Below are 72,089 nucleotides of genomic sequence, written 5' to 3'. Positions count from 1 at the left end.
ATCTCTCGCCCAAAGAAGATCCCCAGAATGCTCCTCCCATTGGTGCAGGTGGACAGGAAAGGCATGGAAACCACATCAGGGACAGGATTGCTGCCTATCTGTCTGCACCTGTCCAGGTGCCACAGTACTTGCACGAGCATGATTATTTGTGAATTTTGTGCATTTTGTGCTGTGTTTTTTCTGTTTTTTTTGTTTCTTTTTTATTGTGTTTTTGTATTTAAGTTGTGGGCAGTTCTCATTTCACAAAAAATGACAGTCCTTATTTTGTTAATTGTCCAAATAGCCCATTAAAACTGCGCAAACTGCCCTTATAAACCTGTATGTTCACTCTTTTCATCTTTAGCACTACAAAATCACTTTTTTCTAACTGTTGGACCATGAAGATATTCTGCAAAATATGCATGTCAGTAGGGGCCCTTGAACTTCACTACATAACAAAAGTGAAACATCACCATATGTTAACTTATACCACTTCCACCTAACCCCAAACAACATAAATGCAATTGTCAGGCATGACTGTTGTCTTACACTCCAATTTGTACATGTTTATAAATGTGATACACAGATAATATATTTTAAATGCTAGCATGCAGTTGTTGCCCTTCATAGCCTTCTCACCTGGGATATGATGACATTTCCTATGTTGGAAAATACTTTCCTTTAGAACTGCTGTTTAATATTTGTAGGATAGACCACATCAGTGCACTCCTTGCATACTCATCTTTTGTACAAGTGAAGATAAGCCATTTTTCAGACATGCCATTGTCAAGATCCATTTTTAAAGAACACTTGTTATGCAATAATTCAAAATTTGTTCCTTCTACCTTTACTACCCACATTCAATTTGCTGGGTTATATTTGCATTTACTACATTTCACATGTAACTGCCAATACAATGACACTCTAACACTGCAAGTATAAGTGGAGTACTAAAAGCCTGTTTTGCATTACTAGAATTTATCTGTGCTCATTAATGACATTAATGTTTTCCCTCTGAAACAATAAATGTGATTACCTTTTCCTTTATGGCACCTCAGTTTGTGGTCAGAAGTATAGTGTAGATAATACAGGTCATGACACTAATTGGGATATAACAATTATTCCTCCATTGCAAATGAAATAAAGACCCTCCTTCACAGGAGAAACATAAGTTACATACAAATAATATCACTAATTTTAAACAAACAAACAAACAAACAAACACACACACACACACACACACATATATATATATATATATATATATATTGTCATAAAGTCTTTTGCTCCTTGTGGCCGCTTTATGAGCATTCTCTCTTGTGATCTGGTATGCCTCTTCCATGCCCTGTTTCCACTTTTCCATGTAATCATGATGATTACTGTCTCCTTGTTCTGGGGTCAAGTTAAACAACATGTCAACTGGCAAGCGTGGAGAGCGTCCATACAACAAGTAAAAAGGAGAGAAACCAGTCACCTCACTTTGAGTACAATTGTACGCATAGATAAGTTTGTTCAGTGAGTCTTTCCAGTTGGTCTTTTGTCTTTCTGTGAGTGTCTTTAACATTTGGAGTAGTGTTCGATTAAACCGCTCCACCTGTCCATTCCCTTGGGGGTGATAGGGAGTAGTTCTCGACCCTGCAACTCCACAATAGTTTTTCAGTTGTGCAAACAGCTGATTTTCGAATTCGCCACCCTGATCATGGTGTATTCTTGTCGGGAAGCCAAACCTTAGAGCATAGTTATTAAAGATTTTGTCTGCAGCTGTCTTGCCTGATTTGGAAGTCGTGGCGTACGCCTGGGCGAAGCGTGTAAAATGGTCGATGGTGACAAGAATATATTCATAACCACCCTTGCACTTGTCAAGGTGGAGAAAATCAACAGAGACAAGTTCAAACGGGTGAGTTGTGACAATGTTAGTCAGTGGTGCTCTTGTGTCACGGCACGGCTTCCTGTGTTTAAGACACACACATCTTCTCATGACATAATCCTCTATCTCTCGTTGCATATAGGGCCAGTAGAACCGGTCCCGTATCAGTGACGTTGTCCTATCTACACCTTGATGGCCCATTTCATCGTGGAGTTCCCTCAACACTGTACTTTTGTGCTTTCCTGGTAGGACCAGCTGTTTTCTGCGAGCTGTTTTTCTGTATAAGACCCCATTCTCACTCATCTCTAATTTGTCCCATTCTCTCAGAAGACAAGTGATCTGTGAGCTGAGTTGTTTCAGTTCTGGACCTGATGGCTTTTGCTCTGATAGTTTACACTGAATCACAGGTCCAATAGTCGGATCACTCCTCTGGTCCTGTTTGATCTGTCCTGTTGTCAGCGGGATGACGGATGTGTCTGTAGTTATGGTTGCACACTTGGCCGAGACACCCATGGACCATGACACACTAGATTCATCCTGATTTTCCACTGCCTGTGAAGTTGCTCCGAGCACATCATATGACATTTCCTCTGAGCACTCTTTCATGAACTTCTCCATATCTATAGGCATCCTAGACAGACTATCTGCATCAATGTTTTCCTTACCAGGGCGATATTTGATCGTGAAATGGAAATCTGCCAATTCCGCTACCCATCGGCACCCTGTTGCATTCAATTTGGCAGTAGACAGTACATAGGTGAGTGGATTATTGTCGCTGTAGACTGTGAAGAATGGCACATAGTAGAGGTAATCACGAAATTTTTCTGTGATCGCCCACCTGAGGGCTAGAAACTCTAACTTGCCTGAATGCAGATGGTAATTCTTCTCGGCTGCAGTTAAAGTACGAGAGCCATAAGCGATTACACGGAGCTTTCCATTCTGCTTTTGATACAATACTGCACCTAGTCCCTGGTTTGATGCATCAGTATGCAGAATAAACGGCTGCGAGAATTCTGGGAAGCCTAGAACAGGAGGCTGAGCTAGACAACTGCTCTATCAACTGCTCTAATACTGACTGATGCATGTCGGTCCACTGAATAGGTGTACTCGATGGAACTCCTCTGCTGTTTCGTTTTGTTTGCCACTTTCTCCTTTTGTTTTGCAGGGTTTCAGTTTCTGCAGGTCCTTTAAGCAGGTCATACAGAGGGCTGGCGATCCGTGAGAAATCCTTGATATACTGTCTGTAATAACTCAACAGTCCCAATACTGCTCTTAACTCACCAACAGTACCTGGCTGTTTGTTTTTCAGAACCATCACTGCAGCAGTATCGGCTGGATCTATCCTGTTTCCCTCTGCAGACACAATCCTGCCGAGGTACCGTACTTCTGCTTTAAAGAGGTCACACTTCCTGGGTTTTAGTTTTATTCCATGCTCCCTCAGCCGTCGTAGGACCGTCCTGACGTCATCAACATGATCCTCAAATGTTCTGCTAAACACTAGGACATCGTCAAGATAAGGCACACATATTTTGTCCCTTAATCCCTCCAAGCACTCTTCCATGCAGCGCTGAAATGCTGCAGGCGCGTTCATGAGTCCAAATGGGATTCGTACCCATTCATATATGTATGGCTTACAGTGTCTTTTGTGAGCCTGCCAGTGGGTCTCTTGGCATTCTTTTGAACAGTACAGTGTTGTTTTACAAACAGAACAACATTTTAGTTCCTTCCTTTCTTTCTCTTCTTCACAGCTAGCACAACAGGGGGACTTATCTGTACTGCAGGTTGCCCCATGTCCCGTGGGAGCAACCCCTCTTAGTTTAAAGGGATCTGTCTCTGTGCTTTACATCCTGCACGAAAATGCTCACTACTTCCGCACCTAAAGCAGTGTTGACAGTAGTCCTCACCTGCCTGGATACAAGCAAAACACCTAGGGTGGGGGCATGTTGCTGGGTAATATCGCTGTGGTGCAAATCTTTGCTGGAACTGTGCTGTTTCCCTCACATGTCCAGGTCCAAGCGCTGGTCGGTACTCCTGCACCGTTGCTGGTGGCTGCTGGTGGTAAAACTGCATACAGTTTTGTTCAGCCTTAAAGGAGTAGGGCTGTGGGGTTGCAGGTGCTGACTTTTGGATGGTTTCTCTAATCTGGGAAACTTCAGCTCTCAGATCTTTCAGCAGCGCCATGTCAGAACGGATTTCTTTCATTTCTGAGAGGAGGTCCGGGGGTAGGGTGGCTGTACTTTGCTGGGTGGCACTTTTCTTTTCCACTGGGGATTCACTGTGCTGGACAGTGTTTACATGAGTCACTCGTGATGGTGCTGAATGTTTCTTTTTGTCCTGTCTCTCCTTTTCATTGGCACATGCAATGTTCACCTTCTCCAGCAGTAGCTCATCTGATGTATTTGTTTGCAGGAGGTAAGGCTGCAGGTCACTTTTAATATTATCATTCTGCAGACCAGTCAGGACAGTATGCATGAAAAGACTCTGGACTAGTGCCGTGTCATATTTGAGACTTGATTCAACTTCCTGAAAAGCAAACAGAATTTTCTGTCTCAGGTCCATTGTCCTTATCAGGAAATTTTGAGGTGTTTCTTTACTACTCTGGACCTCAGAGGTGAGTTGTATATATAACTTTGTGGCACTTCTTTCCTGGTAATGGGACCTGAGGATTCTCCTAAGAGCAGGCAACGTGAGGTTTTCTTTTCCTTCAAGGTAACTCCTTAACTGCAGGCCTGGTGTGATGGCACGGATCTCAGACTCAGTGATCTCTGAGTCTGGGTAGCCTTTGCTGAGCCCATTTTCAATTTGCCTAGCCAGACTGGAAAAGGTGAGTCTATTTTTTTGTCCTGATATCTTAAATTCTTTGCGCCACATAGAGCCATTTGGCAGTGCTGAAGCCATGTTCTTCACTGAGATGCTAGAACTCAAAGGTAGGTTCATGCTATTTTTCATCAGATCATGCATTGCACTCTCTTTTTCACGTAATGACAGCCTTAATACCTCTACCTCCTTCTGGAGGCTCTCCTGTTCCTCAATTTGATTTAGAAGTTCACTTGCACTATATTCTTTGTCCATTTTTATTTTGTCTGAGCATTAAGGAGTTCAGACATACCTTCATCCTCTAGGTTGGCCAACTCTTCCTGTTCAAGGTACCTTATGACATGTGAGACTAACTGACTGCGTGTCTTTCCAGTCACATGCTCTTTCCCTGGTCCTGAGATTTGAAGTGCATCACATACTTTAATCAGCTGCTCTACAGTCAGTTTATACAGTGCTCCTTTAATCTCCAGCTGCAGTTTCTCTAATTCAGATTCCATTTTATCAGAGGAGTTGGCATAAACAGTCAAATGAGGGTTTATCAAGCTTAATTGGTTTTCGCTGCTCCCTAGTGGTCACGTTGCTCACTTCAGGACAAAAACCACCAATATTGGTCTGAAAACCACCTCTGCTGCTTTGCTGAGCTCCTTTCTGGTGCCTGGGTAGTTTGGGGGGATGATCGACAAGAAGATTTCTCTTACAGGTTAGGGATGGTCCTCCAGCGGTGCCTCCAAATGTTGTGCCCTTTAAAACAGGGAAAATAGTGAGGAAGAGGGATGAAGAAACCCGCACACTTCTCTCGTTTTCACTCGTTTGTATTGAGTCTTAATTATGTACAGTACAACCAAATTCACATATTTTCTCAGTCGGAATACACTCAGTCTCAGGACCACAGTTTCCACAACTAAGTTATCCTCTGTTTTTTCTAAATAATGTAAATTATATTTTGAACCAACATAAACTGTAACTTAAATGAAATACATTTACTTTTTTAACTTTCATATTGTACCTAACACATGAACTGACCTTTTCCCGTAATAAAATAATGTTTTTAAACACCTTACAGACAAACTAACATGCAGAAAATGGCGGAACAGTCGGATGCTACATGGGAACAATAGCAGTAGCTAGCTTACACGGTGAATGAGTTAGCCCGAAACTCTTCGACAATATAAAAGTACAAAATTCATCTCTTTCGCTCGCAATGAACAACAATGACGAAATAAGTATCAACAATGTGTGTCGCTAAGTTTATAGTGCTTAAGTACGGTAATTACCTTAAAACAGGGAAAATAGTGAGGGAAGAGGGGTGAAGAAACCCGCACACTTCTCTCGTTTTCACTCGTTTGTATTGAGTGAGGCAGAGAGCGCGATTCCCCCTACTGGAGTCATGAGGCATTACCAATAGATCGACGCACAATCAACCCAGAAAAAGAACACACATTACCTATTTGTACGGTTTACATTCTGGCTGGATATTCTCCACAGTAATAACCTTAGCAACATAACCAAATAACAGTAAAATTATGTATTAAGGAAATAGAATATATAAGACATATAATTGCATAACTCTGAAAAGAAATAAAATCATGTTTCTGAAAAATCTAATTATTTTCAAATTCTTAACTACCACACTGAGAACTGAATAAACCCTCCAGTCTCATCACTAGTATAAGTAGGTGTGAGGTTTCCCTCTGCTGGTTTACAGAGGCGTCACCATTATTTATAGATAGTTCTGTATTCATAAAACTCTGCTGAGACCAGCAAAAATAGATCAAATGTTTGCATGCTTCAGTTTAAGTTCAAATAATGATCAGTAGAGCATACTGAGCAATACATTACCCTACATCATAGAGTTATTATACTTTACTGAAACTCTCTGATCTTCTAATATTGGGTGTAAAATACTGTATGTATGTTTATTGCTGTGAGTGGAGAGAGAGAGAGGATGATGTGACAAAGTTGAGCTTGACACCAGGAACATAACGGACAAATGATGTGACACCAATGCTGGTCAACAGCATATTGCAGCACAGTGTGGATGTCATTGTTTTTGCACCTTGCTGCGTGTTTTTCTGTAACAAATGAGGAACTGGAATAATCAGTAGATTTGAATAATCTTCTTTCTTTGCCATATAGTGAATGACAACAGCCACAACCATCACTCACACCAACTGTTATATAAACAGAAATGTCTTAAAGTGAAGTTTGGTTTGACAGTTTTAATAATCAAAAGACTCTCTTGTGCTAAATTGTCTTCTACTCAATTTCCCCATAAGTATAAATAAATAGTTAAGATGTTGAACGGTTGTCATCATCAAATCCCAGTTTGATGGCAGAAAAATGCGTTGTTCAGTTTGTCAATGAATTTAGGAATTATGGCATATTGTTGCTTTTTTAACGTTATTTTTCAGTAGTTTATGGACAAGAGATGAAGTCATTTGACAATAGACATAACAATGTTCTTGTGGCTGTAGATTGGTTTAGCGATGAAACATTTTATGTGGTCTTATAAGGCCAGTATTGCAAATACCCTTTATTAAAATAAAGGCAACAAGTAAAGGACACAAGGGAAATAAATGGTCGATAAATAAAAGTCTAAAGCTATACAATATGCTGTTCTGCCACTGTATCTAGAGGATGATGTTTAAAAAAGTAATAATTATTGCATTATTGCTGCAAAGTATTCAAAATCACAAGATAAAAACTCAAATCCTCACACTGATATAAATGACTAAATGGTGTTTAAGTTGATCACAATCCTTCATTTTCAGTTAACATAATATTTAACTGTTTAACCTTCAGTGTTTACCTGAAATTTTTTCTTATGAAGCTTTTAAGTCGAACTGAATATTATTCTCCATCACTCAGATACAATATTTGTCTTGCACTTTGCATATATTGCACTATGCCTTTTTCATGACTGGAGACTTTAATGATTAACCTGAATTTAAAATACAGTTTGTTGTGTTTTTATGAGCTCAACATGCTGTTGTAATAATGACCTGTCAGTGGGTTCATGTGAAGGCTCTCTGTCATGTTGGAGGTTAAAAAGAGAAGTAACATCGAGAACCACTTCCTTTTTCTCTCTCTGTCTATAAAAAGATGAATAGAAAAAAATGCTCTGCTTGGTCAAAGTTCCCACACGTTCTCCTCTGAAGCCGATCACATACAGGACTGTATTTCAGGCTGTTCAGTGTAGGATGTTCATGTTTTCTATTCAATAAAGTAGAGAAGTTTGTCTGAAAGCTGCTGACTGGGTCAACAGAGGCTGAACAGTGAGGAGACATGGAAGCTGTGGTTGGACTGTTGGTGATGCTGCTCGGAGTCTCTCATGGTGAGCTGTTTCACTATTTGACACATTAATATTGATTTAACGGTATATGAATAACATGTTGTAAAACTATGACTTTTTATGCAGCTATAAGATCAAGTCTGATCACTTTTATAGATAAATCCAGTTCTAAGAATCAATTGACAAATGCAGCAGTTTGAAACTGATGTTTCTGTTTCTCTTCGGTCCATCAGGCTTTTAAAAAATGTCACAAAAAGTTGTTTCTTAGAGCAATAGCAAATCTGGATATCAATTCCACTTCCATGTGCATGTACAGTAAAAATTACAGTTATTATCTACTACAGGTGAATCTATTAAATTAATCTTTTAGGATAAACGCACTTCTTCACTGAGAGTTCAGATATTTAAGTAAATAGCTAAAATAAACAACAAACAAACAAACAAAAAACACTCAGTTATATCATGCTTATAAAAAGAGTATGTTTTTTTAATCGGAAGCACCATAGAAATTACTAAGACTTAAACTTAAGATGTGTTGTGCATTATTTTATACAAATTCCCCGAAAATATATAATTTCGAATTTTTTGAAAAGTTCATATCTCCAAAAATAAATTTCTGTGGACGTGAAAAACATATTATGAGTTTGTAATGAATGTTTGAGGTTAATTTACTAAAACTAGACTAATCTAAATGACTAAATGTGACTAAATATTACTATTAACTGACAGGTCCGTGTAATGCTAACTGTGCTCTGAGAGAGACGGAGTTGTTTCTGTTTTAAAACATGAATATTTGCACCTGCATAAAACATTGTCACAATCATTAATTTAGTTGAAACGGAATGACCAAAATTGTGATAATAATTTTTTTTTTAAACTATTTTTCTGTTTTCCAGGTGTTGAAACCTACTGTGATGGCAGACAGAATGGAGCTCAGTGTTATGGAGCTCTGAGAGGAACTGTGGTGCTCCAGCTGATGGACAACGCCTCAGAAATATTTAAATACCAATGGAATAAAAACCAAAAAAAAACAAGTATACTTTACGGGAAAAAGGATAAGATTGTGTATAATACGATGAAGGACAGATCCATTTTTACTCCCAGTAATGGAACATTTAGGATAAATAACCTGAACAGGACTGATGGTGCTGAATATACCCTTATAATCTTTGATTCAAATGGACGTGATTCAGAACAACGGACTCTTCAGTTGTCTATTCAAGGTAAATAACTGCTTTTGCTATTATTAATCTTACAATTTAATTTGTATTATTCATAATAAACCAACAGCTTTATCATTTGGATTATAGGTTAATTAATAAATAAAATACAAATGACTTTGGAAAATTAACTAGGTGAATTCACACAAATACACATACTACTATACAAATACTATTTCAACATTTTACCTTTGCAAACAAACATTTCACATGAAATACTCAAAGTCTGCCACATAACTACAGTGTAGCGTTGCATTTACTGAATCATTTTATTCTGTACTTCTGTATATGAATTTACATTGTAAATACTGAATATGTTTAAGGCCACATTAAAAAGTCATGTGAGTGTGTTTCTCTCAGCTCCTGTGTCATCTGTCCTGCTGGACTCTGAGTGTCTGTCCCAGGGAGAGATGAGGGTGTCCTGCTCCTCTGAGGGAGGGGACAGTCCTCAGTACAGCTGGACTCTGGATGGACACACACTGACAGACGCTCAGCTCCTCTCTGCAAATAAAGAGACCAACAACATCATTCTGAAACAAGACGTCTCAGGACGACTGGTCTGCTCAGTCAGGAATCACATCAGTAGTGTCTCAAAAGAAGAGAAGATATCTACGTGTGGTAAGATAGAAAATAACTAGAAATCAGCTTGATAATTGATAATTACACTGTACATTAGTCACAGTTGATCTTTTGTTTGTCCGTTTGTTTGTCTGGAGGCCGTAGTGTCTGATCACAGACACTACAGCCTCCCCTGTGGGTAAGGAGACTGGCATCATAGTGTCAATTAAACCCTCAAATCAAACTGTGACCAACTTCAGCAATGATGACCCATGGTACATTTACATTAGTAAGTGAAAACCAACTCTGCTGCAGTGGATTCATTCATGTCTTTTTCTCTTTTTGTCCCATGTATGTCTGCATAATAACACCTTTCATTAAGAACATGGTTACTGAAAGATCTGTGTTTCTCTTGTGTCTTTTATTACTAAAACAGAGAAGAATTTGCCAGTTCTAGCTGGTGTCCTCTCAGCACTGGTAATTCTGTTAATGGTCGGGGTGGCAGTCATCTGTCGTCAAAGGAAAAAGCAAAACAACAAACCTAAAGGTACAAAGTTTCTTTTTTCATCACTGCATTAAAATATCATTGTTTTTTGTCTACTTATAGATTAAAGGAATAGTTTGACATTTTGGGAAATACACTAATTTGCTTTCTTGCAGAGTTAGATAAGAGGATCGTTTCCACTGTTCTTTAAGTATGAAGTTAGCAGCAAGTTAGCTTAGATTAGCACAAAAACTGGAAACAGGGAAACAGCTAGCCTGGCTCCATATGAAAGTGTAAAAATCTGCCTACCAGCACCTCTAAAGTTCAGTGATTCATGTTATATCTATTTAATTAGTGAACTTTAGAGGTAGGAGGATTTTTAACCTTTTTGACAGAGTCAGACTAGCTGTTTCCAGTCTTTGTGCTAAGCTAAGCTAACCGTCTCCTGGCTATCGCTGCATATTTAATGTAGAAACAGGAGAGTGCTATTAGTCTTTTCAAGTCTACTGCCCAAAATGTCAAAGAATTTCCTTAAAAATCTATTGTTAGCACTGAGTATGTGTAGTCATGCAGTGTTTAATGTGTTCCTCCCTCCACTCTACAGAAGAAGATGACCAAGAATTGACCTATGCTGATGTCAAGATCGTGCAGCGGCCGGGGAGGCAGATGCATCAGAAGGCAGAGATGGAGGTGGAGTACGGCCAAGTCAAGTTTTCAGGGCGACCTCAGCAAACTACAGAGATGGAGGTGGAGTACGGCCAAGTCAAGTTTTCAGGGCGACCTCGGAAAACTGTTCAACCAAAAGAAGATGAATGTGTGTACGCTAAGGTCTGTAACAGCAGGTGATATGCAGTGTTCAGCATTTTTACAAAGACTGCTGAAGGCAGATGGAGGAGGTTTTTGTTAAGATGCCTAAAAGTCTCTTATCTTTATTTCATGAGATTTTCAATGAGAAGAATACAAGCCATCAAAGTTCACAGATATTATTATTATTCATCATTTTTAATGTACTCTTGGGTTATGACTGGCATCAGTATGAAAACCTGTCAAAGGAGCTCAAATATTCAGGTGCATCATTTGAATCACACTGTGACTAATTTTTATAGACTAGTTTTGTATAATATTTAATATTTTCTTTAAATATATATATTTTCAAGTAGTTCCTGGTTTATCTTCTTTTTGAACCTTTACATGATGTAATACATCCTTATTTTTACTCTTTTCTAATTTATAAGCATATTTACATTTAATTAATTGTTAAAACACTGAAAACCTGCAGTGCACAGTGTGCTCTTACATTGGTTTATGAAAGGTTTTGTGCTGTGCATGTTGGGACTTAATCTCATATTTGGCCACACCTCTTCCCTCAGCTCTCTAGAAGACCAAAGATAAGTTTGCATGTAATGTCTGGTCTCTTGACACAGTTCACAGTAAGCATGGATTTGTTTCCATTACATAAACACTTCCGCTTTTTCTTAGGCATGAGATTCCATTCTTGCAATATTGTTTTATCATTTGCAGTAGATTTTTTAAGACTACATTATTACCTTTATTTATTACAGGGTGTTCATATGTATATGAACAGGTTGTGTTGTCCTGCTTACTCTTAAATTAAAGTTACTTCATTGGGGGAATTTGTAGATGGAGATAACATGTAGTCATTTCATTACTAATTACATTATTATATGTCAGAATTGCCTGCAACTACAATGTATGGAGTTTTTGCTTCTAAGATTTGATTTCTTAATAAAGCGAGTTAGCAGAAAAAGAGGAACATCTTTTTAAAGCAGGATGTGTTGTTCACATTTTTTGTCTTTTTCTGTTATACTGAAACAGGGGAGAAGTGAGACAGCTAAATGAAGGGGTAGTTCAAAATGAGAGTGACTTAACAACTTGTCAGTTTCTTATCACAAGATGTGTTTATCAGTTAACACCATCAAAATACGTTTTATATATTTAGCTTGATGCACTTCCTATGTCTTTGTGGATTCCAGTTAACAAAGTACCTTACAAAACTAAAAGACAGATATCCATATTACTCAACCATAGTAACACTGAACATTTTTTTAACTATTTAATTATCTGAATAATTCAGAGTTTGAGTTATTTAAGCTCCAACTTTCAAATCTGGAGGAGAAACAAATCCACATTCTGAATATTTATATTAAGTAGGTTGCTGAATTAAATTGCTTGATGTCCTGTATTAACCAGAAGTTAATTTGAATTAAATTGATGTATTTAGTTAATTACTATTGTGCAGGTGAATGTGGGATAAATGTTAGAACACAGAGCACATTCATAGCAGCGATTACATACTGTAAACAACTATTACCTCACAAATGTGTGGAAACTGACCACTACTCTTCAGAACTTGAAAGAGTGCTTTCATCACTTAAAACAACTCAATATCAATATTTAAGTGATTTGAAATAGTCAATTAGACTTACAAAGACAATAATATACAACAAAATATAACATGATACCAAGAGAGGACGTGCTAGCCTGCTACATTCAGCTCTCAGCTCCAATCCAGATCTACTTTGGAAATGTTCACTGCTCTCTAAACTTATATTCTCAACAAGAAATAATAGAATTACAGTCGATATATATCTACTAGGGATGTGGAGAAAACCCAGTATTTGTATTTGTATCTATATTTGTTGAAGCAGCAAAATTAATTGTTTTAATTATTTGAATAAAAGTGGAGAGAGGGTTAAAAATCCTGGTTTTGTTTTTATTACACTTTCAATTTTAGAAACTTAAAGTGTTACAATAAGTGTTCATAAATAAACTACCTCACGAAGGAGGTCCACAAACCGGGTCTTGAACTGGAGTCTCCCGGATCATAGACGACTGCACTGACTACTGAACTGAAACTTTACTCATCGCCTCATTGCAGACAGACCTCTACCTATGTATACACCCATAACACAGAGACAACACACTGTGTTACGTGCAGGGAAGAACTTGAAAGGCGATTCTTGCTTTGCACTTTTCATTTATTGCCTATTTTTTACAACCTAACTTTGGACCAATTTATGGAAAACATTTTGGAGAAGTAACTTAATATTCCCACACCTGTAAGTAGATGCAGGTAAAAATTCAATGTCCTTGCATCTGCCAACAGTCTTTTGGCACGGGTGTGACCAAACCTTTGATCTCTCTTTTTTCCAACTCAGCATCGCCCTCTGAAACATGACCCATTTATATAAAAAACTTTTTAGAAAATGTCTCTCATGAATTATATTATTTCATTTAATTTAGCTTGGTGTTAGTTTTGTTCATTTCAGTGTTGTTCTTCTTCATCACATTTTACTTCTTTATTAAAATGCTTTTTAACGTTGGAGTTTTACCAACTAGTGTGCGCTATTTTCTTCTTCTTCTTCTTCTTCTTCTTCTTTGAATTTAAAATGACACCATGTGCTTAAATTTAACCTGAGCAGTTTTTCTGTTCACTTGCTGTGGGTTTAATCAAAGATAGAGGTTACATGATTGGTTTGGTGTGAGACTTTGGGGTTACAGGTTGACAGCCATGACATGCCATTCAGCTGATTCACAGTGCCATAAAATAAGTGTTTATGGCCCATGATAGTTGTAGTGTTCTAAAACAACCTGAGAATATCTTTTAGTTGAGCCCACTTCTTAAAACACAGTTGAACTTCTGACAGCATAAAGGCAGGATAATAAAGCTGCTCCAACAATCTGGCATCTTTTTACCATCTGATCAAAAAGCCATTTTATTTTATGGGGATCAAATTCCTCAGCAGTCATTCTGCTTTTGATCCAAAGACATTCGACTGCTGTACTTGAACTCTGAAAGATCAGACTGAACCACGATTAAACATTTATTTTTTACCTATTAAAAAAACTTGTCATTTTATGTCGTGACACAGTCATGTGATGCTACCTTCTATGCCAACATTGTACAACTATAAAACCTAAACTGGTGGCTCCTGCCCATTCTTCAATGCTGAGCATGTAAGTTTCTGATTGAATAAATGCTTTTGTGACCAATAATTTAATATTCATAGAATAGATCATAAAATAAATATTTTAAGATCAAGTTTGATCAGCTGACGTCAGCAGGGGGCCCGTTAAGGCCACTGACTCTGTTTTCTAGTTTGAGTCCACACTCTGGTTGTTGTACATGAAATTTGAGAGTAACAGAGTCTACTGAGAAACACAAAGAGAGAGAGAGGATGATATGACAGAGTTAAGTGGTGAACTTCAAACAAGCTTTCATCAACGGGACCAACAGGACACGTCTGAGCGTCTCACAAGGACTTTTTGGGGCATAGTGTGAGCATATATTTTTTTTAGCACAAGTGTTTCTGTTATAAATGAGGAACTGGACCTGTGGTCAGTCTGAAACAACAACCATCATTCAAACCAACATCACATAAACCAACACCTGTAAAAAAGCTTTGAAGGTGGAATTTTACAGTTTGAAGGAGTCAATGATTTACATCGCAGTGAGGATAATACATTTCAAATTCAGCTGTGATACAAACGAGGTGATCCAGAGACATAGTTGTGCTAAACTGGCCTTTAATCTTTTCCCCATGTGCACAAATACACAGTTTACATGTTGAACTACCAGCTGTCATTCTAAAATCCCAGTTTGATGGTAGAATACGGCCTCCTTTATTGAATCGATCATGTTTTTTCTGTGTATTAAAAGATTGATCAATCACTTGTTTTGCAGTTTGTGTCTTAAGTTTTCAGTTGTCCTGACGTCTTTTGAGCATCATGGAAGGGAACTGAAATACAGCAGACAACAGCTGCTAGGTTGGTACTGCATGACTGACATGAAGCATCACTGTCACCTGTGGCTTGAATTGTACCTCATCGTCTGCCAAATGAAATGTAAGGTTAGTGTAAAGTATAGTATCAGAGTTTTGTTTGTCATAGGCTTAATGATATGTCTGTGACTGTTGAGTAGTATAAGAAAGATGGAGGAGATGAAGAAGTCATGACAACATAAAGACCACAGGAAGAAGTTGGTGTCTGGTTTTCTTTCTTGTAAGTAACGACCGTGTCAAGTTTCACTTCCTTTCCATCTCTCCACCTATAAACCCTGTAGCTGAATTCAACACTTTTTGTACACCTTCTTCTCTGAGGTTGATCTCTGACAGAAGAGATTCCAGGCTGTTCAGTGTAGGATGTTCATGTTTTCTATTCAATAAAGTAGAGAAGTTTGTCTGAAAGCTGCTGACTGGGTCAACAGAGCCTGAACAGTGAGGAGACATGGAAGCTGTGGTTGGACTGTTGGTGATGCTACTCCGAGTCTCTCATAGTGAGCTGTTTCACTATTATGTTAATGTTGGATTTGATATTGTGCAAAAAGATGTTTTATGTTAAATTAGAAATCATTATTGTTGATTTTAGGCAGCCACAAGATCACTTTTAGTCAATAAGTAAAGTTTGACATCATCCTAACTGATGCAGCTTAAATACTGTTCCAGGCTAGAAAACAGCTTTGACCAAATAAATACTTTTAACAAACAAGAATCAACTGACAACTAGGATTTCAGGGATTAGTTTCACATGCATAGTCTGTTCATTACTGAGTATGACACACAACACATAGCTTAGTGATAGTTTAGAGCTGCGATCGACTGCCAGTAAATGGTTTGATGTTGTTACAATCTGAAAGCTTCGGGTGGGTTAAATTTGAAATCACAGGTTGCGGAGCAAGTAAATGCTAATGAAATTTTTGAAAGTGAGATCCAAATGAAAGAATTTTACAAATATCAGTTGAGAGCACAAAATTAATTCAATTTAATTTGAACAGTGGAAACCCTCTCACTTACTGTAGATCATTTAGTTAGATGATTGTTCTGTTTGTTCATTATGAGCCACCGTACCTGTAGATGTGTTTACGGCTAAGCCAATCAACGCGCTCTATGCTCTGTCTAGGGCAGTCTTTCATGTAGGCTCTCTGTTCATATGATTTGTTTTTTTTAGACATAATAAACCAGTGGCTTGTTCCAAGTTAGTGTGATCACTGACTTACACAAAAATGGACTAATTTCTCCACTAACCAAAGATCAGAACTGACTAAATGACCATAATCAAATCTTAAGAAACCTGGAGATATGCAATATCTTTTGTATTCTCACTGAATCTGTGAGGAAGAATGAAAACATCTCACAATGCTGCTGAGTAATAATTATCACAATGACTCCAGAAATATAGTTTTACTGTATTTGCTTGTATGGGAAGAGCGAATTTTAGTTTGTGCATATAAGCAAATATTTTGTGGTCACATATCTGTGTACAGACCAATTTCCTGTCTGAGTACTGTGATCTGTTTTACACTTAAAACATAACAGGTCAAATATCATCATTATATTTTTATATTTTAATTTTAAAAATTCATTTAAAATTTGATATCATTAGCTGACCCATTGAACACTGAATGTCCCACCAACATTTTCTTCAGTTCCTCTAAAAAAAATACTGTATGACACTGTGCAACACACACACATGCAGCTTCATGACACTTACCATGACTGAACTATTCAACACTATAAGACACCATGTTTTTATGGCTGCAGCAGAACTTAAAAATGTAATATTATTATACATGTTTTGTTTAGAATTTTATTGAAGCTATTAAGTGAAGTTTCAGGAGCAGGACCACACCTCAACTACGCTACTTCCGGCAATCGTATAAATACCACCTAACCCTCTCCTCTTCTTCCGCTCTTGTATTCAGCTCCTCTCTGGAAATAAAGAGACCAACAACATCACTCTGAAATAAGACGCCTCAGATCAACAATCATGGATGAAGGCCTGAGGGCCAAAACGTCATCATAATGAAAAAGAAATACATATGGAGCCAAAGTGTGCAACATGTCTTTCCTGTTTTTGAATCTGCTTCCAGTGATCAGCACCTCACTACAACCCTTGGTGTGCGTTACTTTTCCACTATATAATCTTCAATGTTTACCTGAAATTTATGAAGCTTTTAAGTTGAACTGAATATTATTCTCTCAGATACAATATATGCCTTGCACTTTGCATATATTGCACTATGCCTTTTTCATGACTGGAGACTTTAATGATTAACCTGAATTTAAAATACAGTTTGCTGATTTTTTATGAGCTCAACATGCTGTTGTAATAATGACCTGTCAGTGGGTTCAAATTTGACTTATCATTGATTTAGAGATGAGAATTATGAGCCACAATATATTATATAAATGCTTATTTTGTCACAATGGTGAGACAGAGAGATGACGTATTTTACAGTATCACCTGGACATGAGAAGATCTATTTTTGTGACTGTTGATATTGGATATTTTAGAAAAGTCAGCTGTCAGTCTCAAATCCTCTTTCAGTGTGAAGGAGGGATGTTTTCTTTTCGTCCACCGAGTCCATCACACATATGAAGGCTCTCGGTCATGTTGGAGGTAAACAGAAAAGTGACGCTTAGAACCACTTCCTTTTTCTCTCTCTGTCTATAAAAAGATGAATAGAAACAACGCTCTGCTTGGTCAAAGTTTCCACACGTTCTCCTGAGGCTGAACAGTGAGGAGACCTGGAGGCTGTGGTTGGACTGTTGGTGATGCTGCTCGGAGTCTCTCATGGTGAGCTGTTTCACTACTTGACATATTGATATTGATTTAACGTTATGTGAGTAACATGTTGTGCAACTGTGACATTTTGTCAAGTAGGATGAAGTATAGTGAGTAGTTCTTCAATGATGTGTTATGCAGCTCAAATGAACTGGAATCCACCTGTGGGGTCTTGACAGGGGCGGAGCTAGACTCTCAGCACAGAGGGGGTGAAGCGTTCTCAAGGGGCCCTTCTAATAAAGTCATTTTAAAATTCACAGCTGTAAAATATAGCTGATATATCCTATCCATAATCACAAATTATCATTGAGCCAAGCAAGCCTATGACTACGAAAACATACAGTGAAGCCAAACAACAGGTCGCCAGCCACGTTCAAATGTTTCAGTACTGAGGACAGCATGCAGAGCTCTACATACATTGATTGACAAACAGTTCAGCACCGCCGCCAATAGACAGCAACAAGCCAGATGCACTGTCTCAGTACCATGTCTTTCTTACATGGGAACAACATAAACATAAAATAGAGACGGCAGTCTACAACTTATTCAAACACAAAGTGGACAGTCTACAACACCACAGGCAGTGACACAGACAGGTGCTGAGATGCGGCAAACAAGGAGTTAAACAACAGATAAATCTAATAGTCTGACTGATTTCTTCATAACTAAAATTTAAGTTAATAAAGACTAATTATGGATGTTTCACTCACCGGTTGTTGTCCCTGCTCAGACTGCTGTTGTTTAGTGTAACGTTGGTCCATTTGTGTAATATCCTCCATAGAACAAAATAATCCGAACAGTTTAGCTAACTTTGTACATTTCAGAGTCTCTTTTAGAAATTTCATCCTCCTCTCCTTCAAAGTGGCAAACCTGCCAACCACTTTGTCCTTTTCACTGTTTATGTCCTGTTCAACACTGATATAGTTTGGCCTCATCCACACACGAACACAAATAACTCTTAATGAGCCTCAGACGGCTGAAACTTTGTGTGACGAGTTTCATTCACCATAAACATAAAAAGTTGTTTCTCAGAGCAATAGAGAATACAGAGTTTAAATTCCACATCAGTGTGCATTTACAGAAACAATTACAATTATTGTCCACTACAGATGAATGTATTACATTATACTTTAAGGATTTAAGGACTTCTTCTCCTCCGATATTTAATTTTCTCTTGTCCCTTCAGTTTTTTCTCAAGTAAAAAACAAAAAACAATACACTCAGTTGTATCATGCCAACACTAACACTATGTTTTTATTATTTTATTGGGAGCCCCATAGAAATTACTGAGAGTTGAACTTCAGATGTCTTGTGCATCATTTTATACAAAGTTTCCTCCTCCAACATATAATTTGGTATCTTTGGAAAACCTCAGATTTAAAGTTCTGTAGTAAAAAACACAGCATGAGTTTGTAATGACTAGGAGAGGTTAATTTAGTAAAACTAGACTAAAGTAAATAACTAAATGTACTGCAGTGAAACATTATAACTGACAGGCCCATGTAATGCTAAATGTGCTCTGAGAGAGACAGAGTGCAGCAAACTTAAAGGGGACATATGACACACATTTACAGGTTTATATTTTTAATCTGGGGCTTTACTGGAATATCTTTGCATGTTTTACAGTTAAGAAACTTCTTACTTAAGACCCCCTCCTTATGAGCCCACTCTGTTCTGATTGGCCAGCTCTCGGAAGTGGCAGACTTCCGCCATCTCAGGATGCTACGTCAACAAACCATGAAACAAACTATAGTAGTTGGATTTCACTTATTTTTCTCATTCTTTACTCCAAATGTCAACTTCTCATATACATCTGTACATGTTGGAGATGAAATCTGAGCTGAAATATGAGAGTGAACAACACAAACAATACATAGAAAAACCTTAGCAACAACCTTAGCAACAAAGAGTATGGAACTAACAAAAGTTTAAGGTAGAAAAAACAGTCATGTCTAGATGGTAACTTTAGGTTAGTGAAACACTCTAAGGTTAAGCTCTGGTTAGGTTCAGGTACAAAAACCACTTGAGTTGGGGAAAGATAATTGTTTGGGTTAAAATGATCATTTGAAACAAGGTGTTGGTTAAAATTACTACTTCCTTACAATTCTGGCGAGGGTTTCACAAATCTATGGTTGCCATCTAGACACGACCAGAAAAAACAACACGAACAAAGCGACTGCGTAGACTGAAGCCCTGGATTTTGACTTGCAGGGAGCTTTTCTATCACAAAAAGCATAACATGCTTAATTTTTCCATTTAAAACATGAATATTTGTACATACCTTAAACATTGTCATAGTCTTTAATTTTGTAGAAATGGAATGACCACAATTGTGAACATTTTTAAAAATGTATTTTTCTATTTTTCCAGGTATTGAAACCCACTGTGATGGCAGACAGGATGGAGATGCAGTGTCTCGGAGCTCTGGGAGGAACTGTGGTGCTCCAGCTGATGGACAAAGCCTCAGAAATATTTAAATACCAATGGAATAAAAACAAAACTTGAAAAATACTTGATGGGAGAAAGGATAAGATTGTGTCTAATCTGATAGAGGACAGATCCATCTTTACTCCCAGTAATGGAATGTTTAGGATAAAAAACCTGAGAATGACTGATGGTGGTGAATATACCCTTCAAATCTTTGATTCAGATGGACATGAATCAGAACAACGGACTCTACAATTGTCCATTCAAGGTAAAGAGCCTTTTTTGCCTGCAGGGTAATTTAGTAATATTGATAGATATCCTACGGTATATTTTTATTTTATGTTTGCCTTGTTATTCATCAGTAACGGTATAGATTGACTGAGAATGTGTTATAATTAAAAGTCATCTGAGTGTGTTTCTCTCAGCTACTTTGTTCTCTGTCCTGCTGAGTGTCTGTCAAAGGGAGAGATGAGATAACTGCTGACTGCTTTTTGCCCAGTGCTGGCCTCGTGCCTGTAGGAAAAAAGGGCCCAATGTCTCTGTGGGTTGTCACTGTCTTTGTCTTTCATTTTGTAGAAATGTTATCAGTGTCTTTCGGGAGCGGCAACTGTTGCCATGATCCACCGGCTGTTGGAAGATCAGAGGAACAGAGCCTCCAGAAGGCATGGACGTTTAAGGCGCCTTTTAGCGTTGATGCACCAGAGAAAGGTACTTGCATCTTTTTTCTTTTTTTTTTCTTGTTGTTTTTTGTAGCAGTGGTATATTCATATCTAATCTTTATGTAGAATATTCTTCTTCTTTAGTAAGTTCTATAAATTATTTATTGTAGATTAACAATGGAATTGTGCAGATGTAGCCTAGTACATTATTGATTTTAATTCCACTGTAATGTGATAAAATGGTTTGTCCTCAATTAAGACAAAGACAAGGAGAATATTGTTGAAGAATGTCAGAGCAGCAACATCATTTCTACAGGCCCATACATATGCTATCACCTAGGTGGATGAATGTTGGATGTGTTGACAGTATTCAAATAACATTTAGTCTGTTATTCTTTTTTTTCCAGACGGACAGAGGACTGTACATGCAGTTAAATGATGCCACCCCTATAATGCTGTCGTACGGTAATCCAGACATCTGCCTCAAGAAGGACTTTCGTCTAAATCGAACAACTGTGGCATACTTGATTCAATGAATTACCTCACCAAGTGACCACGGTTGGGGCCAGGAGATGTAGGTTCTTGTGTTCCTGTATAGTTTGGCCCATGGGCTATCACTCTCTGTGGTCAGCTCTGCATTTGGACCACTGTGCACAATATGATCCACAGAGTCAGCAGGGACATAAAAGCCAAACTCTCAACTGTAATTTCACTGCCATCGCCACAGGAGCTTCACACCATTGCCCCAGGCTTCAGTGAACTTGCGCGGAGTCCTGCTTTTGCCCATGCTGCTGGTGCCATAGATGGATGCCACATTCGTATTAGAGCTCCAGGGAACCTGCACCGTGCTGACAAGCTTTTTCCATCCATACAAATGCAGGCCATATGAAATGCAAGAGGCAGATTCTTGGATGTGTTTGTGGGCCATCCAGGCTCTGCACATGATGCCAGGGTTCTGCGTAACAGTCCCATCTTCTGCCGGGCCCTACACCCTCCAGCTGGCTACTACCTTCTTGGGTGCCTATCCCTGCCTATAAAAGTCAATTGGCATCATAACACCATACAAGCACCCTCTGCAATGCCGGGTCCAGGAGAGGTATAACTTGCATCACTCCAGGTTTTGGAGTGATGAAAACAAGCTGGTGCACCACACTCTTTAAGGCCCTGGAGGTCCATCCACATTTTGCACCAGACATCATTGTTTGCTGTGCATTCCTCCACAATCTTTGCATCCATATGAACCATGTTCTGGAAGAGATGGAGGACTTCTCACCCAAAGAAGATCCCCAGAATGCTCCTCCCATTGGTGCAGGTGGACAGGAAAGGCCTGGAAACCTCATCAGGGACAGGATTGCTGCCTATCTGTCTGCACTTGTCCAGGTGCCACAGTACTTGCACAAGCATGATTATTTGTGAATTTTGTGCATTTTGTGCTGTGTTTTTTCTGTTTTTTTGTTTCTTTTTATTGTGTTTTTGTATTTAAGTTGTGGGCAGTTCTCATTTCATAAAAAATGACAGTCCTGATTTTGTTAATTGTCCAAATAGCCCATTAAAACTGCACAAACTGCCCTTATAAACCTGTGTGTTTACTCTTTTCATCTTTAGCACTATCAAATCCCTTTTTTCTAACTGTTGGACCATGAAGATATTCTGCAAAATATGCATGTCAGTAGGGGCCCTTGAACTTCACTACATAACAAAAGTGAAACATCAATATGTTAACTTATACCACTTCCATCTAACCCCAAACAACATAAATGCAATTGTCAGGCATGACTGTTGTCTTACACTGCAATTTGTACATGTTTACAAATGTGATACACAGATAATATATTTAAAATGCTAGCATGCAGTTGTTGCCCTTCATAGCCTTCTCACCTGGGATATGATGACATTTCCTATGTTGGAAAATGCTTTCCTTTAGAACTGCACCTGTTTAATATTTGGGGGATAGACCACATCAGTGCACTCCTTGCATACTCATCTTTTGTACAAGTGAAGATAAGCCATTTTTCAGACATGCCATTGTCAAGATCCATTTTTAAAGAACACTTGTTATGCAATAATTCAAAATTTGTTCCTTCTACTTTTACTACCCACATTCAATTTGCTGGGTTATATTTGCATTTACTACATTTCGCATGTAACTGCCAATACAATGACACTCTAACACTGCAAGTATAAGTGGAGTACTAAAAGCCTGTTTTGCATTACTAGAATTTATCTGTGGTCATTAATGACATTAATGTTTTCCCTCTGAAACAATAAATGTGATTACCTTTTCCTTTATGGCACCTCAGTTTGTGGTCAGAAGTATAGTGTAGATAAAACAGGTCATGAGACTAATTGGGATATAACAATTATTTCTCCATTGCAATTAAATAAAGACCCTCCTTCACAGGAGAAATATAAGTTACATACAAATAATATCACTAATTTTAAACAAACAAACACACACACACACACACACACACACAATATATATATATATATATATATATATATATATATATATATAATATAAATAATAATTCAAACCAAAAGACTTCACATTTTGTCCACCATTTCCCAAAACAAACTAAGGAATTTTTCTGTTTGTTGTGTAATCTGCTGGTGTCGCGCTTCTTCCTTGTCCGCTTCTTTCTGTAAAAATCAATCAGCAGCTCAGTGGTCACACGTTTCTTTTTGGCAGGTGGAGGCTGGGGGGGTTCAGGTGAGGATGAAGATGTGCTAGGGAGGGAAACAGGATCTGATGGGGTTAGGGGGTCACTGGGGCTGGAATCGGACATTCTGAAGGGAGAGGGACCTGGGAGTATAGTAGGGCTTGACATACATGAGGCAATGAGAACAGGAGGAGTTACAGATGACTTGCACCCCATTGCCTCATGCATGTCAAGATAAAATGACCATGTGGCTGGGGTTTCCTCCCCCTGGTCTGTTCCAGACCCAGTGGGAGGCCTTCTCAGTTCCTAGTGCAAATAGTGACACATATTAGAAATCACTATAGCATTTAAGACAATCGTCATTTCACTCTGTTACAACAAATTTACCTTGTACTTCTTTTTGATGTTCTCCCATTTCTTTGAGACTTGTTTGGGTGACACAACACCCTCAAGGTCTAATTCCCTGATAATGAACCTGTTAAACAATATGTCAGAGAGGATAGTGAAGAAACTGTTATGGTCAGAAACATCATCTTTTATACACAACACTAATAATAGGCTACATAAACTTATAACAGTGTGGGCAGTGAGGTGGCATTCACTCCACAGTAGGCCTAAGCCTATAGAGACAAATAAAACTTACTCCCAAGCTTCTTTGGTGGCATTTCTTTTTTTGGTGAACATGTTTTCATTTTTCACTCTGATGTGTATGAGCTGCTTTGTTTTTGCAACAGTCCCTGTAAATATACAACATTTTACAGTCAAATGAACACAACATTTTCTACTCTAGAGACAGCTATATTTGATCCTAAATACAATATAACCTTTACATTGTTAACGTCTGTATGACAATATTAAATGTCCATCTTAGTTTGAGCAGTTTAAGATTAAATGTGTTTACAGGTTGTCACAAAGAACTTCCATTTGTATGGAGCATCTTCTATGACGAACACAATAGATGTTGCACATGCTCAGTAAGTCAGCATCGATGCAGGCTCACTGTTGGAGGAATTTATAACCCACTTCCACTCCCCGCTAGTTGGTTTGGGATGACACTTAATATGGCAGACCCTCCACATGAACATGCTAATGGAGTGGAAGTAGGTAGGGAGAGGGTGTGGGAGCTAGTTTGGAAAAGGCCCTTTGTGTCGTCATCTTCAAGGGTACTAGATGTGCTGGCGCCATCTCCCTGCAGATAGATGAACACTGCAGTTGTCAAAGTGAAAAGAGACAGATTTACATAAAATGCAGTGTTTTGACAAAGATAAGACATATTCACACATGGGTCAGGCCTTCAGCATCTTGAGTTGGGGGATCCAGCAGGCAAATTGTGTCCCCACTCACTGAAAGATATAGGCCAACTGTTAGTTGTTATCACTGAGAGACTGATACCTGTGGAGGAAAAGTAGCAGACAATACCTTGTACATGTGTCTCCTGAGCTCCTTGGGGAATGACTTCTGAGGAGTCAATTAGGGGTTGCCCCTTGTTGCAGCTCAGCAGCTCCTCTGCAGGTGTGAGGTCCTCTGGCAGAGGTCCCCCACCAGTAGCATTGGCTTCCATCTTTTTTTTGGGTGGCTACAAAGGTACATATTTACGGCTCAACAACTATGTTAACAAATACATTTCACATTTCATTATACGCTACTTACCACTCTGGAAAATGTTTTTGTATTGTATTTTGACTTGTTGCCCGGTTCTGTTTTGGCTATTCAGATTGTTCCTGTTGAGATGCAACAGTGAAGAATGAATATAGGTCAAGGGTTACAAGGTCAGAGAAGCTTCACACACTACACCAAACTGACCAAATAACAGTAAATGCATTGTAGTTATGTCGGTTCTCCTAAGATAGCCTATACCATTGTTTTAAACATATATCTGATGTTATCTAGCCTACTGATTATATAGCTACAGTCTTAAAGTATCTAGTGATCTGAATGTTCATTTATTAATTAATACAAATGAAACAATAAGTAGGCTTGTATAATTTATGCATTTAATCTGTTTGCAACTGTTTGCCAAGCCATCTCCCTCGCCTTGTCGATTGCAACAGTTTTGCCCTTTTCAGTGATGACATCTTTATATTCTTCATATAATTTCATCAGCAGGGTTTGTTCCGCTGCTGAAAAGAACGCAGTTCTTCTTTTCCTCTATTTTTGCAACATAGTATCATCTTTTCAACACTCGACTGTTCGGGGCTGCTTATGTACCCCGTACACACGCACACATGATGATTGCTCAAGCGTGGCTAGATTTAGCATTGACTAGACACGGCTGAATCATGTTAGTTGAACGGGTTGAGGCTTAAGTGAAAGTTGACGTTAATTGAATCCAGGCTATATCAAGTACGCACAGCTTTCTTTAGCTGCGTTGATGGAACACCACTCTGATTTGCTCCCATGTTTACACTCATTACTGATGTAAACAAACCTTTCAAAGCATTAAATAGTAAGAGCTTTAACGTAGTTGCTTTCTAGTGCTGTTTTAGACATTTAGAAATTTAGAAACAATTAATGAGTTTAATCAGTTTTGTATTTTGAATGTGGGTGAGCTGCCCTTTTGTTGACATTTTTATCACGGATTGTACCTTTAATGCCTGCTAAGAACTGAATAAACCCTCCAGTCTCATCACTAGTATAAGTAGGTGTGAGGTTTCCCTCTGCTGGTTTACAGAAGTGTCACCATTATTTATGAATAGTTCTGTATTCATAAAACTCTGCTGAGACCAGCAAAAATAGATCAAATATTTACATGCTTCAGTTTAAGTTCAAATAATGATCAGTAGAGCATACTGAGCAATACATTACTCTACATCATAGAGTTATTATACTTTACTGAAACTCTCTGACCTTCTAATATTGGGTGTAAAATACTGTATGTATGTTTATTGCTGTGAGTGCAATGTCAGGAGAGAGAGAGAGGATGATGTGACAAAGTCGAGCTTGACACCAGGAATGTAACGGACAAATGATGTGACACCACTGCTGGTCAACAGCATATTGCAGCACAGTGTGAATGTCATTATCTTTGCACCTTGTTGCATGTTTTTCCGTAACAAATGAGGAACTGAAATAATCAGTAGAGTTGAATAATCTTCTTTCTTTGCCATGTAGTGAATGACAACAGCCACGACCATCACTCACACCAACTGTTATATAAACAGAAATGTCTTAAAGTGAAGTTTGGTTTGACAGTTTTAATAATCCAAAGACTCGCTTGTGCTAAATTGTCTTCTACTCAATTTCCCCATAAGTATAAATAAACAGTCAAGATGTTGAACGGTTGTCATCACCAAATCCCAGTTTGATGGCAGAAAAATGCGTTGTTCAATTTGTCAATGAATTTAGGAATTATGGCATATTGTTGCTTTTTTTACCTTATTTTTCAGTAGTTCATGGACAAGAGATGAAGTCATTTGACAATAGACATAACAACGTTCTTGTGGCCGTAGATTGGTTTAGAGATTAAACATTTTATGTGGTCTTATAAGGATATTATTGCAAATACCCTTTACTAAAATAAAGGCAACAATTAAAGGACACAAAGAAATTAAATGGTTGATAAAGAAAGTCTAAAGCTATACAACATGCTGTTCTGCCACTATAACTAGAGGATGATGTTTAAAAAAGTAATAATTATTGCATCATTATTGCAAAGTATTCAAAATCACAAGATAAAAACTCAAATCCTCACACTGATAGAAATGACTAAATGGTGTTAAGTTGATCACAATCCTTCATTTTCAGTTAACATAATATTTAACTGTTTAACCTTCAGTGTTTACCTTAAATTTCTTCTTATGAAGCTTTTTAGTCGAACTGAATATTATTCTCCATCACTCAGATACAATATATGTCTTGCACTTTGCATATATTGCACTATGCCTTTTTCATGACTGGAGACTTTAATGATTAACCTGAATTTAAAATACAGTTTGTTGTGTTTTTATGAGCTCAACATGCTGTTATAATAATGACCTGTCAGTGGATTCATATGAAGACTCTCTGTCATGTTGGAGGTTAAAAAGAGAAGTAACACCGAGAACCGCTTCCTTTTTCCCGCTCTGCTTATAAAAAGATGAACATAAAACAACGCCCTGCTTGGTCAACGTTCCCACACGTTCTCCTCTGAAGTCGATCACATACAGGACTGTATTTCAGGCTGTTCAGTGTAGGATGTTCATGTTTTCTATTCAATAAAGTAGAGAAGTTTGTCTGAAAGCTGCTGACTGGGTCAACAGAGGCTGAACAGTGAGGAGACATGGAAGCTGTAGTTGGACTGTTGGTGATGCTGCTCGGAGTCTCTCATGGTGAGCTGTTTCACTATTTGACACATTAATATTGGATTTAACGTTATGTGAATAACATGTTGTGAAACTATGACTTTTTATGCAGCTGTAGGATCAAGTCTGATCACTTTTATAGATAAATCCAGTTCTAAGAATCAATTGACAAATGCAGCAGTTTGAAACTGATGTTTCTGTTTCTCTTCGGTTCATCAGGCTTTTAAAAAATGTCACAAAAAGTTGTTTCTTAGAGCAATAGCAAATCTGGATATCAATTCCACATCCATGTGCATGTACAGGAAAAATTACAATTAATATCTACTACAGGTGAATCTATTAAATTAAACTTTTAGGATGAACGCACTTCTTCACTGAGAGTTCAGAAAAACTAAACTAAAAATGAACAAGAAAACACTCAGTTTTATCATGCTTATACTAACAGTATGTTTTTTTAATTGGAATCATCATTGAAATTACTGAGAGTTTAACTTAAGATGTGTTTCCCCCCAAACATATAATTTATACTTTTTTCGAGAAGTTCATATCTCCAAAATAAAGTCCTGTAGATGTGAAAAAACAAAGCATGAGTTTGTAATGAGTGTTTGAGGTTAATTTACTAAAACGAGACTAATCTAAATGACTAAATGTGACTAAATATTACTATTAACTGACAGGTCCGTGTAATGCTAACTGTGCTCTGAGAGAGACGGAGTTGTTTCTGTTTTAAAACATGAATATTTGCACCTGCATAAAACATTGTCATGGTCATTAATTTAGTTGAAACGGAATGACCACAATTGTGATAATAATTTTTTTTTTTAACTATTTTTCTATTTTCCAGGTGTTGAAACCTACTGTGATGGCAGACAGAATAGAACTCAGTGTTATGGAGCTCTGGGAGGAACTGTGGTGCTCCAGCTGATGGACAACGCCTCAGAAATATTTAAATACCAATGGAATAAAAACAAAACAACAATGATACTTCAAGGGAGAAAGGATAAGATTGTGTATAATAACATGACGGACAGATCCATTTTTACTCCCAGTAATGGAACATTTAGGATAAATAACCTGATCAGGACTGATGGTGCTGAATATACCCTTAAAATCTTTGATTCAAATGGACGTGAATCAGAACAGCGGACTCTTCTGTTGTCTATTCAAGGTAAATAACTACTTTTGCTATTATTAATCTTATAATTTAATTTGTATTATTCATAATAAACCAACAGCTTTATCATTTGAATTATAGGTTAATTAATAAATAAAATACAAATGATTTTGGAAAATTAAACCAAGTAAACACACTTCAACAAATACACATACTACTATACAAATACTATTTATACATTTTACCTTTGTGAACAAACATTTCACATGAAATTTTCAGTCTGCCTCTGCCAAATAATGTAACCATATCATTGCATTTCCTGAAGCATTTAATTCTGTACTTCTGTACACAAATTTACATTGTAAACACTGAATATGTTTAAGGCCACTTTTAATAGTCATGTGAGTGTGTTTCTCTCAGCTCCTGTGTCCTCTGTCCGGCTGGACTCTAAGTGTCTGTCCCAGGGAGAGATGAGGGTGTCCTGCTCCTCTGAGGGAGCGGACAGTCCTCAGTACAGCTGGACTCTGGATGGACACACACTGACAGACACTCAGCTCCTCTCTGGAAATAAAGAGACCAACAACATCACTCTGAAACAAGACATCTCAGGACGACTGGTCTGCTCAGTCAGGAATCACGTCAGTATTGTCTCAAAAGAAGAGAAGATATCTACCTGTGGTAAGATAGAAAATAACTAGAAATCAGCTTGATATTTGATAATTACACTGTACATTAGTCACAGTTGATCCGTTTGTTTGTCCGTAGGCTTCATATTCATCAACTGCACCTTACCTGATGGGACAAACATATCACAGTGGGTGTTTTCAGCCAATAACACCCTGTGTATTGATCCAACAACAACCCCTACCATGATCACAGACACTACGGGTAAGGAGACTGGTATCACAGTGTCAATTAAACCCTCTAATCAAACTGTGACCAACTCCAGCAGAGATGAATCATGGTACATTAATAAGTGAAAACTAACTAACATTATAGTGTCCATTAAACGCTCCACTCTCATCACACAGACCAGTACCGTCTGTTGTACTTTGGTAATTGAAAATTAACTTTGCTGTCACAGTGCAAACCTGACGTGATTTTTGTATCTCCATATCTGAACAGATAATTCGCTGCTTGTATGCGGTTTGCGAGCAGCTGTTGTACTTTCTCTGTTGGTTGGGATTGCCATCTATTTTGCTTGGAAGAAGAAGAAATACAACAAAGTTGAAACCTCCATCTGACCACGAATAAAGGACCATCCAGAAAACTCCTTCGCAATGGTTGAATTGTGAAGTTCTGCATCTGAATGTTAACTTTGTGAAACCATCAGGATGGTTTTCACCTTCTGCAGTGATTGGCCATGTGTCTTTATAGGTATAAAAATGACAGGATTTACTGTGAAATCTCTCTCCTGTTTTTATTCTTTACAAAACTACTTCTGCCACTGTGTTCACAGCTCAGCAGCTCACAGTGAGTATCTTTACAAAAAAGTCTTGGTGAGTGTTTCCTGCATTTATCACAGTGCAAAAGATGGGCTCAGTGCATATTTTATAAAGATTTAAAAAGTAAACAGACCTGTTGTGAAATCATCAGTGTACTGCTGCCTTTAGAGAGTGGTAAAGCCTACAGATCCCCACGGCTCTGCCTGTGATCATAGAACAGAGGAAACATTACAGTTGATACTGTCTGTTGATAATGTACAAAACTTTTTTCTTTCATTACTGCTGAAGTGAATTACAGTTACAATCAAAGACACATTTATGTCTAAATGTGCTGAATGTGTTGATTTATGTTAAAGGAAAATGTCACATTGTGAATAGAGCTTATATTATCATTTTATTACTGAAACTCATTTTGATGCTATTTGGAAATTATTGTACTGTAGATTTCCATATCCTCGCTGTCCAGCTAAAACCTTGTATCTCCAAATTTGGTGATTTTGAAGTTTTTAGATAAACAGAGGGATTAAAAACACTTAAAGTGGCTGTTAGCCATATTGTCATTCTGTTTAACTTCCTGTCTGTTCTTGCAGTTAGCACTTCCCTCCCTCGTCCCCACGTCATCACATGAACGCACAGCCGTCTTCACCACAGCACCTTACAATATTAGTCACAGCAGCAATAAAGAGCAGCTGACTAACAAATATCCATAGCTTACCTGTGCAGAAGCAGTACAGCTAGCTGTGCATTGCTTTCAGGTTTTTCCAGCGATCAAAGGCCCCACTGACATAAATGTAGGTCTTGTATGACTCCTGTCTCTTTTTTTTTTCCTGGCTGCTTTCTTTTCTTCTTTCTTTTCCTCAGTCGTCTTCTTTTGCTTGGTGTATTTGGTTGTGTGAGCTGTTCCTGAAAATGCTGGAATTGGTAGTTTCACCTGTTCTGCCATGGTCAGTCACACTTAAATTCTGCTGCCTGCCTGTGAACGCTCAGAGAGGACCATCTCTTTGTGGAGTTCTCTGTCCCGATTGGATAAAGTGAAAACAGGATACCAAAAAAATTATTTTCTTTTTCCTTCAGAGCGGAGGGACTGGGAGATCCATGTTATTGACCAAACACTCTATATCAGTGATGGCAATCACAGTGTAGAGCTATTTAACACTTATTTTAACAAAGAAAATTGCTTACAGCACCTTTAATCCTTCAGTTTATCCAAAACATTTTCTTACTTCTTAAATTAAACCAATTTAAACACACTTGATTATTAAAATATGCACTGTCAAAGGCTGATGTTTTGGAGATACATGGTTTTCACTTTTGTACAGGTATGTTGAATTTAGTAGCTACATATATTGTAAAAATTGCAGTTTTGTGTTCAAAGCTTTTTATTGACAAAATTGTTTGTATTAAAACCCAAAATGTGAATCTATCACATATAAAATGTTGGCATGTGAACATATATGACTGAAGTGTTTAATTCAGAAAAGAGTGACATCATTTATATTTGTGTGTGTTCAGAATTTAAAATATAACAACGTATCAGTTAAATCAGTTTTGTGTTTTAAATGTAGGTGAGCTGCCCTTTTGTTGACATTTTTATCACAGATTGTACCTTTAATGCCTGCTGAGAACTGAATAAACCCTCCAGTCTCATCACTATCATAAGTAGGTGTGAGGTTTCCCTCTGCTGGTTTACAGAGGCGTCACTATTATTTATGGACAGTTCAGATTCATAAAACTCTGCTGAGACCAGCAAAAATAAATCAAATGTTTACATGCTTCAGTTTAAGGTAAAATAATGATCAATAGAGCATACTGAGCAATACATTACTCTACATCATAGAGTTATTATACTTTACTGAAACTCTCTGACCTTCTAATATTGGGTGTAAAATACTGTACGTATGTTTATTGCTGTGAGTGCAATGTCAGAAGTCTTTAAGTATTACTTGACATTTGCATTTTACCAGTGTAGGGAGACATAATCTAATAAGACCAGAGAGAGAGAGATGATGATGATGATGTGACAAAGGTGAGCTTCACACCAGGTGTGGCTGGTTAAAGCTCAACAAGGGCCTAACTCGTGTACATTAGCTTGAGGAGGAAAAACTTCCACCAGACTCTGATGTAAAAAAGGATAAAACAAGTATTTATTCTGCAGTTTGTAGTATCTTCTTACAGGAGTATTCAAAGCCAAGTTCTCCTAATCAGCAAACTGTACTACAGTTAGAAAACCATGTGGCTCGGTCCTTACTTGAGCCTCAACTTTTCAAAACCACTGGTTCACCCCAGTAAAACACAAGGGACCTATATCTCTTAAAGCGACAGTAACCTACTTCACTGTTTTAACAGGAAGCTTAAATAATGCAGCCTTTACAAAATATCATGCTTACATCAACATCACTTAATCAAATGATTATTAGCTGAACTTTAACAAATTACTATTAATTAACTTATTCAATGACTTATACATAACAATCACTTATGTTTCTCAATTTACATAAAATGTTTAACAAATTACAGACTCCACTTATTTACCGAACTAAACATACATAAACGTAACTTTGCTCCCACACCAGGAACATAACAGAGAAATGTTGTGACACCACTGCTGGTGTTACCGGTGCCAGACCTCGGGGAAATCTGGACCGGCAGCAAAGGTTACACAGGCAAGGGTGCACTGTGTAGCCAATAAAAACATGGTCTGTGGACTGTGGATTAATAAGGCAGAGAGCCAAAGTTAGCGTCTTGCTCTAGCCGATGCTCATTTAATATTGACACAACAGTATAAAACTGTATATATTTCTCAGTTACGTCAGTTTCCTGAAAGCTACAGCTACAAGGTTCATATTTTACATTCACACCAAAATATGTTACAAAAATAAAATAAATGTTGAAACCAAATTCACAATAAACAATATAAAACATTGTGTCTAAAGAAAAATAACTTCACATAAATTTAAAATATGACTTACATTTATAAATAAATAAGAATAGGCTTAACTACAATATAATGTAATATATGTATAAAATATAATGTGTATATATATATATATATATATATATATATATATATATATATATATATATATATATGTGTGTGTGTGTGTGTGTGTGTGTGTGTGTGTAAAATATAATACACAGCACAAAAATTATATTACCCAAAACACACATTTACTTAACTCACATTACTACAATCACTCCTATTTTAACACATACACCACAGTTACACTCATCCTACACTGATATGACGTACACAGAACCTTTCTGCAACATTAGCATAACACTCACTTTGCACGTGCACTTAACCTCTTAACAAAATGGCGCGACTCTGCCTTGTTAACGAGCGACCGGAAGTGAAACTGGTTTGAATATAGCATCTCTATTTACCATTAACTCGCGACTGACTGGCTTATACTCTACAACAATCTTTTAAACACATTTTCATATGTTACCACATGCAAAGGTCTGTAACTTTCACTGACAAAATAGTAGAAAACCGAAATTCACGGAGGTAACTATTATCAATGGCGGCGCCCACGAAACATACAGCAACAAAAATACGTTCCAAATACATCTCTAAACCATGTCACAACTTCACAGAACGATTTGCAATGCATTTACATTAGTTAGTAAACAGAGCTAATCATAGAAAAGCAAGTTTTAACATACCTGTGGATTAATAAGGGAGAGCCAAAGTTAGCGTCTTGCTCTAGCCGATGCTCATTTAATATTGAGCTGCGCATGAACAGAGCAGATACAAGTGACCCCCCTCAGGTATCCACAGTGGCATTAGAGCACTGCCTACTGACATCTTTGAGTATTGACCTGACGTCAAAACTGTATAAACAGAGTTAGATTAGTTCAAATAATTAATAAAAAATTAGGGGGTGTCTGTTTACATAAAAACTTAACATGTGGCATTTCCAACCCATTACACTGGTCAACAGCATAGTGCATGTCATTATTTTTGCACCTTGCTGCGTGTTTTTCTGTAATAAATGAGGAACTGAAATAATCAGTAGAGTTGAATAATCTTCTTTCTTTGCCAGGTAGTGAATGACAACAGCCACAACCATCACTCACACCAACTGTTATATAAACAGAAATGTCTTAAGGGGAAGTTTGGTTTGACAGTTTTAATAATCCAAAGACTCGCTTGCGCTAAACTGTCTTCTAATCAATTTCCCCATAAGTACAAATAAACAGTCAGTATGTTGAACGGTTGTCATCACCGAATCCCAGTTTGATGGCAGAAAAATGCGTTGTTCAGTTTGTCAATGAATTGAGGAATTATGGCATATTGTTGCTTTTTTAACCTTATTTTTCAGTAGTTCATGGACATAAAATGAGGTCATTTGACAATAGACATAACAATGTTCCTGTGGCTGTAGATTGGTTTAGAGATTAAACATTTTATATAGTCTTATAAGGATATTATTGCAAATACCCTTTATTAAAATAAAGGCAACAAGTAAAGGACACAAGGGAAATAAATGGTTGATAAAACAAAAGTCTAAAGCTATACAATATGCTGTTCTGCCACTGTATCTAGAGGATGATGTTTAAAAAAGTAATAATTATTGCATTATTGCTGCAAAGTGTTCAAAATCACAAGATAAAAACTCAAATCCTCACACTGATAGAAATGACTAAATGGTGTTTAATTTGATCACAATCCTTCATTCTCAGTTAACATAATATTTAACTGTTTAACCTTCAGCGTTTACCTGAAATTTCTTCTTATGAAGCTTTTTAGTTGAACTGAATATTATTCTCCATCACTCAGATACAATATATGTCTTGCACTTTGCATATATTGCACTATGCCTTTTTCATGACTGGAGACTTTAATGATTAACCTGAATTTAAAATACAGTTTGTTGTGTTTTTATGAGCTCAACATGCTGTTATAATAATGACCTGTCAGTGGGTTCATATGAAGGCTCTCTGTCATGTTGGAGGTTAAAAAGAGAAGTAACACTGAGAACCACTTCCTTTTCCCCTCTCTGTCTATAAAAAGATGAATAGAAACGATGCTCTGCTTGGTCAAGGTTCCCACACCTTCTCCTCTGAAGCCGATCACATACAGGACTGTATTTCAGGCTGTTCAGTGTAGGATGTTCATGTTTTCTATTCAATAAAGTAGAGAAGTTTGTCTGAAAGCTGCTGACTGGGTCAACAGAGGCTGAACAGTGAGGAGACATGGAAGCTGTGGTTGGACTGTTGGTGATGCTGCTCGGAGTCTCTCATGGTGAGCTGTTTCACTATTTGACATAATATTTATTTAACGTTATGTGAATAACATGTTGTGAATCTATGACTTTTTATGCAGCTGTAGGATCAAGTCTGATCACTTTAATAGATAAATCCAGTTCTAAGAATCAATTGACAAATGCAGCAGTTTGAAACTGATGTTTCTGTTTCTCTTCGGTCCATCAGGCTTTTAAAAAATGTCACAAAAAGTTGTTTCTTAGAGCAATAGCAAATCCGGAGATCAATTCCACATCCATGTGCATGTACAATAAAAAATGCAATTATTATCTACTACAGGTGAATCTATTAAATTAAACTTTGAGGATAAACGCACTTCTTCACTGAGAGTTCAGATATTTAAGTAAATAGCTAAAATAAACAACAAACAAACAAACAAAATGCACTCAGTTTTATCATGCTTATAAAAACAGTATGTTTTTTTAATCGAAAGCAGCATAGAAATTACTAAGACTTAAACTTAAGATGTGTTGTGCATTATTTAATACAAATTCCCCGAAAACATATAATTACGTATTTTTGGAAAAGTTCATATCTCCAAAAATAAATTTCTGTGGATGTGAAAAACATATTATGAGTTTGTAATGAATGTTTGAGGTTAATTTACTAAAACTAGACTAATCTAATGACTAAATGTGACTAAATATTACTATTAACTGACAGGTCCATGTAATGCTAACTGTGCTCTGAGAGAGACGGAGTTGTTTCTGTTTTAAAACATGAATATTTGCACCTGCATAAAACATTGTCACGGTCAATAATTTAGTAGAAACGGAATGACCACAATTGTGGTAATAATTTTTTTTTTTAACTATTTTTCTATTTTCCAGGTATTGAAACCTACTGTGATGGCAGACAGAATAGAACTCAGTGTTATGGAGCTCTGGGAGGAACTGTGGTGCTCCAGCTGATGGACAGCGCCTCAGAAATATTTAGATACCAATGGAATAAAAACAAAACAACAATAATACTTCATGGGAGAAAGGATAAGATTGTGTCTAATGAGATGAAGGACAGATCCGTTTTTACTCCCAGTAATGGAACATTTAAGATAAATAACCTGATCAGGACTGATGGTGCTGAATATACCCTTCAAATCTTTGATTCAAATGGACGTGATTCAGGACAGTGGACTCTTCAGTTGTCTATTCAAGGTAAATAACTACTTTTGCTATTATTAATCTCACAATTTAATTTGTATTATTCATAATAAACCAACAGCTTTATCATTTGAATTATAGGTCAATTAATAAATAAAATACAAATGACTTTGGAAAATTAAACCAAGTAAATACACTTCAACAAATACACATACTACTATACAAATACTATTTCAACATTTTAACTTTGCAAACAAACATTTCACATGAAATACTCAAAGTCTGCCACATAACTACAGTATAGCGTTGCATTTCCTGAATCGTTTAATTCTGTACTTCTGTATATGAATTTGTATGTAAACACTGAATATGTTTAAGGCCACATTAAGAAGTCATGTGAGTGTGTTTCTCTCAGCTCCTGTGTCCTCTGTCCTGCTGGACTCTGAGTGTCTGTCCCAGGGAGAGATGAGGGTGTCCTGCTCCTCTGAGGGAGCGGACAGTCCTCAGTACAGCTGGACTCTGGATGGACACACACTGACAGACGCTCAGCTCCTCTCTGGAAATAAAGAGACCAACAACATCACTCTGAAACAAGACGTCTCAGGACGACTGGTCTGCTCTGTCAGGAATCACGTCAGTAATGTCTCAAAAGAAGAGAAGATATCTACCTGTGGTAAGATAGAAAATAACTAGAAATCAGCTTGATAATTGATAATTACACTGTACTTTAGTCACAGTTGATCTGTTTTTTTGTCAGAAGGCTTCATATTCATCAACTGCACCTTACCCGATGGGACAAACATATCACAGTGGGTGTTTTCAGCCAATAACACCCTGTGTATTGATCCAACAACAACCCCTACCATGATCACAGACACTACGGCCTCCTCTATGGATAAGGAGACTGGCATCACAGTGTCAATTAAACCCTCAAATCAAACTGTGACCAACTCCAGCAGTGATGACCCATGGTACATTTACATTAGTAAGTGAAAACCAACTCATTCATGTCTTTTTCTCTTTTTGTCCTGCATATGTCTGCATAATAACACCTTTCATTAAGAACATGGATACTGAAAGATCTGTGTTTCTCTTGTGTCTTTTATTACTAAAACAGAGAAGAATTTGCCAGTTCTAGCTGGTGTCCTCTCAGCACTGGTAATTCTGTTAATGGTCGGGATGGCAGTCATCTGTCGTCAAAGGAAAAAGCAAAACAACAAACCTAAAGGTAGAAAGTTTCTTTTTTCATCACTGCATTAAAATATCATTGTTTTTTGTCTACTTATAGATTAAAGGAATAGTTTGACATTTTGGGAAATACACTAATTTGCTTTCTTGCAGAGTTAGATAAGAGGATCGTTTCCACTGTTCTTTAAATATGAAGTTAGCAGCAAGTTAGCTTAGATTAGCACAAAAACTGGAAACAGGGAAACAGCTAGCCTGGCTCCATATGAAAGTGTAAAAATCTGCCTACCAGCACCTCTAAAGTTCAGTGATTCATGTTATATCTTGTTAATTAGTGAACTTTAGAGGTGGGAGGATTTTTAACCTTTTTGACAGAGTCAGACTAGCTGTTTCCAGTCTTTGTGCTAAGCTAAGCTAACAGTCTCCTGGCTATCGCTTCATATTTAATGTACAAACAGGAGAGTGCTATTAGTCTTTTCAAGTCTACTGCCCAAAATGTCAAAGAATTTCCTTAAAAATCTATTGTTATCACTGAGTATGTGTAGTCATGCAGTGTTTAATGTGTTCCTCCCTCCACTCTACAGAAGAAGATGACCAAGAATTGACCTATGCTGATGTCAACATCGTGCAGCAGCCGGGGAGGCAGATGCATCAGAAGGCAGAGATGGAGGTGGAGTACGGCCAAGTCAAGTTTTCAGGGCGACCTCAGCAAACTACAGAGATGGAGGTGGAGTACGGCCAAGTCAAGTTTTCAGGGCGACCTCGGAAAACTGTTCAACCAAAAGAAGATGAATGTGTGTACGCTAAGGTCCGTAACAGCAGGTGATATGCAGTGTTCAGCATTTTTACAAAGACTGCTGAAGGCAGATGGAGGAGGTTTTTGTTAAGATGCCTAAAAGTCTCTTATCTTTATTTCATGAGATTTTCAATGAGAAGAATACAAGCCATCAAAGTTCACAGATATTATTATTATTCATTATTTTTAATGTACTCCTGGGTTATGACTGGCATCAGTATGAAAACCTGTCAAAGGAGCTCAAACATTCAGGTGCATCTTTTGAATCACACAGTGACTAATTTTTATAGACTAGTTTTGTATAATGTTAAATATTTTCTTTAAATATATATATTTTCAAGTAGTTCCTGATTTATCCTCTTTTTCAATCTTTACATGATGTAATACATCCTTATTTTTACTCTTTTCTAATTTATAAGCATATTTACATTTAATTCATTGTTAAAACACTGAAAACTCACAGTGCACAGTGTGCTCTTACATTGGTTTATGAAAGGTTTTGTGCTGTGTGTGTTGGGACTTAACCTCATATTTGGCCACACCTCTTCCCTCAGTTCTCTAGAAGACCAAAGATAAGTTTGCATGTAATGTTTGGTCTCTTAAGAAGTTCACAGTAAGCATGAATTTGTTTCCATTACATAAACACTTCTGCTTTTTCTTAAGCATGAGATTCCATTCTTGCAATATTGTTTTATCATTTGCAGTAGATTTTTTAAGACTACATTATTACCTTTATTTATTACAGGGTGTTCATATGAATATGAATGGGTTGTGTTGTCCTGCCTACTCTTAAATTAAAGTTACTTCATTGGGGGAATTTGTAGATGGAGATAACATGTAGTCTTTTCATTACTAATTACATTATTATATGTCAGAATTGCCTGCAACTACAATGTATGGAGTTTTTGCTTCTAAGATTTGATTTCTTACTAAAGCCAGTTAGTGGAAAAAGAGGAACATCTTTTTAAAGCAGCGTATGTTGTTCACAATTTTTGTCTTTTCCTGTTATACTGAAACAGGGGAGAAGTGAGACAACTAAATGAAGGGGTAGTTGAAAATGAGAGTGACTTAACAACTTGTCAGTTTCTTATCACAAGATGTGTTTATCAGTTAACACCATCTGGTTACATTTTCTTTATTTTGCTTGATTCACTTCCGATGTGTCTTTGTCTTTGTGGATCCCAGTTAACAAAGTACCTTACAAAACTAAAAGACAGATATCCATATTACTCAACCATAGTAACACTGAACAACTTTTAACTATTTAATTATTTGAATAATTCAGAGTTTGAGTTATTTAAGCTACAACTTTCAAATCTGGAGGAGAAATAAATCCACATTCTGAATATTTATATTAAGTAGGTTGCTGAATTAAATTGCTTGATGTTCTGTATTAACCTGAAGTTAATTTGAATTAAATTGATGTTTTTAGTTAATTACTATTGTGCTGGTGAATGTGGGATAAATGTTCGAACACAGAGCACATTCACATTCACAATAATATACAAAAAAATACAACATGACAGCCAGGGAGGAAGTATTAGCCTGCTACATACAGCTCTCAGCTCCAACAAGAACTAATAAATACAGTACTTATATATCTACTAGGGATGTGCAGAGAGCCCAGTGTTTGTATTTGTATATATATTTGTTGAGGCAGCAAAATTATTTGTATTTGTATTTGAATAAAAGTGGAAAAAGCCTTAAAAATCATGTTTTTGTTTTTATTATGCTTCTAATTTTAGAAATTTAAAGTGTTACAATAACTGTTCATGAATAAACTACCTTATGAAGGAGGTCCACAAAACGGGTCTCTAACTGGAGTCTCCCAGATCATAGATGACTGCAATGACTACTGAACTAAAAAATCTCACTGTTCAGCCTCTGTTGACCCAGTCAGCAGCTTTCAGACAGACTTCACTGACTACTGAACTAAAACTTTACTCATCGCCTCATTGCAAACAGACCTCTACCTATTTATACACCCATAACACAGAGACAACACAGCGTGTAACATGTAGGGAAGAACTTGAAAGGTGATTAATGTGTGAATGTGTGAGGGTGATTATAATCTTTTTTAGCACCTAGCACAAGTGTTTAGGTTATAAATGAGGAACTGGGCCTGTGGTCAGTCTGAAACAACACCATCATTCAAACCAACATCACATAAACCAACCAGTGCGCTTAGGCATCAGAGTTTTGTTTGTCAGAGGCTTAATTATATGTCTGTGACTTTTGAGTAGTACAAGAAAGACGGAGGAGATGAGAAAGTCACGACAACATAAAGATCACAGGAGGAAGATGGTGTCTGGGTTTCTCTCTTGTAAGTAGTGCCCATATTAAATTCACTTCCTATTCCCCCTCTCCACCTATAAAACCTGTAACTGAATTCAATACTGTTTTTTATACCTTCTTATTTGAGGTTGATCTCTAACAGAAGACATTTCAGGCTGTTCAGTGTAGGATATTCCAGAGAGGACTTGACAGATGCTCAGCTCCTCTCTGGATATAAAGAGACCAACAACATCACTCTAAAACAAAATGTCTAAGGACTACTGGTCTGCTCGGTCAGGAATCACATCAGTAGTGTCTCAGAAGAAAAGAAGATATCTACGTGCAGTGAGACTGAACATAACTAGAAATCAACTTGATAATTTGATGATTACACTGTACATTAGTCACAGTTGATCTGTTTGTTTGCCCGTAGGTTTCATATTCATCAACTGCACCTTATCCGATGAGACAAACATATCACAGTGGGTGTTTACAGCCACTAACACCCTGTGTATTGATCCAACAACAACCCCTACCATGATCACAGACACTACAGCCTCCACTTTGGGTGGCTTACTAGAAAGCTGAAGTGAATTACAGTTACAATCAAAGACACATTAATGTCTAAATGTGCTGAAAGTCAATTTATGTTAAAAGAGAATGTCACATTGTGAATAGAGCTTATATTATCATTTTATTACTGAAACTCATTTTGATGCTATTTGGAAATTATTGTACTGTAGATTTCCATATCCTCACTGTCCAGCTAAAACCTTGTATCTCCAAATTTGGTGAGTTAGAATTTTTTTTAGATAAACTGAGGGATTAAGAACAATTAATCCTTCAGTTTGTTTAAAACATGTTCTTACTTCTTTCATTAAACCAATTAAAACACACTGGATTATTGAAATATGCACTGTCAAAGGTTGATGTTTTGGAAATACATGGTTTTCACTTTTGTACAGGTATGTTGAATTTAGTGGCTACATATATTGTAAAAAATTCAATTTTGTATTCAAAGCTTTTTATTGACAAATTTGTTTGTATTAAAGCTTAAAATATGATTTTACAACATATAAAATGCTGGCATGTGAACATATATGACTGAAGTGTTTGACTTAGAAAAGAGTGAAATCATTTATATTTTTCTTTGTTTCTGTCCAATCAGAATTTAAAATATCGGTCTGAGGGGTGCTCCAAGGTGGATAAAGGGATAGTCTTATTTCGATAAGCTTCGCTAATTTAAGGGAGAGTTCCGTTCCATCAATGTGGCTTACATGATTCCCAGCTCAGTAACCATGGTAACTTCAGCAGAACTAGTCTGCTCCGTAGCAGGCTAACAGTCAAGTTTAATTTAGCTGTGTTAAAGAATGTCCGATGGGCAGAAACAGTCTCCTAAAAGACGGTTGTGTCAGGTGTATTGACACTTGCATGACATATTCAATTCATTTACATTTAAATTTATTTGTATAGCACCATGCTGTGTTTGGAAACATAAGTTCAGACATTTTTCTCACAATGTGACAAGCATGAGATGTATGTGTTTACTTTAGTTACAAAGACCATATTAATAAAAATAATGAAAATCAAACCACTGTCACTGTCTCCGAAATAAACCGAATATACAATCGAACTCTATTCATATAGCAAGAGTCATTCATCAAATGCAACTACAAGTTTTGAACTTAAAAAGAGCTAAAAAGAAATAATAATAAAATTATAAAATGAAATAATAAATGAAAAAAGACGCCTTATTCATTTCCCACCCGCACTCAGCATCCTCAGAGGCACAGCAGGCAGGTCTTCACGGCATGCAGATGGGTAAAAAAATAACAGCCTGAAGCCAATAGGTTAATTGACAGAGGTGTAGGCTATATAAGCAGTGCATCTAAGGACTACAACCTTTCCGACCAACAATGGCATGTCCGTTCATTGATGACCCTGTGGAGGAAGGTGCTCAGATCCAAGAGTCTTCAGAGACAGGAGCAATCCACTGGGCTTCTCTGATGAGTACCTTTGTAGTCTGCTGGAGCCACGTATGAGGAAGCACACCCACCGTAGCCAAGCTTTGACCACAGTGCAATCTGTCTGCATAGCTCTGTGTTTCGTTGCCTCTGGGACATTCTTATACAGTGTTGGTGATGCAGAAGGTCTTGTGGAGGCAACTGTATGTAGGGAAATAAGACGGGTATACCTTGCTCTCAAGCAATACCTCAACATCTTTATCACTTTCCCATCTGGAGACACAGGAAATCAAGGAGGCTTTTTATTCAGTTGCAGGTATGTGACCGTTAAAAAACATGTAAAGTAGCCTGCAGGCTGACGTGTCTCAGTATTGACTTAATACTCTCCTTCAGGCTTCCTCAATATCATAGGCGCCATAGACTGCACCCATGCGCGTATCCAGGCCCCATCTGGACCTGAGGAGGCAGATTATATCAACAGGAAATGTTTCCATAGCCTAAATGTACAGGTATGTACTGGGGTGCAGCTGCCCATACACTGTCAGGCAGAATAGTAATAATAGGATCTGTAAGAAATGTGCAAATCTGTGTTAATAGATCAAATTAGCTTTGATGTCGACACTTCTTTGGATGAAAATCCTGTTACCCTGGCAGTTGTTCACAGATATGTGCAATTCAGTGTCACAAAGAAGCACCTGTACTGTACACAGATAGTGTTTCACTTTACCTTATCAGAATTACACAAATACAGATAACAAATCAGTTATTTCCTTTCTTAACCAAATATGTCATAGCACTGACACTCTACGTTGCAGTGAGACTGCCTGCAATGTTGCTGGAGGAGCAAATGAGAAGACACTGACCCAGCCCTACAGGAACACATGGATGGAAGAACAGTGAGGGACCTTTACAAGAATACCTGTTTCAGCTGATCCCCATTTTATTCAAGGTCACCTTTGTTTTGGAGTGATCCCTTTTATTTGGAAGTGTAGCAAGTATAATTTTGTACTTTGTATTGAAGTTATTTATTTATTGACTCATTTTGTTCAAGCTGTGAAGACAAAAAAGAAAAAGAATTAAATACAGTCCAAACCATGGCTTTCTGCTGTGTTTAAATTTATACTTACATCCTTCTCCAGTTTCTTAATTTCCAGCTTCAACTTCTTAATTTTAAGCTTCTTGTATTCTGTGTCCAGTTTCTGGTTTTCAGTAGTGAGGAGCAGATGGCTTGTAAATTGAATGGATATCCTGTGAAAGACACAATGTGTCAGTGAGTAGCCAATTATGTAGTTGGTAGGTAATATGAATAGTTACTTACTTCATTCCTTGCTGACAAACTTCTTGTTCTGGTCACATCCTGCAGCAAGGTGAATGGTTATACACAATTTGTAGAATGCAGATACATCCAAAACATTTCACATTTGGTCTTACCTCTGGCATTTCTGTGTCTGCAGACATTGGACCTTTTCCAAACTAGCCCCACTTTGTCACGGAGTGCACTCTGTTTGTAGTCACACTTACAGCTGAATGAAGTTCCCTTCATTAAGGTGAAGGGTATAAATACAGCGGCAAGCTTTGGGACAGACTTCCCTCGGTCAATCGGACATTACATAACATTCGTAACCATGGTATCTTGTTATCAGTGTCCAGGAGAGGTATAACTTGCATCACTCCAGGGCTCGTTCTGTTGTTGAACGAGCTTTTGGAGTGATGATAACACGCTGGCGAGGCACACTCTTTAAGGCCCTGGAGGTCCATCCACATTTTGCACCAGACATCATTGTTTGCTGTGCATTCCTCCACAATCTTTGCATCCACATGAACAATGTTCTGGAAGAGATGGGGGACCTCTCGCCCAAGGAAGATCCCCAGAATGCTCCTCCCATTGGTGCAGGTGGACAGGAAAGGCCTGGAAACCACATCAGGGACAGGATTGCTGCCTATCTGTCTGCACCTGTCCAGGTGCCACAGCACTTGCACAAGCATGATTATTTGTGAATTTTGTGCATTTTGTGCTGTGTTTTTTCTGTTTTTTTGTTTCTTTTTTATTGTGTTTTTGTATTTAAGTTGTGGGCAGTTCTCATTTCATAAAAAGTGACAGTCCTGATTTTGTTAATTGTCCAAATAGCCCATTAAAACTGCACGAACTGTCCTTATAAACCTGTATGTTTACTCTTTTCATCTTTAGCACTACAAAATCACTTTTTTCTAACTGTTGGACCATGAAGATATTCTGCAAAATATGCATGTCAGTAGGGGCCCTACATAACAAAAGTGAAACATCATCATATGTTAACTTATACCACTTCCATCTAACCCCAAAAAACATAAATGCAATTGTCAGGCATGACTGTTGTCTTACACTCCAGTTTGTACATGTTTATAAATGTGATACACAGATAATATATTTAAAATGCTAGCATGCAGTTGTTGCCCTTCATAGCCTTCTCACCTGGGATATGATGACATTTCCTATGTTGGAAAATACTTTCCTTTAGAACTGCACCTGTTTAATATTTGTAGGATAGACCACATCAGTGCACTCCTTGCATACTCATCTTTTGTACAAGTGAAGATAAGCCATTTTTCAGACATGCCAGTGTCAAGATCCATTTTTAAAGAACACTTGTTATGCAATAATTCAAAATTTGTTCCTTCTACCTTTACTACCCACATTCAATTTGCTGGGTTATATTTGCATTTACTACATTTCGCATGTAACTGCCAATACAATGACACTCTAACACTGCAAGTATAAGTGGAGTACTAAAAGCCTGTTTTACATTACTAGAATTTATCTGTGGTCATTAATGACATTTATGTTTTCCCTCTGAAACAATAAATGTGATTACCTTTTCCTTTATGGCACCTCAGTTTGTGGTCAGAAGTATAGTGTAGATAATACAGGTCATGAGACTAATTGGGATATAACAATAAGAGGTTGTGGACATTCTTGTCTCAGGAGATATGAAGGATACACAAAGGGATTGTCAATTTTCTTTAGTTCATTTATTATTTATCCATTGCAAATAAAATAAAGACCCTCCTTCACAGGAGAAACATAAGTTATGTATAAATAATATCACTAATTTTAAACAAACAAACACATACATATATATATATATCAATAAATAATAATTTAAACCAAAAGACTTCACATTTTGTCCACCATTTCCTCAAATAAACTAAGGAATTTTTCTGTTTGTTGTGTAATCTGCTGGTGTCGCTCTTCTTCCTTGTCCGCTTCTTTCTGTAAAAATCAATCAGCAGCTCAGTGGTCACACGTTTCTTTTTGGCAGGTGGAGGCTGGGGGGTTCAGGTGAGGATGAAGATGTGCTAGGGAGGGAAACAGGATCTGATGGGGTTAGGGGGTCACTGGGGCTGGAATCGGACATTCTGAAGGGAGAGGGACCTGGGAGTATAGTAGGGCTTGACATGCATGAGGCAATGAGAACAGGAGGCGTTACAGATGACTTGCACCCAATTGCCTCATGCATGTCAAGATAAAATGACCATGTGGCTGGGGTTTCCTCCCCCTGGTCGGTTCCAGACCCAGTGGGAGGCCTTCTCAGTTCCTAGTGCAAATAGTGACACATATTAGAAATCACTACAGCATTTAAGACAATAGTCATTTCACTCTGTTACAACAATTTTACCTTGTACTTCTTTTTGATGTTCTCCCATTTCTTTGAGACTTGTTTGGGTGATACAACACCCTCAAGGTCTAAATCCTTGATAATGAACCTGTTAAGCAATATGTCAGAGAGGATAGTGAAGAAACTGTTATGGTCAGAAACATCATCTTTTATACACAACACTAATAATAGGCTACATAAACTTATAACAGTGTGGGCAGTGAGGTGGCATTCACTCCACAGTAGGCCTAAGCCTATAGAGACAAATAAAACTTACTCCCAAGCTTCTTTGGTGGCATTTCTTTTTTTGGTGAACATGTTTTCATTTTTCACTCTGATGTGTATGAGCTGCTTTGTTTTTGCAACAGTCCCTGTAAATATACAACATTTTACAGTCAAATGAACACAACATTTTCTACTCTTGAGACAGCTATATTTGATCCTAAATACAATATAACCTTTACATTGTTAACGTCTGTATGACAATATTAAATGTCCATCTTAGTTTGAGCAGTTTAAGATTAAATGTGTTTACAGGTTGTCGCACGGAACTTCCATTTGCATGGAGCATCTTCTATGACGAACACAACAGATGTTGCACATGCTCAGTAAGTCAGCATCGATGCAGGCTCACTGTTGGAGGAATTTATAACCCACTTCCACACCCTGCTAGGTGGTTTGGGATGGCACTTAATATGGCACACCCTCCACATGAACATGCAAATGGAGTGGAAGTAGGTAGGGAGAGGGTGTGGGAGCTAGTTTGGAAAAGGCTCTTTGTGTCGTCATCTTCAAGGGCACCAGATGTGCTGGCGCCATCTCCCTGCAGATAGATGAACACTGCAGTTGTCAAAGTGAAAAGAGACAGATTTACATAAAATGCAGTGTTTTGACAAAGATAAGACATATTCACACATGGGTCAGGCCTTCAGCATCTTGAGTTGGGGGATCCAGCAGGCAAATTGTGTCCCCACTCACTGAAAGATATAGGCCAACTGTTAGTTATTATCACTGAGAGACTGATACCTGTGGAGGAAAAGTAGCAGACAATACCTTGTACATGTGTCTCCCGAGCTCCTTGGGAATGACTTCTGAGGAGTTCCCTCAATTAGTGGTTGCCCCTTGTTGCAGCTCAGCAGCTCCACTGCAGGTGTGAGGTCCTCTGGCAGAGGTCCCCCACCAGTAGCATTGGCTTCCATCTTTTTTTTGGGTGGCTACAAAGGTACATATTTAAAGCTCAACAACTATGGTAACAAATACATTTCACATTGCATTATAGGCTACTTACCACTCTGGAAAATGTTTTTGTATTGTATTTTGACTTGTTGCCCGGTTCTGTTTTGGCTGTTCAGATTGTTCCTGTTGAGATGCATCAGTGAAGAATGAATATAGGTCAAGGGTTACAAGGTCAGAGAAGCTTCACACACTACACCAAACTGACCAAATAACAGTAAATACATTGTAGTTATGTCAGTTCTCCTAAGATAGCCTATACCATTGTTTTAAACATATATCTGATATTATCTAGCCTACTGATTATATAGCCACAGTCTTAAAGTATCTAGTGATCTGAATGTTCATTTATTAATAAATACAAATGAAACAATAAGTAGGCTTGTATAATTTATGCATTTAATCTGTCTGCAATCGTTTGCCAAGCCATCTCCCTCGCCTTGTTGATTGCAACAGTATTGCTCTTTTCAGTGATGACATCATTATATTCTTCATATAATTTCATCAGCAGGGTTTGTTCCGCTGCTGAAAAGAACGCAGCTCTTGTTTTCCCCTATCAGCAACATAGTATCGTCTTTTCAACACTCGACTGTTCGGGCTGCTTATGTACCCCGTGCACACGCACACATGATGATTGTTCAAGCGTGGCTAGATTTAGCGTTGACTAGACACGGCTGAATCATGTTAGTGGAACGGGTTGAGGCTTAAGTGAAAGTTGACGTTAATTGAATCCAGGCTATATCAAGTACGCGCAGCTTTCTTTAGCTGCGTTGATGGAACACCCCTCTTATTTGCTCCCATGTTTACACACATTACTGATGTAAACAAACCTTTCAAAGCATTAAACATTAAGAGCTTTAACGTAGTTGCTTTCTAGTGCTGTTATAAATTTAGAAACAATTAATGAGTTTAATCAGTTTTGTATTTTGAATGTGGGTGAGCTGCCCTTTTGTTGACATTTTTATCATGGATTGTACCTTTAATGCCTGCTAAGAACTGAATAAACCCTCCAGTCTCATCACTAGTATGAGTAGGTGTGAGGTTTCCCTCTGCTGGTTAACAGAGGCGTCACCATTATTTATGAATAGTTCTGTATTCATAAAACTCTGCTGAGACCAGCAAAAATAGATCAAATATTTACATGCTTCAGTTTAAGTTCAAATAATGATCAGTAGAGCATACTGAGCAATACATTACTCTACATCATAGAGTTATTATACTTTACTGAAACTCTCTGACCTTCTAATATTGGGTGTAAAATACTGTATGTATGTTTATTGCTGTGAGTGCAATGTCAGGAGGGAGAGAGAGGATGATGTGACAAAGTTGAGCTTGACACCAGAAATGTAACGGACAAATGATGTGACACCAATGCTGGTCAACAGCATAGTGCTGCACAGTGTGAATGTCATTATTTTTGCAACTCATTTATTACAGTTTTTCTGTAACAAATGAGGAACTGAAATAATCAGTAGAGTTGAATAATCTTTTTTCTTTGCCATGTAGTGAATGACAACAGCCACAACCATCACTCACACCAACTGTTATATAAACAGAAATGTCTTAAAGTGAAGTTTGGTTTGACAGTTTTAATAATCCAAAGACTCGCTTGTGCTAAATTGTCTTCTACTCAATTTCCCCATAAGTATAAATAAATAGTTAAGATGTTGAACGGTTGTCATCACCAAATCCCAGTTTGATGGCAGAATAATGCGTTATTCAGTTTGTCAATGAATTTAGGAATTATGGCATATTGTTGCTTTTTTTACCTTATTTTTCAGTAGTTCATGGACAAGAGATGAAGTCATTTGACAATAGACATAACAATGTTCCTGTGGCCGTAGATTGGTTTAGAGATTAAACATTTTATGTGGTCTTATAAGGATATTATTGCAAATAGCCTTTATTAAAATAAAGGCAACAATTAAAGGACACAAAGAAATTAAATGGTTGATAAAGAAAGTTCAAATCTGTACGACATGCTGTTCTGCCACTATATCTAGAGGATGATGTTTAAAAAAGTAATAATTATTGCATTATTATTGCAAAGTATTCAAAATCACAAGATAAAAACTCAAATCACCACACTGATATAAATGACTAAATGGTGTTTAAGTTGATCACAATCAGTTAACATAATATTTAACTGTTTAACCTTCAGTGTTTACCTGAAATTTCTTCTTATGAAGCTTTTAAGTTGAACTGAATATTATTCTCCATCACTCAGATACAATATATGCCTTACACTTTGCATATATTGCACTATGCCTTTTTCATGACTGGAGACTTTAATGATTAACCTGAATTTAAAATACAGTTAGTTGTGTTTTTATGAGCTCAACATGCTGTTATAATAATGACCTGTCAGTGGGTTCATGTGAAGGCTCTCTGTCATGTTGGAGATTAAAAAGAGAAGTAACACCGAGAACCGCTTCCTTTTTCCCGCTCTGCCTATAAAAAGATGAACATAAAACAACGCTCTGCTTAGTCAAAGTTCCCACACGTTCTCCTCTGAAGCCGATCACGTACAGGACTGTATTTCAGGCTGTTCAGTGTAGGATGTTCATGTTTTCTATTCAATGAAATAGAGAAGTTTGTCTGAAAGCTGCTGACTGGGTCAACAGAGGCTGAACAGTGAGGAGACATGGAAGCTGTGGTTGGACTGTTGGTGATGCTGCTCGGAGTCTCTCATGGTGAGCTGTTTCACTATTTGACATATTAATATTTATTTAACGTTATGTGAATAACATGTTGTGAAACTATGAGTTTTTATGCAGCTGTAGGATCAAGTCTGATCACTTTTATAGATAAATCCAGTTCTAAGAATCAATTGACAACTGCGGCAGTTTGAAACTGATGTTTCTGTTTCACTTTGGTCCATCAGGCTTTTAAAAAATGTCACAAAAAGTTGTTTCTTAGAGCAATAGCAAATCTGGATATCAATTCCACATCCATGTGCATGTACAGTAAAAATTACAGTTATTTTCTACTACAGGTGAATCTATTAAATTAAAATTTTAGGATGAACGCTCTTCTTCACTGAGAGTTCAGAAAAACTAAACTAAAAATAAACAAGAAAACATTCAGTTATATCATGCTTATACTAACAGTATGTTTTTTTAAATTGGAATCATCATTGAAATTACTGAGAGTTTAACTTAAGATGTGTTTCCCCCAAAACATATAATTTTGTATTTTTGGAAAAGTTCATATCTCCAAAATAAAGTCCTGTAGATGTGAAAAAACACAGCATGAGTTTGTAATGAATGTTTGAGGTTAATTTACTAAAACTAGACTAATCTAAATGACTAAATGTGACTAAATATTACTATTAACTGACAGGTCCGTGTAATGCTAACTGTGCTCTGAGAGAGACGGAGTTGTTTCTGTTTTAAAACATGAATATTTGCACCTGCATAAAACATTGTCATGGTCATTAATTTAGTTGAAACGGAATGACCACAATTGTGATAATAATTTTTTTTTAAACTATTTTTCTATTTTCCAGGTGTTGAAACCTACTGTGATGGCAGACAGAATGGAGCTCAGTGTTATGGAGCTCTGGGAGGAACTGTGGTGCTCCAGCTGATGGACAACACCTCAGAAATATTTATGTACCAATGGTATAAAAACAAAACAACAATGATACTTCATGGGAGAAAGGATAAGATTGTGTATAATATGATGAAGGACAGATCCGTTTTTACTCCCAGTAATGGAACATTTAGGATAAATAACCTGATCAGGACTGATGGTGCTGAATATACCCTTCACATCTTTGATTCAAATGGACATGAATCAGGACAGCAGACTCTTCAGTTGTCTATTCAAGGTAAATAACTACTTATGTTATTATTAATCTTACAATTTAATTTGTATTATTCATAATAAACCAACAGCTTTACCATTTGAATTATAGGTTAATTAATAAATAAAATACAAATGACTTTGGAAAATTGAACTAGGTAAATTCACACAAATACACATACTACTATACAAATACTATTTCAACATTTTACCTTTGCAAACAAACATTTCACATGAAATACTCAAAGTCTGCCACATAACTACAGTATAGCGTTGCATTTCCTGAATCATTTTATTCTGTACTTCTGTATTTGAATTTACATTGTAAACACTGAATATGTTTAAGGCCACTTTAAAAAGTCATGTGAGTGTGTTTCTCTCAGCTCCTGTGTCCTCTGTCCTGCTGGACTCTGAGTGTCTGTCCCAGGGAGAGATGAGGGTGTCCTGCTCCTCTGAGGGAGCGGACAGTCCTCAGTACAGCTGGACTCTGGATGGACACACACTGACAGACGCTCAGCTCCTCTCTGGAAATAAAGAGACCAACAACATCACTCTGAAACAAGACGTCTCAGGACGACTGGTCTGCTCTGTCAGGAATCACATCAGTAGTGTCTCAAAAGAAAAGAAGATATCTACCTGTGGTAAGATAGAAAATAACTAGAAATCAGCTTCATAATTGATAATTACACTGTACATTAGTCACAGTTGATCTGTTTATTTGTCCGTTTGTTTATCTGGAGGCCGTAGTGTCTGTGATCAGACACTCCTCCCCTGTGGGTAAGGAGACTGGCATCATAGTGTCAATTAAACTCTCAAATCAAACTGTGACCGACTCCAGCAGTGATGACCCATGGTACATTTACATTAGTAAGTGAAAACCAACTCTGCTGCAGTGGATTCATTCATGTCTTTTTCTCTTTTTGTCCCATGTATGTGTGCATAAAAACACCTTTCATTAAGAACATGGTTACTGAAAGATCTGTGTTTCTCTCTCTGTATCTGAACAGATAACTCGCTGCTTGTATGCGGTTTGCGAGCAGCTGTTGTACTTTCTCTGTTGGTTGGGATTGCCATCTATTTTGCTTGGAAGAAGAAGAAATACAACAAAGTTGAAACCTCCACCAGACCACGAATAAAGGACCATCCAGAGAACTCCTTCGCAATGGTTGAATTGTGAAGTTCTGCATCTGAATGTTAACTTTGTGAAACCATCAGGATGGTTTTCGTCTTCTGCAGTGATTGGCCATGTGTCTTTATAGGTATAAAAATTACATGATTTACTGTGAAATCTCTCTCCGGTTTTTATTCTTTACAAAACTTCTTCTGCCACTATGTTCACAGCTCAGCAGCTCGCAGTGAGTACCTTTAAAAAAAAGTCTTGGTGAGTGTTTCCTGCATTTATCACAGTGCAAAAGATGAGCTCAGTGCATATTTTAAAAAGATTTAAAAAGTAAACAGACCTGTTGTGAAATCAGTGTACTGCTGCCTTTAGAGAGTGGTAAAGCCTACAGATCCCCACGGCTCTGCCTGTGATCATAGAACAGAGGAAACATTACAGTTGATACTGTCTGTTGATAATGTACAAAACTTTTTTCTTTCATTACTGCTGAAGTGAATTACAGTTACAATCAAAGACACATTAATGTCTAAATGAGCTGAAAGTGTCGATTTATGTTAAAAGAGAATGTCACATTGTGAATAGAGCTTATATTATCATTTTATTACTGAAACTCATTTTGATGCTATTTGGAAATTATTGTACTGTAGATTTCCATATCCTCACTGTCCAGCTAAAACCTTGTATCTCCAAATTTGGTGATTTTGAAGTTTTTAGATAAACAGAGGGATTAAAAACACTTAAAGTGGCTGTTAGCCATATTGTCATTCTGTTTAACTTCCTGTCTGTTCTTGCAGTTAGCACTTCCCTCCCTCCTCCCCACGTCATCACATGAACGCACAGCCGTCTGCACCACAGCACCTTACAATATTAGTCACAGCAGTAAGAAAGAGCAGCTGACTAACAAATATCCATATAGCTACTGCAGAGTAAAATATAGCTCACCTGTGCAGAAGCAGTACGGCTAGCTGTGCATTGCTTTCAGGTTTTTCCAGCGATCAAAGGCCCCACTGACATAAATGTAGGTCTTGTATGACTCCTGTCTCTTTTTTTTTTTCCTGGCTGCTTTCTTTTCTTCTTTCTTTTCCTCAGTCATCTTCTTTTGCTTGGTGTATTTGGTTGTGTGAGCTGTTCCTGAAAATGCTGGAATTGGTAGTTTCACCTGTTCTGCCATGGTCAGTCACACTTAAATTCTGCTGCCTGCCTGTGAACGCTCAGAGAGGACCACCTCTTTGTTGAGTTCTCTGTCCTGATTGGATAAAGTGAAAACAGGATACCAAAAAAATTATTTTCTGTTTCCTTCAGAGCGGAGGGACTGGGAGATCCATGTTATTGACCAAACACTCTATATCAGTGATGGCAATCACAGTGTAGAGCTATTTAACACTTATTTTAACAAAAAAAAAAATGCTTACAGCACCTTTAATCCTTCAGTTCATCTAAAACATTTTCCTACTTCTTAAATTAAACCAATTTAAACACACTGGATTTTTAAAATATGCACTGTCAAAGGTTGATGTTTTGGAGATACATGATTTTCACTTTTGTATAGGTATGTTGAATTTAGTAACTATATATATTGTAAAAATTGCAGTTTTGTATTCAAAGCTTTTTATTGACAAATTTGTTTGTATTAAAGCCCAAAATGTGAATCTATCACATATAAAATGTTGGCATGTGAACATATATGACTGAAGTGTTTAATTCAGAAAAGAGTGACATCATTTATATTTGAGTGTGTTCAGAATTTAAAATATAACAACGTATCATTTAAATCAGTTTTGTGTTTTAAATGTAGGTGAGCTGCCCTTTTGTTGACATTTTTATCACAGATTGTACCTTTAATGCCTGCTGAGAACTGAATAAACCCTCCAGTCTCATCACTAGTATAAGTAGGTGTGAGGTTTCCCTCTGCTGGTTTACAGAGGCGTCACCATTATTTATGGACAGTTCAGATTCATAAAACTCTGCTGAGACCAGCAAAAATAGATCAGATGTTTACATGCTTCAGTTTAAGTTCAAATAATGATCGATAGAGCATACTGAGCAATACATTACTCTACATCACAGAGTTATTATACTTTACTGAAACTCTCTGATCTTCTAATATTGGGTGTAAAATACTGTATGTATGTTTATTGCTGTGAGTGCAATGTCAGAAGTCTTTAAGTATTACTTGACATTTGCATTTTACCAGTGTAGGGAGACATAATCTAATGAGATCAGAGAGAGAGATGATGATGATGATGATGATGATGTGACAAAGGTGAGCTTCACACCAGGTGTTGCTCTAGCCGATGCTCATTTAATATTGACACAACAGTATAAAACTGTACATATTTCTCAGTTACGTCAGTTTCCTGAAAGCTACAGCTACAAGGTTCATATTTTACATTCACACCAAAACATGTTACAAAAATAAAATAAATGTTGAAACCAAATTCACAATAAACAATATAAAACATTTTGTCTAAAGAAAAATAACTTCACATAAATTTAGAACATGACTTACATTTCTAAATAAATAAGAATAGGCTTAACTAAAATATAATGTAATATATGTATAAAATATAATCTAAGATATATATATATATATATGTGTGTGTGTGTGTGTGTGTGTAAAATATAATATACAGCACAAAAATTATATTACCCAAAACACACATTTACTTTACTGACATTACTACAATCACTCCTATTTTAACACATACACCACAGTTACACTCATCCTACACTGATATAACGTACACAGAACCTTTCTGCAACATTAGCATAACACTCACTTTGCACGTGCACTTAACCTCTTAACAAAATGGCGCGACTCTGCCTTGTTAACGAGCGACCGGAAGTGAAACTGGTTTGAATATAGCATCTCTATTTACCATTAACTCGCGACTGACTGGCTTATACTCTACAACAATCTTTTAAACACATTTTCATATGTTACCACATGCAAAGGTCTTTAACTTTCACTGACAAAATAATAGAAAACCGAAATTCACGTAGGTAACTATTATCAATGGCGGCGCCCACGAAACATACAGCAACAAAAATACGTTCCAAATACATCTCTATACCATGTCACAACTTCACAGAACGCATTGCAATGCATTTACATTAGTTAGTAAACAGAGCTAATCATAGAAAAGCAAGTTTTAACATACCTGTGGATTAATAAGGGAGAGAGCCAAAGTTAGCATCTTGCTCTAGCCGATGCTCATTTAATATTGAGCTGCGCATGAGCAGAGCAGATACAAGTGACCACCCTCAGGTATCCACAGTGGCATTAGAGCGCTGCCTACTGACATCTTTGAGTATTGACCTGACGTCAAAACTGTATAAACAGAGTTAGATTAGTTCAAATAATTAATAAAAAATTAGGGGGTGTCTGTTTACATAAAAACTTAACATGTGGCATTTCCAACCCATTACACTGGTCAACAGCATAGTGCATGTCATTATTTTTGCACCTTGCTGCGTGTTTTTCTGTAATAAATGAGGAACTGAAATAATCAGTAGATTTGAATAATCTTCTTTCTTTGCCAGGTAGTGAATGACAACAGCCACAACCATCACTCACACCAACTGTTATATAAACAAAAATGTCTTAAAGTGAAGTTTGGTTTGACAGTTTTAATAATCCAAAGACTCGCTTGTGCTAAACTGTCTTCTAATCAATTTCCCCATAACTATGAATAAACAGTCAAGATGTTGAACGGTTGTCATCACCAAATCCCAGTTTGATGGCAGAAAAATGCGTTGTTCAGTTTGTCAATGAATTTAGGAATTATGGCATATTGTTGCTTTTTTAACCTTATTTTTCAGTAGTTCATGGACAAGAGATGAAGTCATTTGACAATAGACATAACAATGTTCCTGTGGCTGTAGATTGGTTTAGAGATTAAACATTTTATATAGTCTTATAAGGATATTATTGCAAATACCCTTTATTAAAATAAAGGCAACAAGTAAAGGACACAAGGGAAATAAATGGTTGATAAAACAAAAGTCTAAAGCTATACAATATGCTGTTCTGCCACTGTATCTAGAGGATGATGTTTAAAAAAGTAATAATTATTGCATTATTGCTGCAAAGTGTTCAAAATCACAAGATAAAAACTCAAATCCTCACACTGATAGAAATGACTAAAAGGTGTTTAAGTTGATCACAATCCTTCATTTTCAGTTAACATAATATTTAACTGTTTAACCTTCAGTGTTTACCTGAAATTTCTTCTTATGAAGCTTTTTAGTTGAACTGAATATTATTCTCCATCACTCAGATACAATATATGTCTTGCACTTTGCATATATTGCACTATGCCTTTTTCATGACTGGAGACTTTAATGATTAACCTGAATTTAAAATACAGTTTGTTGTGTTTTTATGAGCTCAACATGCTGTTATAATAATGACCTGTCAGTGGGTTCATATGAAGGCTCTCTGTCATGTTGGAGGTTAAAAAGAGAAGTAACACTGAGAACCACTTCCTTTTCCCCTCTCTGTCTATAAAAAGATGAATAGAAACGATGCTCTGCTTGGTCAAGGTTCCCACACCTTCTCCTCTGAAGCCGATCACATACAGGACTGTATTTCAGGCTGTTCAGTGTAGGATGTTCATGTTTTCTATTCAATAAAGTAGAGAAGTTTGTCTGAAAGCTGCTGACTGGGTCAACAGAGGCTGAACAGTGAGGAGACATGGAAGCTGTGGTTGGACTGTTGGTGATGCTGCTCGGAGTCTCTCATGGTGAGCTGTTTCACTATTTGACATATTAATATTTATTTAACGTTATGTGAATAACATGTTGTGAATCTATGACTTTTTATGCAGCTGTAGGATCAAGTCTGATCACTTTAATAGATAAATCCAGTTCTAAGAATCAATTGACAACTGCAGCAGTTTGAAACTGATGTTTCTGTTTCTCTTCGGTCCATCAGGCTTTTAAAAAATGTCACAAAAAGTTGTTTCTTAGAGCAATAGCAAATCTGGATATCAATTCCACATCCATGTGCATGTACAATAAAAAATGCAATTATTATCTACTACAGGTGAATCTATTAAATTAAACTTTTAGGATAAACGCACTTCTTCACTGAGAGTTCAGATATTTAAGTAAATAGCTAAAATAAACAACAAACAAACAAACAAAATGCACTCAGTTTTATCATGCTTATAAAAACAGTATATTTTTTTAATCGAAAGCACCATAGAAATTACTAAGACTTAAACTTAAGATGTGTTGTGCATTATTTAATACAAATTCCCCGAACACATATAATTACGTATTTTTGGAAAAGTTCATATCTCCAAAAATAAATTTCTGTGGATGTGAAAAACATATTATGAGTTTGTAATGAATGTTTGAGGTTAATTTACTAAAACTAGACTAATCTAAATGACTAAATGTGACTAAATATTACTATTAACTGACAGGTCCATGTAATGCTAACTGTGCTCTGAGAGAGACGGAGTTGTTTCTGTTTTAAAACATGAATATTTCCACCTGCATAAAACATTGTCACGGTCAATAATTTAGTAGAAACGGAATGACCACAATTGTGGTAATAATTTTTTTTTTTAACTGTTTTTCTATTTTCCAGGTATTGAAACCTACTGTGATGGCAGACAGGATGGAGCTCAGTGTTATGGAGCTCTGGGAGGAACTGTGGTGCTCCAGCTGATGGACAGCGCCTCAGAAATATTTAGATACCAATGGAATAAAAACAAAACAACAATAATACTTCATGGGAGAAAGGATAAGATTGTGTCTAATGAGATGAAGGACAGATCCGTTTTTACTCCCAGTAATGGAACATTTAAGATAAATAACCTGAACAGGACTGATGGTGCTGAATATACCCTTATAATCTTTGATTCAAATGGACAAGTATTAGAACAGCGGACTCTTCAGTTGTCTATTCAAGGTAAATAACTACTTTTGCTATTATTAATCTCACAATTTAATTTGTATTATTCATAATAAACCAACAGCTTTATCATTTGAATTATAGGTCAATTAATAAATAAAATACAAATGACTTTGGAAAATTAAACCAAGTAAATACACTTCAACAAATACACATACTACTATACAAATACTATTTCAACATTTTACCTTTGCAAACAAACATTTCACATGAAATACTCAAAGTCTGCCACATAACTACAGTGTAGCGTTGCATTTCCTAAATCGTTTAATTCTGTACTTCTGTATATGAATTTGTATTGTAAACACTGAATATGTTTAAGGCCACATTAAGAAGTCATGTGAGTGTGTTTCTCTCAGCTCCTGTGTCCTCTGTCCGGCTGGACTCTGAGTGTCTGTCCCAGGGAGAGATGAGGGTGTCCTGCTCCTCTGAGGGAGCGGACAGTCCTCAGTACAGCTGGACTCTGGATGGACACACACTGACAGACGCTCAGCTCCTCTCTGGAAATAAAGAGACCAACAACATCACTCTGAAACAAGACGTCTCAGGACGACTGGTCTGCTCTGTCAGGAATCACGTCAGTAATGTCTCAAAAGAAGAGAAGATATCTACCTGTGGTAAGATAGAAAATAACTAGAAATCAGCTTGATAATTGATAATTACACTGTACATTAGTCACAGTTGATCTGTTTTTTTGTCAGAAGGCTTCATATTCATCAACTGCACCTTACCCGATGGGACAAACATATCACAGTGGGTGTTTTCAGCCAATAACACCCTGTGTATTGATCCAACAACAACCCCTACCATGATCACAGACACTACGGCCTCCTCTATGGATAAGGAGACTGGCATCACAGTGTCAATTAAACCCTCAAATCAAACTGTGACCAACTCCAGCAGTGATGACCCATGGTACATTTACATTAGTAAGTGAAAACCAACTCATTCATGTCTTTTTCTCTTTTTGTCCTGCATATGTCTGCATAATAACACCTTTCATTAAGAACATGGATACTGAAAGATCTGTGTTTCTCTTGTGTCTTTTATTACTAAAACAGAGAAGAATTTGCCAGTTCTAGCTGGTGTCCTCTCAGCACTGGTAATTCTGTTAATGGTCGGGATGGCAGTCATCTGTCGTCAAAGGAAAAAGCAAAACAACAAACCTAAAGGTATAAAGTTTCTTTTTTCATCACTGCATTAAAATATCATTGTTTTTTGTCTACTTATAGATTAAAGGAATAGTTTGACATTTTGGGAAATACACTAATTTGCTTTCTTGCAGAGTTAGATAAGAGGATCGTTTCCACTGTTCTCTAAATATGAAGTTAGCAGCAAGTTAGCTTAGATTAGCACAAAAACTGGAAACAGGGAAAAAGCTAGCCTGGCTCCATATGAAGGTGTAAAAATCTGCCTACCAGCACCTCTAAAGTTCAGTGATTCATGTTATATCTTGTTAATTAGTGAACTTTAGAGGTGGGAGGATTTTTAACCTTTTTGACAGAGTCAGACTAGATGTTTCCAGTCTTTGTGCTAAGCTAAGCTAAGCTAAGCGTCTCCTGGCTATCGCTGCATATTTAATGTACAAACAGGAGAGTGCTATTAGTCTTTTCAAGTCTACTGCCCAAAATGTCAAAGAATTTCCTTAAAAATCTATTGTTAGCACTGAGTATGTGTAGTCATGCAGTGTTTAATGTGTTCCTCCCTCCACTCTACAGAAGAAGATGACCAAGAATTGACCTATGCTGATGTCAACATCGTGCAGCGGCCGGGGAGGCAGATGCATCAGAAGGCAGAGATGGAGGTGGAGTACGGCCAAGTCAAGTTTTCAGGGCGACCTCAGCAAACTACAGAGATGGAGGTGGAGTACGGTCAAGTCAAGTTTTCAGGGCGACCTCGGAAAGCTGTTCAACCAAAAGAAGATGAATGTGTGTACGCTAAGGTCCGCAACAGCAGGTGATATGCAGTGTTCAGCATTTTTACAAAGACTGCTGAAGGCAGATGGAGGAGGTTTTTGTTAAGATGCCTAAAGGTCTCTTATCTTTATTTCATGAGATTTTCAATGAGAAGAATACAAGCCATCAAAGTTTACAGATATTATTATTATTCATTATTTTTAATGTACTCCTGGGTTATGACTGGCATCAGTATGAAAACCTGTCAAAGGAGCTCAAACATTCAGGTGCATCATTTGAATCACACTGTGACTAATTTTTATAGACTAGTTTTGTATAATGTTAAATATTTTCTTTAAATATATATATTTTCAAGTAGTTCCTGATTTATCCTCTTTTTCAATCTTTACATGATGTAATACATCCTTATTTTTACTCTTTTCTAATTTATAAGCATATTTACATTTAATTAATTATTAAAACACTGAAAACTCACAGTGCACAGTGTGCTCTTACATTGGTTTATGAAAGGTTTTGTGCTGTGCATGTTGGGACTTAATCTCATATTTAGCCACCTCTTCCCTCAGCTCTCTAGAAGACCAAAGATAAGTTTGCATGTAATGTCTGGTCTCTTGAGAAGTTCACAGTAAGCATGAATTTGTTTCCATTACATAAACACTTCTGTTTTTTCTTAGGCATGAGATTCCATTCTTGCAATATTGTTTTATCATTTGCAGTAGATTTTTTAAGACTACATTATTACCTTTATTTATTACAGGGTGTTCATATGAATATGAATGGGTTGTGTTGTCCTGCCTACTCTTAAATTAAAGTTACTTCATTGGGGGAATTTGTAGATGGAGATAACATGTAGTAATTTCATTACTAATTACATTATTATATCTCAGAATTGCCTGTAACTACAATGTATGGAGTTTTTGCTTCTAAGATTTGATTTCTTAATAAAGCGAGTTAGCAGAAAAAGAGGAACATCTTTTTAAAGCAGGGTGTGTTGTTCACAATTTTTGTCTTTTTCTGTTATACTGAAACAGGGGAGAAGTGAGACAGCTAAATGAAGGGGTAGTTCAAAATGAGAGTGACTTAACAACTTGTCAGTTTCCTTTCACAAGATACGTTTTATATATTTAGCTTGATGCACTTCCTATGTCTTTGTGGATTCCAGTTAACAAAGTACCTTACAAAACTAAAAGACAGATATCCATATTACTCAAGCATAGTAACACTGAACATTTTTTTAACTATTTAATCATTTGAATAATTCAGAGTTTGAGTTATTTAAGCTCCAACTTTCAAATCTGGAGGAGAAAGAAATCCACATTCTGAATATTTATATTAATTAAGTTGCTGAATTAAATTGCTTAATGTCCTGTATTAACCAGAAGTTAATTTGAATTAAATTGATGTTTTTAGTTAATTACTATTGTGCAGGTGAATGTGGGATAAATGTTAGAACACAGAGCACATTCATAACAGCGATTACATACTGTAAGCAACTATTACCTCGCAAATGTGTGGAAACTGACCACTACTCTTCAGAACTTGAAAGAGTGCTTTCATCACTGAAAACAACTCAATATCAATGTTTGAAATAGTGATTTACTTACAAAGACAATAATATACAACAAAATATAACATGATACCAAGAGAGGAAGTGTTAGCCTGCTACATTCAGCTCTCAGCTCCAATCCAGCTCTACTTTGGAAATGTTCACTGCACTCTAAACTTATTTTCTCAACAAGAAATAATAGAATGACAGTAGATATATATCTACTAGGGATGTGGAGAAAGCCCAGTATTTGTATTTGTATCTATATTTGTTGAAGCAGCAAAATTAATTGTATTTGAATAAAAGTGGAGAGAGGCTTAAAAATCCTGGTTTTGTTTTTATTACACTTTCAATTTTAGAAACTTAAAGTGTTACAATAAGTGTTCATAAATAAACTACCTCACGAAGGAGGTCCACAAACCGGGTCTTGAACTGGAGTCTCCCAGATCATAGACGACTGCACTGACTACTGAACTGAAACTTTACTCATCGCCTCATTGCAGACAGACCTCTACCTATTTATACACCCATAACACAGAGACAACACACTGTGTTACGTGCAGGGAAGAACTTGAAAGGCGATTCTTGCTTTGCACTTTTCATTTATTGCATATTTTTTACAACCTAACTTTGGACCAATTTATGGAAAACATTTTGGAGAAGTAATTTAATATTCCCACACCTGTAAGTAGATGCAGGTAAAAACTCAATGTCCTTGCATCTGCCAACAGTCTTTTGGCACGGATGTGACCAAACCTTTGATCTCTCTTTTTTCCAACTCAGCATCGCCCTCTGAAACATGACCCATTTATATAAAAAACTTTTTAGAAAATGTCTCTCATGAATTATATTATTTCATTTAATTTAGCTTGGTGTTAGTTTTGTTCATTTCAGTGTTGTTCTTCTTCATCACATTTTACTTCTTTATTAAAATGCTTTTTAATGTTGGAGTTTTACCAACTAGTGTGTGCTATTTTCTTCTTCTTTTTTGAATTTAAAATGACACCATGTACTTAAATTTGACCTGAGCAGTTTTTGCTGTTCACTTGCTGTGGGTTTAATCAAAGACAGAGGTTACATGATTGGTTTGATGTGAGAGTTTGGGGTTAAAGGTTGACAGCCATGACATGCCATTCAGCTGATTCACAGTGCCATAAAATAAGTGTTTATGGCCCATGATAGTTGTAGTGTTCTAAAACAACCTGAGATAATCTTTTAGTTGAGCCCACTTCTTAAAACACAGTTGAACTTCTGACAGCATAAAGGCAGGATAATAAAGCTGCTCCAACAATCTGGCATCTTTTTACCATCTGATCAAAAAGCCATTTTATTTTATGGGGACCAAATTACTCAGCAGTCATTCTGCTTTTGATCCAAAGACATTCGACTGCTGTACTTGAACTCTGAAAGATCAGACTGAACCACGATTAAACATTTATTTTTTACCTATTAAAAAAACTTGTCATTTTATGTCGTGACACAGTCATGTGATGCTACCGTCTATGCCAACATTATACAACTATAAAACCTAAACTGGTGGCTCCTGCCCATTCTTCAATGCTGAGCATGTAAGTTTCTGATTGAATAAATGCTTTGGTGACCAATAATTTAATATTCATAGAATTTAGCAATAGATCATAAAATAAATATTTTAAGATCAAGTTTGATCAGCTGACATCAACAGGGGGCCCGTTAAGGCCACTGACTCTGTTTTCTAGTTTAAGTCCACACTCTGGTTGTTGTACATGAAATTTGAGAGTGACAGAATCTACTGAGAAACACAAAGAGAGAGAGAGAGGATGATATGACAGAGTTAAGTGGTGAACTTCAAACAAGCTTTCATCAACCGGACCAACAGGACACGTCTGAGCGTCTCACAAGGACTTTTTGGAGCATAGTGTGAGCATATATTTTTTTTAGCACAAGTGTTTCTGTTATAAATGAGGAACTGGACCTGTGGTCAGTCTGAAACAACAACCATCATTCAAACCAACATCACATAAACCAACACCTGTAAAAAAGCTTTGAAGGTGGAATTTTACAGTTTGAAGGAGTCAATGATTTACATTGCAGTGAGGATAATACATTTCAAATTCAGCTGTGATACAAACGAGGTGATCCAGAGACATAGTTGTGCTAAACTGGCCTTTAATCTTTTCTCCATGAGCACAAATACACAGTTTACATGTTGAACTACCAGCTGTCATTCTAAAATCCCAGTTTGATGGTAGAATACAGCCTCATTTATTGAATCGATCATGTTTTTTCTGTGTATTAAAAGATTGATCAATCACTTGTTTTGCAGTTTGTGTCTTAAGTTTTCAGTTGTCCTGACGTCTTTTGAGCATCATGGAAAGGAACTGAAATACAGCAGACAACAGCTGCTAGGTTGGTACTGCATGACTGACATGAAGCATCACTGTCACCTGTGGCTTGAATTGTACCTCATCGTCTGCCAAATGAAATGTAAGGTTAGTGTAAAGTATAGTATCAGAGTTTTGTTTGTCATAGGCTTAATGATATGTCTGTGACTGTTGAGTAGGACAAGAAAGATGGAGGAGATGAAGAAGTCATGACAACATAAGGACCACAGGAAGAAGTTGGTGTCTGGTTTTCTTTCTTGTAAGTAACGACCGTGTCAAGTTTCACTTCCTTTCCATCTCTCCACCTATAAACCCTGTAGCTGAATTCAATACTTTTTGTACACCTTCTTCTCTGAGGTTGATCTCTGACAGAAGAGATTTCAGGCTGTTCAGTGTAGGATGTTCATGTTTTCTATTCAATAAAGTAGAGAAGTTTGTCTGAAAGCTGCTGACTGGGTCAACAGAGGCTGAACAGTGAGGAGACATGGAGGCTGTGGTTGGACTGTTGGTGATGCTACTCGGAGTCTCTCATAGTGAGCTGTTTCACTATTATGTTAATGTTGGATTTGATATTGTGCAAAAAGATGTTTTATGTTAAATTAGAAATCATTATTGTTGATTTTATGGAGCCACAAGATCACTTTTAGTCAATAAGTAAAGTTTGACATCATCCTAACTGAAGCAGCTTAAATACTGTTCCAGGCTAGAAAAGAGCTTTGACCAAATAAATACTTTTAACAAACAAGAATCAACTGACAACTAGGATTTCAGGGATTAGTTTCACATGCATAGCCTGTTCATTACTGAGTATGACACACAACACATAGTTTAGTGATAGTTTAGAGCTGCGATCGACTGCCAGTAAATGGTTTGATGTTGTTACAATCTGAAAGCTTCCGGTGGGTTAAATTTGAAATCACAGGTTGCAGAGCAAGTAAATGCTAATAAAATTTTTGAAAGTGAGATCCAAATGAAAGAATTTTTACAAATATCAGTTGAGAGCACAAAATTAATTCAATTTAATTTGAACAGTGGAAACCCTCTCACTTACTGTAGATCATTTAGTTAGATGATTGTTCTGTTTGTTCATTATGAGCCACCGTACCTGTAGATGTGTTTACGGCTAAGCCAATCAACGCGCTCTATGCTCTGTCTAGGGCAGTCTTTCATGTAGGCTCTCTGTTCATATGATTTGTTTTTGTTAGACGTAATAAACCAGTGGCTTGTTCCAAGTTAGTGTGATCACTGACTTACACAAAAATGGACTAATTTCTCCACTAACCAAAGATCAGAACTGACTAAATGATCATAATCAAATCTTAAGAAACCTGGAGATATGCAATATCTTTTGTATTCTCACTGAATCTGTTAGGAAGAATGAAAACATCTCACAATGCTGCTGAGTAATAATTATCACAATGACTCCAGAAATATATTTTTACTGTATTTGCTTGTATGGGAAGAGCGAATTTTAGTTTGTGCATATAAGCAAATATTTTGTGGTCACATATCTGTGTACAGACCAATTTCCTGTCTGAGTACTGTGATCTGTTTTACACTTAAAACATAACAGGTTGAATATCATCATGATATTTTTATATATTAATTTTAAAAATTCATTTAAAATTTGATATCATTAGCTGACCCATTGAACACTGAATGTCCCACCAACATTTTCTTAAGTTCCTCTAAAAAAAATACTGTATGACACTGTTCCAACACACACACATGCAGCTTCATGACACTTACCATGACTGAACTACTCAACACTATAAGACACCATGTTTTTATAGTTGCAGCAGAACTTAAAAATGTAATATTATTATACATGTTTTGTTTAGAATTTTTTTGAAGCTATTAAGTGAAGTTTCAGGAGCAGGACCACACCTCAACTACGCTACTTCCGGCAATCGTATAAATACCACCTAACCCTCTCCTCTTCTTCCGCTCTTGTATTCAGCTCCTCTCTGGAAATAAAGAGACCAACAACATCACTCTGAAACAAGACGCCTCAGATCAACAATCATGGATGAAGGCCTGAGGGTCAAAATGTCATCATAATGAAAAAGAAATACATATGGAGCCAGAGTGTGCAACACATCTTTCCTGCTTTTGAATCTGCTTCCAGTGATCAGCACCTCACTACAACCCTTGGTGTGCGTTACTTTTCCACTATATAACCTTCAATGTTTACCTGAAATTTATGAAGCTTTTAAATTGAACTGTCTATTATTCTCCATCACTCAGATACAATATATGTCTTGCACTTTGCATATATTGCACTATGCCTTTTTCATGACTGGAGACTTTAATGATTAACCTGAATTTAAAATACAGTTTGCTGATTTTTTTTTAGCTCAACATGCTGTTGTAATAATGACCTGTCAGTGGGTTCAAATTTGACTTGTTATCATTGATTTAGAGATGAGAATTATGAGCCACAATATATCATATAAATGCTTATTTTGTCACAATGGTGAGACAGAGAGATGACACTTTTTACAGTATCACCTGGACATAAGAAGATCTATTTTTGTGACTGTTGATATTGGATATTTTAGAAAAGTCAGCTGTCAGTCTCAAATCCTCTTTCAGTGTGAAGGAGGGATTGTTTTCTTTTCATCCACCGAGTCCATCACACATATGAAGGCTCTCTGTCATGTTGGAAAAGTGACACTTAGAACCACTTCCTTTTTCTCTCTCTGTCTATAAAAAGAGTAATAGAAACAACGCTCTGCTTGGTCAAAGTTTCCACACGTTCTCCTGAGGCTGAACAGTGAGGAGACATGGAAGCTGTGGTTGGACTGTTGGTGATGCAGCTCGGAGTTTCTCATGGTGAGCTGTTTCACTATTTGACATATTAATATTGATTTAACGTTATGTGAGTAATATATTGTGCAACTGTGACATTTTGTCAAGTAGGATCAAGTATAGTGAGTAGTTCTTCAATGACGTGTTATGCAGCTCAAATGAACTGGAATCCACCTGTGGGGTCTTGACAGGGGCGGAGCTAGACTCTCAGCACGGAGGGGGCGAAGCATTCTCAAGGGGCCCTTCTAATAAAGTCATTTATCCTATCTATTATCACAAATTATCATTGAGCCAAGCAAGCCTATGTCTACGAAAACATACAATGAAGCCAAACAACAGGTCGCCAGCCACGTTCAAATGTTTCAGTACTGAGGACAGCATGCGGAGCTCTACATACATTGATTGACTAACAGTTCAGCACCACCGCCAATAGACAGCAACAAGCCAGATGCACTGTCTCAGTACCATGTCTTTCTTACATGGGAATAACATAAACATAGAATAGAGACGGCAGTCTACAACTTATTCAAATACAAAGTGGACAGTCTACAACACCACAGGCAGTGACACAGACAGGTGCTGAGATGCGGCAAACAAGGAGTTAAACAACAGATAAATCTAATAGTCTGACTGATTTCTTCATAACTACAATTTAAGTTAATAAAGACTAATTATGGATGTTTCACTCATCGGTTGTTGTCCCTGCTCAGACTGCTGTAGTTTAGTGTAACGTTAGTCCATTTGTGTATTATCCTCCATAGAACAAAATAATCCAAACAGTTTAACAAACTTTGTACATTTCAGAGTCCCTTTTAGAAATTTCATCCTCCTCTCCTTCAAAGTGGCAAACGTGCCAACCACTTTGTCCTTTTCACTGTTTATGTCCTGCTCAACACTGATATAGTTTGGCGTCATCCACGCACGAACACAAATAGCTCTTAATGAGCCTCAGACGGCTGAAACTTTGTGTGACGAGTTTCATTCACCATAAACATAAAAAAAGTTGTTTCGCAGAGCAATAGAGAATATGGAGATTAAATTCCACATCAGTGTGCATGTACAGAAACAAATACAATTATTGTCCACTACAGATGAATGTATTACATTATACTTTAAGGATTTAAGGACTTCTTCTCCTCTGATATTTAATTTTCTCTCGTCCTTTCAGTTTTTTTCTCAAGTAAGAAACAAAGAACAATACACTCAGTCGTATCATGCCAACACTAACACTATGTTTTTATTATTTTATTGGGAGCACCATAGAAATTACTGAGAGTTGAACTTCAGATGTCTTGTGCATCATTTTATACAAAGTTTCCTCCTCCAACATATAATTTGGAAAACTTCAGATGTAAAGTTCTGTAGTAAAAAACACAGCATGAGTTTGTAATGACTAGGAGAGGTTAATTTAGTAAAACTAGACTAAAGTAAGTAACTAAATGTACTGCAGTGAAACATTATAACTGACAGGCCCATGTAATGCTAAATGTGCTCTGAGAGAGACAGAGTGCAGCAAACTTAAAGGGGACATATTACACACATTTACAGGTTTATATTTTTAATCTGGGGCTTTACTGGAATATCTTTGCATGTTTTACAGTTAAGAAACTTCTTACTTAAGACCCCCTCCTTATGAGCCCACTCTGTTCTGATTGGCCAGCTCTTGGAAGTGGCAGACTTCCGCCATCTCAGGATGCTACGTCAACAAACCATGAAACAAACTATAGTAGTTGGATTTCACTTATTTTTCTCATTCTTTACTCCAAATGTCAACTTCTCACATACATCTGTGCATGTTGGAGATGAAATCTGAGCTGAAATATGAGAGTGAACAACACAAACAATACATGGAGAAACCTTAGCAACAACCTTAGCAACAAAGAGTATGGCACTAACAAAAGTTTAAGGTAGAAAAAACAGTCATGTCTAGATGGTAACTCGAGATTAGTGAAACACTCTAGAGTAGCTTCAAGATATTCTTGTCTCGCTGTTTTATGATGTGACAACGGTAAGGTTAAGCTCTGGTTAGGTTCAGGTACAAAAACCACTTGAGTTAGGGAAAGATAATTGTTTGGGTTAAAATGATCATTTGAAATGTGGCGTTGGTTAAAATTACTACTTCCTTACAATTCTGGCGAGGGTTTCACAAATCTATGGTTGCCATCTAGACACGACCAGAAAAAAAAAACACAAACAAAGCATATGCGTAAACTGAAGCCCTGGATTTTGACTTGCAGGGAGCTTTTCTATATACATTAACCTCAAGTTTTGGAACTTCGACCATATTTAACACAGACATACAATAGCATAACAGTATAAAACTGACAGAAAATCACAAAAAGCATAACATGTTTCATTTTTCCATTTAAAACATGAATATTTGTACATACCTTAAACATTGTCATAGTCTTTAATTTTGTAGAAATTGAATGATCACAATTGTGAACATTTTTAAAAATGTATTCTTCTATTTTTCCAGGTATTGAAACCCACTGTGATGGCAGACAGGATGGAGATGCAGTGTTTTGGAGATCTGGGAGGAACTGTGGTGCTCCAGCTGATGGACAACACCTCAGAAATATTTAAATACCAATGGAATAAAAACAAAACTTGAAAAATACTTGATGGGAGAAAGGATAAGATTGCGTCTAATCTGATAGAGGACAGATCCATCTTTACTCCCAGTAATGGAATGTTTAGGATAAAAAACCTGAGAATGACTGATGGTGGTGAATATACCCTTCAAATCTTTGATTCAGATGGACATGAATCAGAACAGCGGACTCTACAATTGTCCATTCAAGGTAAAGAGCCTTTTTTGCCTGCAGGGTAATTTAGTAATATTGATAGATATCCTACAGTATATTTTTATTTTATGTTTGCCTTGTTATTCATCAGTAACGGTATAGATTGACTGAGAATGTGTTATAATTAAAAGTCATCTGAGTGTGTTTCTCTCAGCTACTTTGTTCTCTGTCTTGCTGAGTGTCTGTCAAAGGGAGAGATGAGATAACTGCTGACTGCATTTTGCCCAGTGCTGGCCTCGTGCCTGTAGGAAAAAAGGGCCCAATGTCTCTCTGGGTTGTCACTGTCTTTGTCTTTCATTTTGTAGAAATGTTATCAGTGTCTTTCGGGAGCGGCAACTGTTGCCATGATCCACCGGCTGTTGGAAGATCAGAGGAACAGAGCCTCCAGAAGGCATGGACATTTAAGGCGCCTTTTAGCATTGATGCACCAGAGAAAGGTACTTGCATCTTTTTTCTTTTTTTTTTCTTGTTGTTTTTTGTAGCAGTGGTATATTCATATCTAATCTTTATGTAGAATATTCTTCTTCTTTAGTAAGTTCTATAAATTATTTATTGTAGATTAACAATGGAATTGTGTAGATGTAGCCTAGTACATTATTGATTGTAATTCCACTGTAATGTGATAAAACGGTTTGTCCTCAATTAAGACAAAGACAAGGAGAATATTGTTGAAGAATGTCAGAGCAGCAACATCATTTCTACAGGCCCATACATATGCTATCACCTAGGTGGATGAATGTTGGATGTGTTGACAGTATTCAAATCACATTTAGTCTGTTATTCTCTTTTTTCCAGACGGACAGAGGACTGTACATGCAGTTAAATGATGCCACCCCTATAATGCTGTCGTACGGTAATCCAGACATCTGCCTCAAGAAGGACTTTCGTCTAAATCGAACAACTGTGGCATACTTGATTCAATTATTTACCTCACCAAGTGAGGTATTTACCACAACTTGGTGAGGTAACAACTTGGGGCCAGGAGATTTAGGTTCTTGTGTTCCTGTATAGTTTGGCCCATGGGCTATCACTCTCTGTGGTCAACTCTGCATTTGGAATTCCCAGGACCACTGTGCACAATATGATCCACAGAGTCAGCAGGGACATAAAAGCCAAACTCTCAACTGTAATTTCACTGCCATCGCCACAGGAGCTTCACACCATTGCCCAAGGCCTCAGTGAACTTGCGCGGAGTCCTGCTTTTGCCCATGCTGCTGGTGCCATAGATGGATGCCACATTCATATTAGAGCTCCAGGGAACCTGCACCGTGCTGACAAGCTTTTTCCATCCATACAAATGCAGGCCATATGAAATGCAAGATGCAAATTCTTGGATGTGTTTGTGGGCTATCCAGGCTCTGTACATGATGCCAGGGTTCTGCATAACAGTCCCATCTTCTGCCAGGCCCTATACCCTCCAGCTGGCTACTACCTCCTTGGGGATGGTGCCTATCCCTGCCTAGAAAAGTCAATTGGCATCATAACACCATACAAGCACCCTCTGCAAGGCCGGGTCCAGGAGAGGTATCACTCCAGGGCTCGTTCTGTTGTTGAACGAGCTTTTGGAGTGATGAAAACAAGCTGGCGAGGCACACTCTCTAAGGCCCTGGAGGTCCATCCACATTTTGCACCAGACATCATTATTTGCTGTGCATTCCTCCACAATCTTTGCATCCACGTGAACGATGTTCTGGAAGAGATGGGGGACCTCTCACCCAAAGAAGATCCCCAGAATGCTCCTCCCATTGGTGCAGGTGGACAGGAAAGGCCTGGAAACCACATCAGGGACAGGATTGCTGCCTATCTGTCTGCACCTGTCCAGGTGCCACAGCACTTGCATGAGCATGATTATTTGTGAATTTTGTGCATTTTGTGCTGTGTTTTTTTCTGTTTTTTTGTTTCTTTTTTATTGTGTTTTTGTATTTATGTTGTAGGCAGTTCTCATTTCA

The 72,089-nt window shown here is 37.2% G+C and overlaps 2 protein-coding genes and 2 long non-coding RNA genes across 5 annotated transcripts; 2 read left to right on the top strand and 2 right to left on the bottom strand.

Annotated features, from left to right (window-relative positions):
• The first annotated feature begins 35,425 nt into the window (after positions 1–35,425).
• Positions 35,426–39,646, top strand: LOC122990179. The gene is made up of 6 exons (XM_044363354.1): positions 35,426–35,637; positions 36,488–36,811; positions 37,173–37,430; positions 37,518–37,742; positions 37,875–37,985; positions 38,527–39,646. The coding sequence occupies exons 1-6, from the start codon at positions 35,589–35,591 to the stop codon at positions 38,766–38,768; spliced, it is 1,209 nt and encodes a 402-aa protein (XP_044219289.1). The 5' UTR covers positions 35,426–35,588; the 3' UTR covers positions 38,769–39,646.
• A 4,055-nt stretch (positions 39,647–43,701) lies between these two features.
• LOC122990182 lies at positions 43,702–44,450 on the bottom strand. 2 transcript variants are annotated; one of them, XR_006405281.1, is made up of 3 exons: positions 44,408–44,450; positions 44,295–44,333; positions 43,702–44,224 (listed from the first exon to the last, which is right to left on the bottom strand). It is a non-coding gene; the product is annotated as an uncharacterized LOC122990182 (long non-coding RNA). The 2 variants fall into 2 exon arrangements; XR_006405282.1 differs by having other exon boundaries at positions 43,702–44,027; positions 44,104–44,224; positions 44,295–44,444.
• A 5,931-nt stretch (positions 44,451–50,381) lies between these two features.
• On the top strand, positions 50,382–60,657 carry LOC122990978. Its single transcript, XM_044364567.1, has 6 exons — positions 50,382–50,537; positions 51,353–51,676; positions 59,057–59,314; positions 59,402–59,626; positions 59,759–59,869; positions 60,416–60,657. Exons 1-6 carry the CDS (start codon positions 50,489–50,491, stop codon positions 60,655–60,657), a joined length of 1,209 nt encoding a protein of 402 aa, XP_044220502.1. The 5' UTR covers positions 50,382–50,488.
• On the bottom strand, positions 51,845–56,324 carry LOC122990181. Its single transcript, XR_006405280.1, has 4 exons — positions 55,933–56,324; positions 53,714–54,017; positions 53,112–53,178; positions 51,845–52,175 (listed from the first exon to the last, which is right to left on the bottom strand). It is a non-coding gene; the product is annotated as an uncharacterized LOC122990181 (long non-coding RNA).
• Positions 60,658–72,089: the final 11,432 nt, after the last annotated feature.

Source organism: Thunnus albacares, chromosome 10, assembly GCF_914725855.1.
Source record: "Thunnus albacares chromosome 10, fThuAlb1.1, whole genome shotgun sequence".
NCBI lineage: Eukaryota > Metazoa > Chordata > Actinopteri > Scombriformes > Scombridae > Thunnus > Thunnus albacares.
This window is presented reverse-complemented; position numbering and strand designations above follow the sequence as displayed.

What these genes read in the sequence shown, in the direction of transcription:
- LOC122990978 (XM_044364567.1), top strand. Translation starts at nt 50,489, where the DNA reads ATGGAAGCTGTGGTTGGACTGTTGGTGATGCTGCTCGGAGTCTCTCAT. An exon ending in GCTGCTCGGAGTCTCTCATG is followed by an intron (nt 50,538 to 51,352) that starts GTGAGCTGTTTC and finishes TCTATTTTCCAG; the next exon opens with GTGTTGAAACCTACTGTGAT. An exon ending in CCCATGGTACATTTACATTA is followed by an intron (nt 59,627 to 59,758) that starts GTAAGTGAAAAC and finishes TTACTAAAACAG; the next exon opens with AGAAGAATTTGCCAGTTCTA.
- LOC122990179 (XM_044363354.1), top strand. Translation starts at nt 35,589, where the DNA reads ATGGAAGCTGTGGTTGGACTGTTGGTGATGCTGCTCGGAGTCTCTCAT. An exon ending in TCTTCAGTTGTCTATTCAAG is followed by an intron (nt 36,812 to 37,172) that starts GTAAATAACTAC and finishes TGTTTCTCTCAG; the next exon opens with CTCCTGTGTCCTCTGTCCTG. An exon ending in CCCATGGTACATTTACATTA is followed by an intron (nt 37,743 to 37,874) that starts GTAAGTGAAAAC and finishes TTACTAAAACAG; the next exon opens with AGAAGAATTTGCCAGTTCTA.